General features: G+C 40.6%; 1 long non-coding RNA gene across 1 annotated transcript; it reads right to left on the bottom strand.

The window, feature by feature from the left end:
• Positions 1-24,712: 24,712 nt before the first annotated feature.
• Positions 24,713-53,397, bottom strand: LOC102078629 (uncharacterized). The gene is made up of 4 exons (XR_267428.4): positions 53,313-53,397; positions 51,676-51,704; positions 51,292-51,377; positions 24,713-24,990 (listed from the first exon to the last, which is right to left on the bottom strand). It is a non-coding gene; the product is annotated as an uncharacterized LOC102078629 (long non-coding RNA).
• Between the last annotated feature and the right edge of the window lie 18,692 nt (positions 53,398-72,089).

Here is a 72,089-nt window from a genome sequence, read left to right as displayed (position 1 = left end):
TATACTGTATAGTTACACACACACACATGTCAACCCACACAAAGACAGACAAAGATAAATGTACAAAGACACACATCCGCATCATCCCACCCTCGGATGTGGATAAAAATCTTTTGCAGTCAATGACTGCCAGCAGAATAGAATCCATGCACATCATCAAATGCTGTTTTCTCCCTTGAGTTGCTTTAGCAGGCCTTTACTGTAGCCAGCTTCACTTGTTGCTTGTTTGAGGGTCACTCTGCCTTCAGTTTTGGCTTCCATGACTGAAAAACATGTTCTATTGGGTTGCAAACAGTAGAATTCATAGTAGAATATCCCATTTATTTGTTTTGAGAAACTTGTAGCTTGCCTTGGTGATATGCTGCGCAGAGAGCATAGCACTGTATATTTCAGAATTCATCCTGCGATTTCTGTTAGCGCTGCTGCCACACAGCAAGAAGATTCTAGGTTGTTGTTGTTTTGTCTTTCAGATAAAAACTCCAAGGGCTTTTTGTTTCCATGTATCAGTGAAGGGTGATAGACATGCAAATCTATTCCCAGGTGTAAAAACAAAAATGTACCCAAGGTTAGACAATGTTTAATAGGTTCATTTTTGTATTGTTACAGGTTTGAATGTCTCAGGATTGCTATTTTTCAGGTACAAACCATGAGAGCACAAACAGGCATCCTTTAACAAGAAGTACTTTCAAACGTACATTAAGTTATTTTAGTTTCTAAGAGGTCTGAGTGATGGCCTTTTGTTCAGTCACTTCATGAATTTCAGTCTTGCAGGAATGCCCACTTGAGTCAGAGAGCAGCTCTACAATTCTTTGTATCCTGCATATAAAAGGTGACATGAGGACATCTTCAAAATAACATGACAGAAAAGAAAAGGTGACAAACACATTCAGTAATTCAGTTTTCAACACTTGTTTTTTATATTTAAAGATTTTTATGCCAAGTAAATATATGAATAAAACAACATGCAGATTAAAAAAAATGGTGTCATTAACTGTTTCAAGTTAATATCTTTTACAGATTACAGCACAACAGTAGTGAGCTAGGTCAGTCAATATTCAACATTCTGTTACACTTAGTTTTTTTTTTTTTTTTATAGTAGGTTAATCTTTCTGTTTGCATGCTCCAGCCTGCCGCCACATGAAGTATTCATTTTTCCCCTTGAAAGGCACAATAGAGTGAAGTTGGTGATAGAAAACCTGGCCAGACACGCCACCCATCACAAGCGTTTCCTATCTGGTGATATGTGAAGTCAAGAGTGTGAGACTGGTTGCTCCCTACTGAAGGTGAGACACACCGGTGGCAATATTTGTATAACTGAATAAAGTAAACAAGCTAAACTAAGCTGAGCTCATAAATGAGCGCATCACCTTAAACATGAATTGATATGTTTCCTGTAATTTTCCCTTTATAAGACTTTCAGTGTAAACCTTGTCACAATACTGCAAAGCTGTACATAGGCTGGCTGGAGAGCATTCACCTTCATTACAGGATCATTTCCTGCACTTTGAAATAAAACACTTCCTAGAAAAGACATTTCACAATAAAACTAAATAATGACCATGAGCAGTTTAAACAAATTTTCTGCAGATTCCCTGCAATTAAATGAGAAGGATAACAAGGATGTTTCAGTGTTTCCTGCATGACCAGGTGACCCAATAACATTTAAAGGATCATTAAATTAATGGTATGTATCAAATAAATATTGTTCACAAACAGACAGATCTTTGAAAACAACAGCTACCTCAGCTGTCAGGGTTTTATGTGTTGGCTGAGTTACTTCCTGTTTTGCCATATGTTCTATTAGACTAATAAAACCTCATTAAAAAAGTATCTTCCTCCTTACTATGGTTTTAATTTTTTAAAGATGCAAAAAATAAATGTTATTAAACATGCCTGATCATTTAAAAAACAGGCCTTCATTTGTGTCACTGGGGGCGTCTAATTTGTTGTTAAAAGAGTTTTCTTTGCATTTCACTCTGTAATATTTAAGGATGCACAGAATGTGAGATACCTCTAAGGTCTTGCCGGCTGCTCATGACAAAAATATGATATTCAAAAGACTACAGTCATAACCCTCAGTCCTGTTTTGCAGCTTTTCTTTGCATTTCAGAACTTCGGCAGAATATTGACTCCATCACATTATTCATGAGCCTCTAAGGAAGGCACATAAAAACCAAGATAATATACAGAAATTTAAAGTGGCGATTCATTTTTGTATGGAGGGCAGATTCTCTCTTTCTTCCCTCTTCTCTCTTCCTATGTCCCTCTCTCTTTCTCTCATTACCTCTGTGCTTCATATCTGCATGAGAATTGCATATCAGTAGCTCACAGAGACAGCGTAGTAGCTTCCAATGAGGCCCACAGAATATTCCGATAGCCTCCAGGAAGTCATTTTAATGTTGGGCTGGCATATATTTGCAGGGCAAAGAAAACACAGAAAGAGGATGAAAGACAAGAAAGATCCAAGGAGAAAGGAAAGGAAAACAACATACCAAATGTTTGCAGAGATGAAGAACAAGACACCATAAACATGGTGACTGTAGCTGTCTTACACCAACAATCTGCTAATATGGCATGCTATTTGAATTGGAGGCAAATGTATTGCATAGAAAAGCACAGAAATAATTCAATTATAGTAGAAAGATCAGTAAATGAGCAGGCAAACACTTCTTTGTAACTCAATTGATGGATTCTATCCTGTTCCAGATCATTGTACTGGTATGGAGGATGGTTTATATTTTTATTAGACAAGTGTAGGTCATTGTTTTTTCCCTTTTAAACAATGGACATTAAAATGTAACCACAGACGTGTAATATTATAAAATTCTTAAAGACAGAGAGCATTCTTCAAGAGTATCCTCACAAATTTATTAGTTTAAAAAACAAAACGTTCAAAATATTCAAAGTTTGCAGAACAGTGGCGGTCTAACGGTCACTGCATTTTTGCAGCAGCTGTCATTTATACAGATGCTCTCACAGGAGTTGCTGTTCCCATCATGAGGCCTGCTAACTCGATAGCAGAATCTGATATGGATGGCTGCAGCACAATGCAACAATCACAGAAACATTCGTTGGCTGCATTCTGTAACCTCAGTTTGTTGATTTTGTTTATTATGAATCTGGCGCTGGAGAAGAAAATACTTGGGAGAAGTGGCTTAAATAGTTATCCCTTTAGCTGTGGCAGTGGACCAGCCCTGCATCCTCGCTTTTGCTTCCTTTGTTTTATGTATGAACTCCGAAATGCCATGCAAGTGGTGATAGTCCACCGTAATAGTCCTTTCACAGCAAACTCAGAAGATCCTGGTGACTGTATGTAGATTCTACCAAACATACAGTCATAGGTTCAAGCAAAAACACCAAAACCACACATTTACACACAGTGAACAAAGCACAGAGAGTGTTTATGGATGCCACCATCCATAAATGGTTTTTATGGATGCCACCATCCATAAATGGAATAGAATGGAGAGAGACAGAATATTAACCCAAAATCTAAAAAAACCAGCAACCACAAAACAAAACAAACAAAACAAACAAAACGAACAAACACAAAGATTTTATATACGTTGTGTATTGATTTGCATGTCATTGTGACTGAAATAAGATCTTGCATGGTGCTCCAGTCTGAGGGCAATCGATGGTCATTTTATATTTCTAACATGTCAGAATAATCACCTCACCAAGCTCCTTGCTGATGGTGTTGTAGCCCATTTGTACAAGTCTACAATCTTGTCCGTGACATGCTTTGACAGCTCTATGGTCTTTCCCACTGTGGCAGATAGACTGAAATGAAAGAAATTGATTCTGAGCTGAGATCAGGAGTATGTGTAATTGATTGATTTATTGTAATCTGTGCGACACACGGGCACACATCCAATCTGTGGGAATCAGAATACTTGCCAGGAGGACAATGACATGCAAATCAATTCATAAGTTTTATGCAATGTGCTTTCTTAGGTTGATTCTGTCTCTCTCTATTAAAATTAAACTGCCATAAAATTTAGAGACTATTCTAAGACTCTGAGAGAACTAATTAATTCTCCTGCTGAATTTGCAAATTTGCTCACTTACACTGTATCGTCAACCAAATGGTCCATGACAAGTTGACTCTGAACTGCAGTTTTGGGATAGATGAGTGTAGTTATTTGCTGATAAAAGACCATACCCCACTCCTTTATAACATTCTCCCTTTCCATGTTTACGGCTGGTGACAAATTGTCCACCAAGCTAAAGCTCGTGGAAATCAATTCAATTCAATTCAATTTTATTTATATAGCGCCAAATCACAACAACAGTCGCCTCAAGGTGCTTTATATTGTACAGTAGATTGTACAATAATACATACAGAGAAAAACCCAACAATCACATGACCCCCTATGAGCAAGCACTTTGGCGACAGTGAGAAGGAAAAACTTGCTGTTAACAGGAAGAAACCTCCGGCAGAACAAGGCTCAGGGAGGGGCGGGGCCATCTGCTGCGACCAGTTGGTGATCAGTGAATCAGCGAACGTAATTCTCGTAATGCTTCTTCCTTCTCATGCACAAGGGTGACAACAGACATGATAAACTGCCTGTGACTTAATAATATTAATATAAGCTTTAACTGAAAAACCTACAGTGACTGGCTGGTTTTTGTTTTTAAACCTAGGCAAGTATTTATATTTCTCAATTCTAATTGAGTTTTGGTGTCCAAGGCAAAGCAAATAAACTTAGAACTTTTTATTGTCAATGTACAGTTGCTTGCACACTGAAATTTGGAAGGAAAACCACAAAGGTGTGAAACTAAAGAAAACAATATACAAGAAAGAAGAAGAACAAAAATTATAAGAACACTATGTACACTAAACACGATGTAGGTGTCATAATACAGTACAATATAATAAATAATAAATAAGGGTGGAAGGGCTATGGTCTTTAAGGGATGGAAATTGCACATCTGCGAAAATATTGCACAGGAAGAGCAGAATACTGTATGGAAACAAAAGGAAACACGCACAAAAAATAGTAATAATAATAACAATAATAATAATAATAATAATAATAATAAATAGCAAGTAGCATCAATAGAATGATTGTAAGAAACTCTGAGTTTGCATTAAGAGTTCTGACAGCCCACGGGAAGAAGCTGTTCTTTAGTCTGTTGGTTTTGCACCTGATGGATCTGAACCTTTTTCCAGAGGCCAAGATGTTGAATAGGTGGTTGTTAGGATGGAGGCGGTCTTTTATGGTTGCTCTGGCTCTGGAGAAACATCTAGAGCTGGCAATGAGTCCAGGGAGGAGAGTGGACAGCCGATCACCTTCTCTGCAGTTCTGATGACCCTCTGGAGTCTCTTCTTATCGGCTGTTGTGCAACCAGGGGTTGTACAGGAATGGCGTGTACCAGCACACTCTGGATTGTTGTTCGATAGGACACCAGGAGGTCAGTCTGCAGCCTGTTCCATCTCAGAACCCTCAGGAAATGGAGCCGCTGCTCGGCTTTCTTCACTAGGGCTGATGTGTTTGTGGACCAAGATAGGTCCTCAGAAATGTGGGTACTGACGAACTTGAAGGAGGGCACCCTCTCCACATAGTCACCTTTCATGGAGAGGGGAGGGGGATCAGTTCTTGTCTTGCAGATGTCCATGAACACTTCCTTGGTTTTCTTGGTGTTTAGGGTGAGGTTATTGTAGTTACACCATTCTGTCAGTCGCTGGACTTCATCTCTGTAGGTGGTGTCATCATCGTTGTTGATGAGCCCCATCAGAGTGGTGTCGTCTGCAAATTTGATGATGATGTTGCAGGGGTGCGTGGGGGTGCAGTCACTGGTGTAGATGGTCTCAGCACACATCCCTGTGGTGAGCCAGTGCTGAGTGACAGGGTGGATGATGGCTGGTTGCCAACGTTGACAGATTGTGATCGGGCTGTGAGGAACGTTTTGATCCTTGCACATGTGGCGGGGGTAAGTCCAAGTTTACCAGCTTGGCTATAAGCCAAGCTGAAATCAATGAAGAGCATACTTACTGAAATCCCAGGATTCTCCAGGTGATGCAGAGCAGAGTGGAGGGCAGTGGAAACTGCATCCTCTGTGGATAGGCAAACTGGTGGGGGTCGAAGCTGGGTGGGAGGCAGTCCTTTATGTGCTTTAGGACCAGCTTCTCAAAACACTTTGCAACCCTTGGTGTCAGTGCGATGGGTCTGTAGTCGCTGAGGCCACTGATGGTGGTGGACTTGGGGGCTGAGGCTATTGTTGCTGATTTCAGGCAGTGAGGGACGGTGGCATATGACAGGGAGAGGTTAAAGAGTAAAACATAGTTTAAGAGAACAAATCACACAAAAGACACTGTAAAAATGATAAGTTCCTGTGATTGATGTCAGTCCCCACCCACCCTTACACACACACACCAAATGTAGACTTTTTAATATTGAGGACACAGATGAAAAGTCAACAATTTAAAAGAAAAAGGGAGGAAGACTTTCTGCAACTTATTTATTATTATCCATCAAACAGGCAGTCCCTAATAATATGAGACTCCTAAAGAAAAGGTGAACACGTGTTTAACAGCAAGTTTCTCATAACTTTAATTATGTTTAATATTTATATTCAGTGGGATACTTTTTAAATTATCTGTAACGACTAAACAGAGACGAGGTTCTCTAAATCCACAGGAAGATGTATGCACTTCAATAATTTGATCACAGGATTTTCAACAAATAGGTCCTTTTAAGTGTGGCACAGTCGGATACCTTTTGCTCCACTTTACTTTGTCTTTTCATCTTCCCAAAGAAGACAGCTTGGGAGGGAATGGGATGAAGCAGAATAATATCAGAGTCATGCTCATCTGCAACAAAGAGAAAACGCTCTGACAATTGTCAGTCTGTTTAAAGACACGCTCTCTTCTTTTTGTATAGCTTGGTTTAAACTAGATCCGCAGGGAAGGGGAAGAAAGGGGCAGAGCAGAGAGCAAGAGCTAATACAACGAAGAGATTTAAAGAAGTAAAAACTCGAAGAAGGTGGGAGAGAGAGAAAACGAGAATACTTGTGAATGTGAGAAAAAATAATGAAAGAGTGAATTACAGAGCAAAGATACAAAGGAGAAAAAAGTGAATGATGAGGACAGAAGAGAGAGGCCGAGAAAGAAGATAAGTAAATCCATTTCATCTTGGATTTGACTCAATATCTTGACACTATTTTTAAACCAATCACAGGAGAAGAAGAGGTGACGGGTGGAAGAAGAGGTAGAGATGAGAGCAAGAGACTGTGTGTCGTAAAAAAAAAGAGAGAGAGAGAAAAGCTTTCAAAATGTCTCCAGGTTTTAGAAAATACTGATATCGACTGCCTTCTGTGGAATACCCTGAAGCTTTTTCAATTGGGAAGTGAAACTACAGCGCCAGCCTTACCCGAAAAACAATTTAGACTTTATTGTAACACCTGGCCCACGGCTGTTTTCTCCCACCTTTGATTTATAGTTCCAGTTCTTTTTGAATTAATTGATAACCTTTTCCACAACATCCGAGGATATCACGAGACATCTGAAGAAGCTTTGCATATAAGTTGAAAAGGTTTTCTACAACTGAGGAAGCTTAATGTGGCGCTTTAGACTCAGTTCTTTATGTCTCCAGCTGACTTACTGTCAAAATGAGCCTGGTTCTGCCAGAGGTTTCTTCCTCTTAAGAGGGAGTTTGTTCTTCCTACTGTCATCACGTGCTTGCCCATTATCTGATTGTTTGGGTTTTCTCTTTATATTGTGAGTGTCTTGAGTTGTAATTGGCGCTATATAAAAAAATGAAATATACTGAATTCAAAGTTGTTGCAATCTAAAGAAAATATATTAAAGTACTATATTTAACCCTAAAACTATCTCAGACTCAGCAGTTAGACGACAAAGCATTTTTAGCTTGTAGATGAACATCACCAATTGTAGAGCTAGTTCATCACCTCATAAGATGATTGTATGTTCTGGATCTCAGATTCTGCTGCTTCAGCTCCAGTTTCATCTTGAACCAAATTCCAGTTTGAGATGAATAAGCATTATTTTAAATGGTGAGTCATGCAAAGCTCCCCCAGTAGAGTCTGAAATTAGCCTAACAGGTCCCCCTTTAAGCTGATATTCAAACTTGAAAAGAGGTGAAGTTTGACCAAATCACCTAACAGACATGTTGCTCCCTGACTGATAGATATGTGTTTGACTGGTTACACTGGAAACAGCTCTTCCCTTAATTCCCAGACAGGGCTCTTTCCTGTAATATGCTCCACTGTTTGACCATCTTCACACCATCCTGATGAGAGACAGACAGTGTGTGGGTTGTAAGTGTCTGCATGTCTGAGGCTGAACTTTAAAAATCCAACTACTTTCAGCCAAGTTGGACAGAAAAATCCAGCTCTCATCTCCAGCATTCGCCATTTTAATCAACTGAGAACAAGATCCAAGCACAGGCAGACCCGGCAACATGCACGATCGCAGATGGCAGAAAAGTTTGAAGTAATAAAACCGACGAGCGGGAACAAGGCAAACCCATTCCCCCTGTCAAATTGGACATGATTTGATTTCATGCTTTCCACAAAGAGAACTCCAAAGGTCATTCATGTTTGTAACCAAGGGAAAGCATTTCCATGAAGATCCTGACACATTCTGTGAAAGCCTTTCTACTGCATAGGTTAACAGAAAATATGAGTTGTTTCACCAGGGGCTATGCGTAATAAGAAACTCTCATTGTGCAATGTAATCATTTTTCCACCAGCAAGTCTGCCACAGTGTCTCATTATACACGCACTATATTGTGTAGAAATAACCTGTTTCTCATTAGCGTGCTGGGAAATGCCACGGTTTGGGCTTTGCTGATACATTTGCTCGGTGTTTAGTTGAAAGCCTCGGGCTCTAAACACAATGTCAGGACAAGATTCCCCAGCTAAATTTAAAAAGATGTTGTGATTGAAAACAACAGCAATGAACAGGATTGCTTTTACTGACTCTTGTCCACATCTGCACTTTAAAGAGGCGTCTTTGTGGCGGTACGCTTCTGCACGAAACACAGAGAACTGCTTTGATTTGATACCAGCTGATCTCAGGCTTATTGCACAGGTTAATCAACACAAAGTATATTTTTCTCTGATTCAGCCTTCCACAGTTTAATGAAACCAATGTTCGACCAACTTCTTGATAAGATTAGCCTTGTTTTCATCAGCCAGCTGTTGCAACACTCCCCAGACAATCCAGAGAAGTTTAACCGACCCAATCAAAAGTACCTACCCGACGCTGCTTCATTTGTTTTCCACTAAGGCGATATTTCTCTGCACTTTAATACTGACACAGTGTGATAGTATTGATATCTTGCATCTTTGAAGTCAAACTGCAGGTCTCTGTTGATGGATTTGCCCAGTTTTCATTATTGTGAATTCAATTTTTTTTTTTTTTTTAATTAAAGTAAATGCGTTATTTAGATCTTGATTTTATTCTGGGAATAATGCTGACCGTGCATTCTGTTTCCAAGCGGTGCATCATATATTTACACAGAAATCACTTTCTCAAGGGAGCTACAAGCAGCAGTCATGTCGCAAAGTGTTAGTAACTTAGCAGCACCACAGAGGGACACGCAGTATGGAATACAGCGCCAATCCCTGGAAGAAGAAAAATTAAGAAACAAGCAAACAAGAAAATACAAAAGTCAATCTGAGCTTCATATATTTACATAAATGATAGAGATCAGTGCTAGAGACCTTTTTAATGTGATTATGAAAACTGAGATCATTGTCCAAAATGATGTCACAGTTTCTGACTTGCTCACTGCATTTCAGAGGCAGGGATGGAAAATATGAGCAGATCTTCTGTCCCTAACTCTTTGGACCAAGCTGTGTGTCTGCATATGAACGATTATATGGTTATATTATGATTCTTTATGAAGAAGGAGCACGTAAAGGTTAAAGAGTAATGTACCAAGAACTGACCCTTGAGGAACCCCAGACTGATCTTTTCTTTGTGCAGCTCTAAACCAACTAATAACACACATCTTTACCGTACAGGTATGATGAGAATCAGTTGAGAACCTGACCTGAATGAAAATATCATGATCAATAGTGTTATTATTAATTACTAATCCATTTCTTAGCTGGTGTTATACGTCGTGTTTCATTTAGTGCAGGCGTCACTATATTTCTGAAGCCTCAACCAAAAGAAAGAAAGAAAAGGTCCTTCACTTCCAGACGTTAGAGTTTACAGGAGAGAACGTGGCTGAGCTATAGTTGTGATCTTGTCATTTCTTCGTGCACTCACAAATGTCAGCACACTAAGGTCAGTTCCACAGGGTGGAGCATCATCAGAAGGCATAGCATACTAGCACACACTGAGATAAGCAGCTGTTCTTGGAATGGGTGGTGTGAGTTTGAATCTTTTAGAGCAGGGGTAGCTCAGTAGGTAGAGTGCTTGCCCCATGATTGGACAGTCGGTGGTTGAAATCCACTGAATGCCTACCCTGAGGTACCCTTCAGCAAGGTACCATCTCTACACACTGCTCCCCGGGCGCTGGATTGGTAGCTGCCCACTGCTTCACTGAGTGAATGGGTTAAATGCAGAGGACTAAGCAGTTTCCTATGGGATTAATAAAGTATACATTATTATTATTATAATTTTGGTTGCTATGCAGATGATATCCAACTTTATCTATCCAATAGGCCAGATGACACAGACTAGTTAGTTAGACTGCAGGAATGTTTTAAAGACCAAAAATGCAGATGACCTGCAATTTCCTGCTTCTAAATTCAGATAAAACTGAGATCATACTCAGCCATAAAAATATTGGCAACATAGTGTATACCCTGGTCTCCAGTAACACTGTTTTTGACCATAATATGTCCTTCAAAGTGCATTTTAAACAAATATGTAAGACTGATTTCTTGCAATATGTACAATATGTCTAAAATTAGAACCCTCCTTTTCCAGAGTGAAGCTGAAAAATTAGTTCACACTTTAAATCATTATTATTGGGTTGTCTTAAAAGCTCTCTGAAAAGCCTTCAGTTGATCCAAAATGCTAGAGTGCTGATAGGGTCTAGAAAAACGTATTGCTCCTAATTTGGCTTCTCTTCATTATCTCCCTGTTAAATCCAGAATCAAATTTAAAACCCTTCTCCTCACATACAAGCTCATACAAAGACGCAGCTTATCGTAGTACTTTATCACCCCAACTGTTTACATGTGAGCAATCTCCCTCTCTGTTTTTATTCTCCATAATCCGTAGAAATGAGAACCAAGACTATGGAGGTATCTTTTAGAGGGGATGCACACAGGCAACGAAAAACACTCTTTTTGAAAATGCTTCCAATGTGAGACTATGGCCTCGAGCTCCAGCTGCCCCTACAGTGACATTTCACATGACCTTTTCAGTAAGTGTCACTGGGAGAACAATGCCTGTGGTGATTTGTAGTACTACATTTTAGGACTTTACACAATTACTGTCTGTTTAAGCCTCGGCACATTCCTTGGCCTGCACTTGGGAAGACATTTGACTATCTTACTTAAAACGTGTGAATGTCAAAAGTGTTCATCGTGGCTCCTTCTGACAGCACTGACAGATACGTTTACGTTTCACAAGTCACAAACCGGACTGTCAGTTACTCTTGTAGAATTAGCCATCACACGGGGGTAAACCCAGATAAATGTGGCAGCAGGAATACCCCCAAGAGTCTCTCCAATGGAGCATGAACATTAATGCGTCTGTGAATAGGATCAGCTGTTTCTCAAGTGCTGACATCACCTTTCTTTAACATGGAGATTTGACAACAGGGACAAGTGAAGCAGCTGCTTCATACAGCCCTGCTTCTGATATCAAAGTGACACATCCATGACTTTAATTATTGCACGAGTAAAACCGTTCTCATTGTAGCTGTTGGGCAACCTTTGCTCCAAAATCTCTCGGAAAGTTGGACAAACACAGAGATTTCACCCGTCTGCTAAACTCGAGTCAACGTGTCATTTGACTCCTTACAGTGCATAGATGAACCTACTCTGCATCATGCAGTAAAGTCACAGCAATGTGACAGTTGGACCCGCCCGACTCTGTACTGGAGGGTGAGCTGGACTGACCTCTGTGCTTTAAAATCTCTTCTTATTTAGAAAATAAAAGGAAACATACAATGACAGGAATGCATTTGGATATTTTCACAGTCTTTTTATTTATTCCAGTTTACAAGGAGACTCACATCTTCCCCCAAAAGCCTTCATGTGTAAGAAAGACCCACGTACACTGCACGACTGGAAACTGCAGGGCTTTTACAGGACTCGTGAATATGGTGTCGAGGCCAGTTAAAAATGATTGTAAAACATCAAAATGTGGAATATGATGCTATGAACAGTCAAGTTGTTGATTTCTTTTAGATATTTTAAGGATAAGGTTTAGATTGTTTTCACAATTAAAGTCTGGCTGCAAAACACCAGAACACCTCAAGGTGTTTGCACATAGCTGTTGGTGAATGGCTGAGTCTGTGCAGTGAGTTTGAACATTACACTAAAGTACAATTCAATAAAACAAATATCCATTTAAACTACCAGTTCTACTAGGTTTTATGTTGTTACAGTGATGGGCTGATTCTTATAGAGCGCTTTTCTACTGTCCAGGAGTACTCAAACACTTTGTTCAAAGTTGAGTGGAAACGTAAGCAAACACAAATCAAGGTGGTCGGGTTGGTTTGTAATGAAGCCACTGAGATAACAGAAGTCAAAGCATCATTAAGGCAAACACTGGCCATCCATTTCATTGGTAGGGGCACTCTCAGTGTCACCGAGTGTGTTTGTAGCGATGCAGGAAATCTCCAAAGATCATCTTTGTTAAACTTGTTCCAAACATATGACACTGCCAACAGTCACTGTCAAATTAAAAATAAATGAGTGACTGTAACAGGAGTGTGAACTGGCACAGTGTGAATGAACGAGTGTTCGCTTCTGCTCTGAGGTTTGTATTAACCGCCCATATAAACACCACTCTGTCAAAAACATGTTCTTTCATGAATTTATCTGGAAACTGTCCAGTTATTAAATTTGAATTCACACTCTGATCAGAAAAGGCTGACAGGTCGACATTAAAGGATTATTGATTGAACATCTGAAAATGATACATTGAAGGCTCATTCCCTGCAGCCTGTATTGCTTTTGAATCATTTATAAAGCCTTGATGGATTTAGTGACAGAGGCTAAAAAAATAACACACCACCATGCATATCTGTGAATGCGCTAATGTGCTGCAGTTATAACACCAGAGTGTTTAAGGTCAAAACCTCTGAGATCACATGGTTGATTCGGCCGCAGTGTTGGGATTAGCCTACTTTTCTTTACAGAGCAGTCAGGACCACAGGGATGTGACATGGACAATATTCCCCCGTCATTCTGTATATGGGAATACTAAAATGAGCACCACCACCACCACCACCACCGTGCCTTCCGGAGACCCCGCTCCCCTGTGGTTAATTCACCCCCCGGGCCCCCCCACCACAAAAAAACCCTTTTACCAGAGAAACTACCTTTTGTGAGGATGAGACACCTTTTAGATATGAGACACAAAACGCTTCATTTTCCTGCGCGTCTGTCTGTCTCCCCCCTCGTTGCTTTGCCAGCTTCTCTAATCACGCTTTGCCACTCTCTCGCCGCCCCCCCCTCTTCCTTCAGATGCTTGGTTGCGAGCAATAGAGCACTGCCTCTCGGCTTTTGCAGGTTTTTCTGATTTTCCTGAAGTCCCTTTGATATGGAAATTAAATGACTCCACTCAATGTCAGAATAGCTGAGGCACAATCTCAGAGTTAGCAGTTTCGACACTTTCTGCCTTTTTTTCTCTTTTTCTGAGAGCAGCAACACATTGCAGAGAGAGAAGACACAAGCACAGTCAGATGATTATAGCACACTTTTGCTGAGCATTATTGAATTTGATATGTCCACCTGCACAAAGGGAACTTTTTCAAAAAAACCCTCAGGGGGCAAATTTCGATAAACTCCAATTGTGTCTCTAAGTTGCCTTCCCTGGAGAAAATTCGGCTCAGTTGCCTGAAATGTGACACCCTATAAAGACTAAAACAGAAATGTCGCAGTCTTAATGAGCTCATCTGAGCAGGACTGTTTGAAATCTGACATCAGGAGCATGGAAACCTTAAGTGTTTGTTAGCCCTTCAGGCTAAACCCTGACTCGGAGAAAATGACTCAAGATAAAAGAAAATAGTCTTGAACTTTTTCTTAAAACACGGCACATATGGAAGCCTGGTGTAACATCCTGCAGGATACTGATATCACAGCTGACACTGACAGCACATGTGGCAAATCTGAGCTGCTGAAATGTATCTGACCTCAGGGCGTGCCTTGTTGAGGTAATGAAAATCTGAAATAAAACCATGTCATCAGGGAACCACCTTGATTTCCCTGTTCAGTTTAACGTCTTAACTTTAACCTTCCCTGCTGCTCTATTTTATTACTGAGGACATTATAACTCTGGGATATGATGGCACAGAGTGGGGTCCATCAACTACATGGCAATCAAGGCACAGGAAGTAATACTTGGCACCCGGTTCTATTTTAGTAAAATGTAACATCTTGTGAGAAAGGCTGGATTACTAAACACAAACATCCTTGTGGCTCAAAGCCCCCAGAAAGCCAAAGCTTACTGGATCTCAGAGGGTTTGTACTAATTTAATTAAACATTTGTTTTAATATCCATCATCAAAGTGCCACATAAACTAAGAGGGACAGGACGCCAACGTAGGTCCTGTTTTGTAGACTCAAATCATCCACTCTGCTTTATTATTTTAGTTTTGTTTCATGTTTTTAATTAATATTTAGGAACGTTTCCAAACAGAATCCCAGAATAGGGACGTTTTCACAGACTGCATACAGTATGAATATATGCAGTGATATAAAAAAGGATTAGGCCTTGCTTTTCCTGGGTTTGTTGAGTTTTGACTTTTCCGTCCTTTTTCATAAGCAGTCGGAGGTGTGGTCCATGGCTCAGCTGCTCAGACCACGCCCCGCTGCAACGGCTCCACTGCATGAAAGACGCCAACGCTCACATCACCCGGTGGTATCTGGCTTTACAGCCCTTTAAGTTTCAGGCGATCCATAGGCCGGGGGCGCAGATTTTCTCCCCCGTAGGTTCGGCCGGATGTAGCCCCAGCCTCAGTCGGGGTTATGTGGCGGAGACTCAGCTGCAGGGGAGGGATGCCACACTGAGCTCAAGAGGCGGTGCCAGGCAGGTGAGTAGACAGGTGGTGGTGATGACACTGACGAGCTCGCTACTGTTTTTAGTGACGGAGTGGAGAGGTTCCTAGCTTTAGTTTTCTTTATGGTTAAAGCTATAGTTCACATTTATTCCTTGTTTCAGTTTATCCTGCCCACCCTCTGTTCCCCATGTGTTCTGATAAAGTCTCCTGTTAGCAGATCTCCTGTATTGATTTTTATTTTTTATTTTAATTTAATTGCTCAGTGCAGAAAGCAATGCTGCTCATTATAACGACACTTTCATCAACTCAGAGTTTCCTTTATCTGCACTGAAAGAGACGCACAACAGAAATGTGCTGTTGGAAGTGATAATCTGATTACAATAAGCATAAATGCTGCCTGGGCAGGCCAAGATGAATTATTTGACTTTTTTCTTTTGTCCTATATCAGCAGGTTCAGGAAAAACGTCTTCCCTGAGGCTGTGACCGGGTGAACTCCACACTACAGCACTAAGCATTTTGGACTTTGCTTTCATTGTTGTACTAATCATTCCTGCACAGGCTGAACTTCTTCAGGTTATTTTTATTTATACATCAACAAACAAATGTACATGCAGTATGCTATCTTTGCTTTACCTGCAACAGTTCCTTTACTGCATTTTTACACCAAAGTAAAGGCAACTAATCACCTCCAAGTGAAATATGATTAGTGAGATATTGCATTTTGTCACACCATTTATTTTAAATTTGTAGTTAAAAATTATTTTGCAGTTTAGCTTTTTTCTGCCTTCTATTTGTCTCTCATCAAATATTAATTTCCACTTTTTTTGCATTTACTTTATCACCTCATGTGCTCTCGTGATTCCCATCATCATGCAGTTATTACATGCAGCACTGAATTATGTGTTATTTCCATTTTGAAATATGACTAAGAAAGTAAAACCATCCTGAAAGTATTTTCTTTAAGAGAAGCCTCGGTGTGCAGGTTAAGGTGGATGTGGGTGTTTGTACAGGTTCAGGTGTGGGTGTAAAGCTGCACTACACTCTGATTTGGCCTGGCAGAGTTTAAGATGAACGGTAGGACTCATTTGTGGAGGAAACACAGCTTCGAGTTTTGGCTCCAGCCTCCGCAGCATGGACAGGCTGGATGAACAGCAGCTGCAGTCAGAGGAGGCCTTAGTTTTTATTTATTATGTTTTGATCTTGAACACATTCAACATAAATATTCAACATATTTTATTGCTAATGATAATGTGCATAACATGTCATTCTTATGTAGGCAGTTTTCCCTGAACGATTTGCACATATTACCAGTTACTTTAATACATCACATTAATTTTTCAGCACAACTGCACATAACCTGATTATATGAAAGCTCCATCACAAGGCCAACGAACATTTGAAAGACCGTCCAGCTCTGAATCAGAACACAGTGCTATTATGTGTCCTGCGTTGTATCTACTCTGGTGTGATTCATGATTGTTATTACAGAGTTATTACAACTAAACTAGAGTTTAGATCTCGGGCACAATGTGTCTTCTAAGGTGCACAAGCACGAGGCCAAGTCTAGATAAATGTTACCTTTTTTCACCCATATATTTGGTTTCAAAGGGATATTTTATTTTCAAGATTTATCTTTTATTATGTACCTTTTAATCATGTGTTTAAAAAGTGTATTCTTTTACAGTGTCTATTAAAGTGGATGGTCTAAAGAAGAAAGGGTCTAAAAATAAACACTACTTTCCTTTTTTGAATAAAAGGATTTACCTGAAGGTAAACTGCAAACTGTGCCCGGGACAGAAACAAACACATTATGCTGCTAACACAACTTTGGCTCATTGCAATCACCTTCATAGACAGAAGAAGCTGAGTGACTGAGTGAATGCAGACCTCGGCCAGCAGCTAGACCCTGAACTTCAACAGGTAACAAACAGATGAGCAGCTAAACTGTAAAGTACAGTTACTTGAGATACTGACAGTTCTCTGAGAATTCAGAGTATTAACTAGGGTAATGTAGTGTCAGGCAAAAAAAAAAAAGATTAAAACACTAGTTTTTCTTTTTGCACCTAACTTGTTTTTTAAGATGATCCGCGCGCACGTAAGCAAGAGATGTCGAGAACTCTTAGAGATGTCTGTTAGAAATCCCTGGAGACTGTGTTCTGTGGGTTACAATCTTTAACATAAAAAATAAACTGCACTTTGTGTTAAGGTAAAAGGTCAAATTTGGACTGTCACGAATCCTGTAGCTCAGTCTGGATCAGCGTAATCACTGGCACCAACAGAATCTAATGACAGCTTAAAGGAGTGAAAAGTTGCAACGTAAATGGGAAATGCTCGTTTTTAGAGGTATTTCTTGAAGTACAGAGAAAAGTAAATCCAGAATTGTCTGAAGGATGTTGTTAAAGCAAATATATGTTTTATAGTTTAGTTTTGACTTGGTTCAGTTTTACAGTGTGTGAGTCTCAGCAGAGGCACACAGTGGCGTTTCTCTCTCTCTTCGATTACCTTGCTCGTCCCTTTTCCTTCTCCCTTTCTGCCACGATCCTCGTCACTCTTTTCCTCCTCAGTCTCCCTTTTATCTCATAACTTCTATTTTCTGCTACGCTACCATCACTGTTATTCTCTGTTCATGTCCCTCTTCAACAACTAATCATTCTCATTCGCGTTATCATCGCCCTTCTTATCTGTGGCGCTGACATAACCGTCTGTCAAATCAAGTGGGAGCCATGCTGAGAATATATGCTGTTAAATGATTCAAAACTAATATGCTCACCGTTACACTCTTTCATTCATTTTCCATCCTCCTTCTATCATCTCATCTTCTCTCACAGATACACGCTACTCTTTAAATCCCATCCTCTGTAGCCTCCCTATCTTTACAACCACTTCTAGCTTTTATCTGCCATTACTTATTTTCATATTCTGTAGGTCTGTCTTAATATTTGTTGGTGTTACTAGTACAAATCACAGCTGATAGACAACAAATATTCCTGCCTGTATAGGATGAAGTCCTGTTTCCTTTCTGACCTATTACCTTATTTCTGTGGCTTCTTTCTCTGGAGCCTCTACAGACAGTCATGCTTAGCTTGCACACACATTGCGGTCCAAACTGCACATAAACAGTTTGTGTTTGGTGGAAATATTTGAAATGACCTGTCAGTTGCACTGTTGATGCTTGCTTATCCTCTGTAGTGCCTGCCAGAGTACTGAGCTAGCTGCTGAAGTTCCACGCCCTCAACTTTATTGACACCTGCAGTATAAACACATCACAGCAATCAGAAGCTAAAAAGGATGCACTGAGAGTTTGAGTGAGCCATGGGGAGACAATATTTTCTTAGTACTGAGCAAGTCTCTCCTGCTGTCACCTTGAAGCATCACCAGGCTGCAGTGCATGAAGTATTATTGCTCTGTCATGCATTAACTTGCCTGTCAGATTCAGTCACTCATTAATGAAGGTTCCACATTTCCATATTAATATGTTCAGAAAAGAGATATTAGTTTTTCTTTCACTATTATCAGTTTGTTATTACACATTAGACTTAACAACGATCCGACAAGTTTAGACGTCATCTTTAGAGATGTAGCTATCATCTAACAGCCGTATGTTCAAACCTTCCTAAACAAATTTTTCTTTAAAGACTAACGGCTCTTTCTCTTTGCTGACAGGGTAGTAAAATAAAATAAAATCTCAAACTGCCATCGCGCTGTGTGAAGGACTGTGTGTGCGCTGTGTGTAACAACCTTGTTGTTGTTACACACCTACAGCAGTATTTTATCTGTGTCTTCTTTGATCGTCAGATCTTTCCTCTCCTCTCTACCACCACAGACTTATACCCCCCTCAGTTTTTGTATCTCTCATTTCCTTTTCATCATTTCTCATCTTATCATAGTATCCTCACTCCATTCCCTGAGTCACAGTTTTCCTCCCTTCCTCAGCCAGTCTCATCTTTCTGTCATAAGTCTCTTCACATCTTTGAGCCACTAACCTGCATAGCCTTTAAAATATACATCAGGCACTATTATCCACCTGCCCTTCCCTTTGTTATTACGCCCCCAGTTTTCTTTCTCTTATTTTCATTAGTTCATCTTTTTGCCAGTTCATAGACTGTTTGTTTCTCTGTAATTATTCAACACTGATGTCCCACTGAGCCAAAGAAGGCCACATCAAACTGGAGTCACCCCTTCGCCGCCACCTCCACATCAACCGTTGGTCGCTCTGTATCGCTCTCGCTCATTATCTCCCTGGTAACAGTCCCCATGGTGATAGCGTAGCTGCAAATCCAGGACATCCTTGAGAAGAGGTGATACCTTTTTTTCATAAAAGTAGAGAAGGAGACTGAGATGGAGCGGGGTGAAGAAAAGGATGAGAAGTGAAGTGAGAAAAATACCTTTCAGAGGAAGAGAAACACAGAAAGAGATGAGTTAGCATACTGAGCGCTCAATAAGATTATCAGAGTTAGAAAACAGTTATTGACTGTTAAAAGTCTCTCGAGTTGGAAACAATATTTGAGTCAAGTTTTTGAATCCCTATTAAAATGTAAGATTTAGGATTGAGCTTCATGAACCAAGAAACCAAGAAACATACAGAAGATAACTGACACAAACAAACAACGCCTCGCCTCCCTAATTACAATCAAACAAACACCAAAGCTGCATGGTGAAAGCTACAAGAGGAGAAACTCAAGTATACTCAGACAGATGAAACATGGAACGAGCTTCCTGGTAAAATGAAGCCAGTGTGTTAACACCTTAAACCTGTGGTCTGACCGATCTTGGTCACTTGATGGTGATAACTATGGTTTATGCTTTTCTGCTGGGTTTATGGGTTCGCTCGCTCAGTTTGGGTCATATTGAATAAAAAATTAAGTCTACTTTGCAAATCTTAGTCATGCTATATTTCGAAATAGAAGATTATAGGTGGTATGAAAGCTCACTGGCTAATGAGGGTTTTTTTGCAACCAAGCTGGGGACAGTGGAAAACTCATATCTAGACTTGAGAAGACATTAGATGAGGTCACAGTACTCACGTCCATCTTTAATAATATCTGTGGACAGTCAAGTCTGCATGTTGAAGTGTCCTTGGGCAAAGTACTGAATCTCAATTTGGTCAAATTACATTTTTTGTGAGACAAGAAAAAAGACACGAGAGACAAGAGGAGTGCTTACAAATCTGCTTTGGAAATTGATTTAGTGTTGTTCAGTTTTTAGACTGTTTTGATTAATACAGACGTTATAATCTGCTGCTTCTTCTTTTACCCACAGAGGCTCAGCTGCCGCTGTCTCACCCCGTGTCTAAGTGCAATCTGCATGTCTCCTTCAGTACATCCATGAATCTTCTCTTCCTCTTTCCTCCTTCCTGGCAGCTCCATATTCAACATCCAGCATATCCCTCCTGTTTCCAAAACATCTTATGCTTGCCTCTTTTGTCTCCAAACCGCTCCACCTGAGCCGTCCCTCTAATGTACCCCTTTCTAATCCTGTCCATCCTGGTCACTCAAGTGAACATCTTCAGCTTTTACTTACAGTTTGTCAGTGTCATCACCTCCAAACCACATGTCATAGACACTCTCACTGCAGTCTTGTAAACCTTCCCCTTCACTCTTGCTGCTATCCTTGTATCACAAATCACCCCGACACTTGTCTCCACCCACTCCATCCTGCCTCACTCTCTTCTTCACTGTCTCCTACTTTGGATGGCTAAGCCCAGATGATCTGCCTTCTCTGCTCCTTGCATGTCCACCTTTCTACCTGCCCCTCTCTCATTCACACGTGCATACTCTGTCTTGCTTTTACTGATTTTCATTTTACAGAATGAAATCTCAAAATCTCGTCCCATTTTCAGTTCAAACAAAATACAGCATTTAGTGTCAGGTGTGTGAATGCAATAACACTAAGTCCTGTTGCAGTTGTGACTGTTTTATTCGCTTCATCCAGGAGAAGAGTTTGGCTGCAGCTGGCAGGAGGAGGCAGGAAGACATGTGGCCAAGTGCAAAGAATGTAAAGGAGACTCAAAGGAAGGAAAGGAGACAAAGACGAGAAAGAACAAGCGACAGGAAGAGAAAGGAACAGGAAAAACAGAAAAGACAGCTATTCAGGACATGAGGAGGTGGACACACACACACACACACACACACACACACACACATCATCTGAGCTCCTGTACTCCCAAGAGTTTCAGAGACAAAGTGTGTTTGTGTGTGTTGGCTGAAATCCCAGGTATAGTGGGAGGGATTTGTGTATTTCTCTTACTCTTAATGTCAAAATGCCATCTCTCCATTTGTTTAGTGATCTACATGTGTGAAGAACTCTGTGTGTGTGTGTGTGTGTGTGTGTGTGTGTGTGTACGTGAGCTCATGACTTATTTTTTGAGACGCCATTGTTTTTTTGAGTACCTCTGTAGATTTGTGTGTGAGGGCTGACTATGTATGTTTTCCTCTGCAAATGAGTAAAGTAAAATAGATGGTAGATTACGATGTGTCCACATCAAATAAATGTAAACATGTAAAGGTACAATGTAACAACAGTGATAAACAATATGCGATAAGCTATCAGCGCTGTAACAATGTCTTCTTTTTTAAACAAAGGCTGCTGCAGAGGTGGGAAAAGATCGACTCTATATGTTCAACAGTACACTGGTAATTATTGATGTCCTTCCTATTGTAACGTTGGGTTGTGTTGCGTGGTTGAGAGGAGGCGGCAAAACACCTAGCAGGCTAGTCGGAGAAACACACACACATGCTGGTATAGGTAATCCACGGTGGTTCTTTAATACGCCTTCTTCAACAACCATATAAAAGCCCGGCTGAACGGCTGTGGCTCAACAACATAACGCCCAGTGTTCATACAACCCAAGCGTTGCAAACAAAAAGAAAAACAAAAGAAAGTTCTCTCCTCATGCACTAGCGTGCAAGCACATGCCCAGAGAATCACAGAGAGAGAGGGCAGTGGCACAAACTGATGACACCATCAACCTTCGACCTGAGTGTCTTAAAGGGACACCACACCATTGTGACTGTTACACTATCCTGTCATTATATATAATATACACAATGTCCACAGTTTCCCTTCTTGTGAATAGGGATGGGTAGCGGTGAATGGTAGTAACCAGACCGAATGCTTTCTTTTTTTCCTGAGATGTCATACACTTTGGATTCTAGCCAATCATTTTACCTTTCCAAGCGTAGTAGGTGGGGCCAGGTACGTACGTTCTTTTAGAGCAGAGCTACAGATTAAAAACGCCCAAGGCGAAGCGGTCAAAAGTCTGGCTGTACTTCACAGCAAAAGATGCAAACTCAGCAGCCTGCAACAAGTGCTTTAAGCTGATACTGTGATACTGTCAAAGGAGGTAACACCTCAAATCCGATGAAACACCTGGCGACACATAGCGTTTTTTAAAAGCCGAGAAATGCACCGTATTTGACAGCTTGCTGCGAGACACACCGAGCACATCTACTGTGGGTAAACAGCTGAACATGAGAGGTTTTTGGACAAAGTTTGTGTTCTCCATTCTTTAAGCACCGGTTCGAGCACCGTTTAAGCACCGGCACCATTTCAAAAGTACCAGTTTGGCACCGGTATCGGATAAAACCTAAACGATACCCATCCCTACTTGTGAATGTGGGAAACATTTAAACTTAACTTTCTATGATTTTTAAAAACTGACCAGACAGCAATGAAAACTGGATGCACATTAGTAAATTAAAACATAACTTAATTTAAAAAAAGTTATAATATTGAAGAAAGTGAAAAAGACAACTGGTCAAACTTGGGTCTCTTACTAATCAATATTTGTGTCCATTTCAGTGGTCATTGTGTAACATCAGGTCGACACGGAGTCATAAAGTCTCAGAGAGGCACAATATACTATAAAGTCTGTGTGTTTGTTTTTCATGAGATGCATCCTGCAGTCCAAAAGGAGCCATGTTAATACAGCTTACATTTGGGTTCATTCACTTCAACACATTTGATTAGGTTGGAGGAATGATGCAGGACAAAAACGACCCATAAGAACACATATTGATAGTTTTCAGTCATGTGACTGACTCACTCCACAAATAGTGGACAGTAGTATTGCAGGACAAAAGTGTTATTTGTTTTTCATCAGTTTGAAGCCGCGAGTATTTGGAGGATCCGTGGAGGAAAAACAAAGATATGAAGAGAAACTAAGAATTTTGGGGACTTGTGATCCGTGTTGTGCCCTGACAGATTTATTTTAACCTCTGAAAGTGGTGACAGCTCTCCCAGAGCTCCAGTTTGATGACATCTACATGCATCTTGTCACTCACCTTCCAGGATGAAAGCTTTCAAAGTATGCACATCTGTATGATTTCCAAACTGGATGGGTAATGCCACTGTGTGGGAGGTGAACAACATCTAAGAAATTGTTTATTGTTTATCACAAAAAGTACGTTTTGTGGGGCCAGAAAAGTTCCAGTAGTATTATTTTGTCACATTATTGTCATGTCATAACAGTAAAGTTGACGGAGTATTAGGGATGGGGATCGAGCCCTGTGCTTGCCGATCGATCGTGCTTACTGGTTTACTTCCACTTGCTACAATCAGCTGATTTCAGTTCATGTTCATGTTATAGACAATAGTTTTTTTTTATTGCACAAAAGGACAAGAGCATGATGGTGAAGTCCAAACTGGGATGAGAACAGAAACAGACAGAAACAAGCGCATTATACTGTTTAGTGACAACCCCAACATTTAACACAACAAAGAGGGGAAACAGCAGCAACATGTGCAAACATTTAATCACACAGCATGCCATTAATTTGTACTAATGTAATGTCTTTGATATGCTGCTTGGTGATTGTGGTGATTCTCAAAGCGAACTCAGTGAGAATCAGTAAGAGCCCGGTTAGCTGTGGAGAAAGGCAGGGTTAGGAGAGGTGTGCTCACATGTTGATGCCATACTCTGTGCCTTTCTGGCAGCTGTAAAAAAAAATGTTGATTATTGCATCCGATACCACAGCAACTATCTGCATCGCTCAAACATGTTAATGGGATGTAGTTCTGTTTTGGCTGCCAGATGGGCCTGTTCCTGTAGCTCTGATGCTAAAGCATCCTAAAAGCATGTCAATAAAAGATTTGACAGTTACATGTTTAGACATATATCAGCTGAACAATCAGCTGTTATGGACCACTGACCATTTAGATCAGCTGATCTCCTAGAAGTGCATCTGAGCTTAACTTTGTGGCTTACGTAAAGCAACAGCTCAATTGCTCAATTTCTCATTATTGATAAAGTTCCTGCTTGTTTAATTCAGTGTAATGAGAGTATTAATGAAGTTAATGAGTGATTTTAGAACCCCTTTTTGCAGAAAGCTTTAAAACCATTTTGACTTGTCATTAAACTTTAAAGGGCAGTTTTGAACTTTTTGACATTCTCAAATTGAAGCAGATAACTCTTACTATGCACATGCTTTTAACTGCACTAAATGATGTTTTCTACTTCTCTTGTAACTGGTGCAATACTTGTTTTTTAAAGCCATATTTGGAGAATTTGCAAATTGTGAAATTTCTACAGTACATAAAATTGCACAGAGAATGCACAGAAGCAGCAAAAGGTGTGATAGTTAAAGTGCGTTAGCATCAGTGATGCATGATGTTTAGCAGCAGTGGTGGATTGTAGCACTTAAGTGAAAGGGCAGAAACATTTGGTATCCAAGGCTGGGCTGTGCAGTAGTGTGAAGGATGCTCAAGAACGTTTGTAAATGTCCTCCATGCTCACTGTTGACTTCCTTACATTAGCTTGAGACTCTCTGCATCTTTTCTATTTCCTCTCCTGTTTTTATTAGAAATCCTCGCCTCCTCTTCTGCGGACCTAAAGAAATAGCGAAATGATTGAGGGAGCAGAAGACAGAATAGAAAGAAGACAAGACATCTGGTAAATCATTTAGCAGACAAGAACAGGTGGCTCTCTCATCCTCCGATGTCATCCATACTTTTACAGGGTAAAATATTTATTGGGCTGCCACAAAACGAGGCACTCATAATTTGGTTTCCGTGCATGATGATTCTCAGGCTCATTACAAGTAAATATTACGCGCCATATGCTTTCATTTTTACTGACTAATGTCCTACAAACTAATGTGCTATTACCAAGGGGCATGAGATGAGAGGGGAGGGTTGTCTTTGTCAAGACAACAAAAAAGTGGAAACAGAAGGACGTTGCCAGGTTATAGATTTTGTTTGTGAGTCCAGAACAATCTGATTCCAGATTGGTTGACGTAGCGTGCTTGACCTTGCAATAAGTAGTAGCAAAAGCTTATGGAAGATTGATAGTACTGCGATTGTGTTATGTAGGTATCTGCCTGCCTAGAGTGAAGGATTCTAGATGTGCAGTCTGCACAGATGTATTGAAATCTTGAAACGTAGTGGGCTCATTTTGTGTTTCCTCGGACTGAATGGCCTGTTCCCATTTACAATGTCAGTTCTGTCTGATAATAAATGACTGGAAAATCATGTGATCATTAAACAGGTAAGTAGTATATTAGTGACAGAGCAGAATCATTGGAGACGACTATTTTGAGCAATCTTGGCAGTTACCTCCAGCTTCAGATGCATCACCCTCCAGACTTGAGGCAATGCAAAAAGCAACTAGATCACATTATTTCTGTCCAAACTGCATACAAAGCTTGTTCAGTTTCCTAGATAAATGCATCTCCTGTCAAATGAACTTCAGCACCGGTGATGGTTGACGCTGACTCTGTTTTATGTTCAACAGTAAGGCCACATGATTGAGAAAAAGCTACGCCCTATACAATCACTGATTGTTCAGCACCCACCTATTTTCATTCATTCATTCGTAGTTGTGTTATTCTAGTTTGCTTTCTAGACTCTGCTGTTTTACTTTCTTATTTCACTTCTTTGCCACACCCGAGTGTAATTAGCCAGTCGTTCTGCCCGGTGTTTTCCTTTTTTCCTTGCATGTTCTCCTTATTTATAGTTTCCTTGAGTGTTTAAATATCCGTACTTCTTGGTGTTGTGTATGCTCTCTTATACAGTTTTGCTGACCACATGGCAGAATTGTTCGCTTTGCTAACCGAAAACTAGTTCGCTGCCGCTGCCCAAAATAAAGTTGCAAATCAAGCAGTGGTTATTGGAAACTGTTACACATCTAGAGACTGATCAGTAGGACTTAAACAAGAAATTCAGACGGCTATTGAAAGTTGCCATATGTTTGGAATAACTGTCATGAAACTAGAGTCACTCACATTTATTGAAAACATGTGAGATGCCATTGAATGGTCATAAAACCTAGTAAGTGGAGATTTCAACAACTACAAAAGACTGAAATGTGTTGATAGAAGAGATCCCAAGACAAGGAATGGGAGTAAGGAAACACAGAGACTGGAAGTGGCAGATGGCTGGGAAGCAGCAGAGCAGAAATCAAATGTGTCGACACTTTCATTCTTTAGGGACTTGTGCTACTGGACTGAAGCAAATATATGAACTAATTGACTTACTTTAGATTCAAAGCAGGTATTGTACATCCTCATTTATTTTGTAATACTGCTCTGCTGAGCCAGTGGACAATGGGCGATTAATGGCTCCCACTGTAAAGATGCCAAAAGGAACTACTGCTATGGCGTCTTAATGTGTAGAAATTATGTTTCTTCACTGGTATGTGTCCAGGAGAAAATGGACACTTCAATTATCCCAACCCCTCTAAATGCATGTTGACAAGGCTGGATAAGCATTAAAAGAAAAGATCATAATTACTTATATTGTGTCGAGACTTTTACTGTCCCGACTGTGACTGAACTGTCTCCAGACTGTCTACCTGAATACCTGAATCTTTTTAGAGGATTTTTTAAAAATTTTTTTTGTTTATTAATTTGTTTTTTCATAAAAAGGCTCCTAACTGGAAAGGATGAACCAGTGTTGTGTCTACTCACAAGACACATTTTTAAAATTGTATTTTTAGGGGCTTTGTTACGAGCAATCAAAACACATAACTCATTCAATTTCTTTAGATGAATCAAATCAGTCAAATCAATTTTATTTTTATAGCATTTTTAAAACAACAATTGTTGACCAAAGTACTGTTTTAAAGTTTTAAAAGTATCCAGTGTTGGAGAGTTCCTGATATGTAAAAGCAGTTTATAAACAGTTTCGGAGCAGTCACAGCAAAAGCCTGATCTCCTCTGTGTTTTAATCTGGACCTAGAGTCAACTAGAAGCATTTGGTCCGCAGACCTCACAGATCTTGCCGGAGTATACCAATTTAGAAGATCAGAAAGATATATAAGATCTAGTCCCTGCAATTTTTTAAAAACAAGTCTCAAGATCTTAATCAATTAGAAAACGAACTTGCAGCCAGTGTAGCGAGGCAAGTATAAGGGATATGTGCTCTCGCTTGTGCATGCCAGTCAATTGGCAAGTCGGCCAATTGATGACGAAGTAACACCAGAGTAGAGGCTGTTACAGAAGTCGAGGCGACTAAAAGTTATACCAGAGATGATAATTTTACAGGCATTAAATAGTATTTCTGCACTAACAAGGTACCAATGAGCTATTAACTAATAACATGGCATAGCTTGGCATGCTATATGTCCTTAAAAAAAGTGAGAAATTGGACAAATGAAGGACAAAAGAAGAACTGGCATAAAAGAACAGCAGATAAAAGACACGCATCTGACGTCACCAAAGCATTATTAGGAATGATGAAGATTATATAGCCATCATGCAGATGTTGGTTTGGTGGTATTCCAGTCAGTGATATTGGGGATTTTGTCAAAATAGATGAAATTATGAATGCATAAAATATGGTCAAATTTTGGTCGATCATGATCATCTGGATTGGGTGGATGTCATTCTGAAAAATGAAGTCAGTGATCCACAATGCACTGCCCAAGCATTAAGAACATACATGGGTCAAAAGAAAAACACAATAGAACACTATGAGTCACTATGAGTCATGGAGTGGCCTCCAAGGAGCCCAGACCTCAAGATTAATGGAGCAGCATGTGATCATTTTCACAGAAAAAGACAGTCAACATCCAAAGAGAGCTTTAGAATGTCCTTCAGGAAGCTTGGACAACTATTGCTGAACACTGAAAGAAACTGCACTGAAGTTTGCCTCCGAGAGCCCAGGATGAGTTAAAGAATAGCAGTGGTCAAGTATATGCTTTTGTTCTGTGCATGTGTTTCAACAAACCACTGTAGAAAAGAGCGGTGGCTCTATACGTAGAGTAACTGCTTTCAGAAAGACAGGATGTTTTTTGTGCTTTATATTATTATTGCATTTCTAAGAGTTGCACGACACACACTTTATGTTCAGGCATATTATAGAGTATGATACAGTAAAGGGCAGGCCTCACTTTTAAACTTGGTCCAAGCACCACTGTCAGTGATATATTGAGTAATACTGGCCAGCTATAAAGCTTTTCCATTCCCTAAATGTGTCTTGGTACAGCATCTTAGCTGTGTAGGTTGTATGCCAAATGAAGGATTTCCCAAATGAGCAAAGCCACTATTTTAGAAACCCGAGTTCAGACAGAGCTGCTCGTGTCAAGGAAACAATAATTTATTGGAAAAGGTTTTACAGTTTTGGAGGAAAAGGCTGTGGTCTACAGCAGCTCCCCTGCATTAGTGTTCCCCTCTATGGAGTCCATTCTAGCTCGTCTAGCTAGTTCAGTCAAAGTTCTCTTATGAGTTCTGTACATGTACATTATAGAACTACAGAGAATTCTGCAGTTATTGGTGAAAATCAGTAAGTCATTCTTTATTGACCAAGTGACGCTCAGCTATTTAATGCACTGTCTGTGTAGGACATCTACAGACAGAGACATACAGAGGCTTTGCAAACCGAAGGCAAGAGTTCTTAAATGTGAATGTACACATCATTTTCTCTTATCTTAGTTGATTAATATTCATGAATATGAACAACCTCTACCCTGAGTTTTAAAACTCAAAAATAAGTTTTTAAACTCCAGTAAAATGAAGAAACACATTTCCATTGTAGTATGGATGTTTTAGAAAAAAGTGGTTAAGTTATGTTCCATCTGGCTGCTTTACGGTGGAAGACATTATATTCCACTTCATCCATTTAGATTTCTCACTGAGTCATTCACTGAACACCACTCAGTGAATCTGTGTTATGTAGGAGGTATGAAGTGATTAATGGCTCAAAATAATGGATTTTTGTGTTTTACTAGGAGGAGGGCAAAGGAGTAACAAAAGATTGTGTACGGCGCACAACGAACATGACATTAAAACATCTGAAACACAACAAACTGCTTTTGTTTTGCAGACAGTCCACTTTTTTGGAGGTAGACTTCCTTATCTAACGCAGCACGTACACAGTCTCTCAACTACTGTGAAAGATGGAACCTGCTTGATTATTTTGATAATGGCATTTATTAAATGGGCACTGCAAAGATTTCACACGTAAGCTAACAGCAGTGCTGTTTAGCCTATGAAAGCAGCTGTTTAAGGTTTTCGGTGGCTCTGGAGAAGTATCGTCTGGTTGTGCTTGAAGTTTACAAGTTAGAAGTCTACTCTCAGAACGATGGAATTTGAAATGCATTAAAATTCACCAAACAGGGATAAGCTAAGGAAAAAAAAGGATGATTTCCATTATGAGAAATCTTTTTAAAGGTTGATCCATGCTAAGGATTAGAAGGGGAACTTACTCTGCTCTGTTCTTTTGAACCTCTCACATTGTAATTCAGGGGTGGGGAACTCCAGCCCTTTGGGGGCCGGTGTCCTGCAGGTTTTAGGTGTGTCCTTGATCCAACACAGCTGATTTAATTAGCTTGAAGTCCTCCAGAGGCCTGGTAATGAACTAATCATTTGATTCAGGTGTGTTGACCCAGGGTGAGATCTAAAACCTGCAGGACACCGGCCCTCGAGGCCTGGAGTTCGACACCCTTGTTGTAATTTGTCAGGTTTGCATGTGTGTGTCTGTTTGTGTTATCATTCTGGCTGTAAACACAATAGCTTGAAAATCACTAATAAAACTTTGACTCATGTTCACAATCCACCCAAAAATTCAAAAGGTCAGCTCAATGATTTATTGGTCAAAAATTGACAAAAAGCCTTTTAACTTGTGTCGTCTGCAAAATAAAATATGTCACATTTGACCTCTGACCTTTCCTTCAAGGTCGACAGAATTATCTGAAGGTCAAAATGATAACATATAGGCTTATATAGAATAATATGTGGGGATTCTAAGTACGACATTGTTTTATTAGAAATGTGTTATGTACGTTTCTGAAATAGGTTAAAACAAATGCATCACAAGGTGAAAACATATGATCATGAAAAAGTTTTGCTTTTTTTGAATCACAACTTTATTTTATATTGATTAACAAACATTTAAATGGGCTTGCTAAACAATAACATGAATATCTTTAATATCCACATAAATTTTAAAAATGTGCTCAAAATGATGACGAGTATATCAAATTGGGTTTAACAGGTCAGATCCTGCTCTTTGCACTCGTTTTCTACTTCAGTACAAACTTCTTAAAGTATGTTTAAAAAGAACAAAGTACACACAATGAATATATGCAAAATGTAATACTATTCATTTAACAGCAAATACTGCCCAGAGAGTGAGCAGAGAGCTTTTTGTTTTATTAAGCAATGATCGAATCCCCCAGTTTTTCTGATAAACCAGCCCCACAAGAACCCTGCAAACATGGATTCATGGTATGAATCTGTACTCCCTGATGGGTTCTGAGTGGTTGCTGATTGATAAAAATTAGGCAGCAAAGAGGTTGCTGCACCAAAAACCTTCTCGTGGGTGACGTGGATGATAGACATCGACTGTCAGCTGTTTTACTTTCCAAGCCGTAGTGAAACTTGAAAGTGAAACAAAACAGGAAGACAGAATGTTTTTGGCTTAAGAGTAAAAGTTGCACCTTATATGATGGTTTGGGTTTGAACCTGCCCTCTGGCTGCGTCAAACACAGGTTCAAATCCAAAGTTGTTCTATTTGGAAGAAGATTCTCACACAGTTCCTTGTTTCCACGATCATGAGCAGAAGAAAAAGGTTTATACACTAACAGCACTATTTGCCAATCCCCTACCCCAGACTTGTCCTATAATAAATGGTATTTTTAACAGTGATTTGACTAATATTTAATATTATGCATGTTTGCAAGAGGAGGAAGCAATTATTGAAGAGTCTTCAGTGCTACTTGGATTCTTGGAGAGTTTCATCACACATCCAAATGTAATTGTAAGTCATTCAAGAGGGTGTCTCTGAAGTAATGAGGACAATCAGGTCCTAATGTGAATAAATACAACAGTAAGTTTTCATAAAAAGGAAGTTTGAGCTCCACCTGAGGCTGGCTCAGTACGAGCATATCATACTGCCACACACCTTTTACTTGAAAGGGGAAACTTTAACAGCAGTGAGATCAAACTGAAAAAAGGTTCACGTGTCCAGTCAACTGCTCTGAGTTCACCTTAAGGTTAGACGCTTTGCTAGAAGCCAATGTTCCCCAAATATAATAGTTTCTCAGGGGAGTTGTGCCACGTTTGATTTAGTTGATATGTGTTTGCACTCTGAAATCACTTTTTAAGTCCACTGAGATAACTCAGACAGCAGCTTCAAAGATAAGACAGCTGAGGCACGGCGCAGGTCGGGCTGCTCGGCTGTTGGACTTTGTTTTTTAGGGTGACTGACATGTCGCTTTGCCTCATCCTCTTGTGTTTACACCAACAAGCAGCCAAACCTTACCTTCCAGCTAGTGGCCATTACTAAGGTGCTGCCCCTAATCATGCAAGGGTTAAATGCTAAGGCAGGAGAAATACAGCCCTGCACTGTACTCTGTTTGATTTACTGAAGGTGCAGTTGATTTATACTGCTAGGTACTTGAAAAGCTCCCTCGGGCAGGAATGGTACTTGCAAGAAAAGATATATTGTGTTTTAAACAAATCATAGTAGGTTACTTAAAATCCCAGGAGCAGCTACAAACCACAGTGACTCTCAACAAAGGATTCAATGATGCCTTGAGAAATATCTGTAAACATTTTAAAGAGGTGGAAGCATCATTTAGGTGAGACAGTTTGACTTATTGCTTTGCAGTCTGTGTTGTTGAAAGAGTTGTTTAATGTGACAGTTTTCTTGCACTTTGTCACCTTAAGAAAACTCTTGAGTCTGTTAAAAAGTAAAAAATGGGATTTTTCAGCCCTGAGAAAAGGCAAAAAGTAGCTCTCCCTCAGTGCTGGCTGCTGTTTGATGGCTGCTGTTTGATTTTGTGGCGTTGCAGTTGCATTTGTCATGTCGAACCTTTGAAACATTTCCCAAAAGCAGAGAAAGAAACTTTGAAAGATAAAAGAAAAAACTGCCCAGGGACAGGCCAAGAAGTCCCGCTGGCTGTAAAGGGATCTTCAAGCAGGACAAATGGTTGCTCTGTGAGTTGATGTAATCCCAGCTAATATTCCTTTTGATTCTTTAGATTTAGTGGGGCTGTGATCTGTCAAGACTCTGCAAAGGTTAAAGTTCCAGCAACACTTGTGAACAACTTGACTTTTTTGACTGACATATTTTGATTTGCAGCCTTCATCAGCATGCTTTCAGTTTGTGGCCTTCATGAGGGTCATCATCAGCCTGACCAAGGCTACAAGCCAAAAGATGTGGTCAGGGACGTTTTTCTAAATACTTTAGTTTTGAACTTTAACCTTTTCTGTGTGCATGTTAGAAGAAAGGGAAGTTGTGCTGGAAACCTCGACTCTTTCTACATATGTCAAGACTCTTATTCGGAGATTAAGTATCGGAGTAGGACCACGCCTCCAAACACGCTCCTTCCGGTTCTCATCTACATATGTTCCCCCAGTTCTACAAGCTCTTCATTCTCGTTTACGTGCCCCACCCTCCCTCCCCTTTTCAGTTCTGTAACTTCTTCGCTTCTGTTTAGAACACACGGATCTGCCAGGCCTGGGAGCCGCCATCAGTCCCCTTCAAGGCCTTCCCCAAACCACAGCTCAACTCATGTCCAAGCCATTCACCTTTATCTACTAAAACGCTGTCAAACCTAAAATGAGGACATGGGCCCAGTGAGTGAAAGTAGTGTTAACAATGAACATTGTGCAGTATTCATCTGGCAATCCTTGTTTTTTGCCCTTTTTTAGCCATTTTTACATTGCTGTGCTTGATGTATCCTTGTCCACAGCGGTCTGTGTTTTACAGTAATAATCTCCAACTATCTGGTGCGTGTGATCAGAATCAAACACTGAAAGCTCAAGGACAGGAATAGTTTAGAGGGATTGTGCAAATATCCAAAGTACAAGTGAAAGATGACATGGCAAGAGTTGTAAAAAGTGTCGGATTGGGTTTTATTCTTTATGGCACACCTCCAAGTAAGAGTCAAATATGATAGAATCACTAAGTTCAGTTTGTAGGGCCCCGGGAAGAGTGTGCTCCCGTGTCTGTATAAAAAAAAACCCTGTGAAGCATATCTAAAGATGACAATGTACATTTTTTTAGGCTGCAGTCTGGAAAAACATATTCAGAAGAGACATGCACAGCCGTTGCTGTGAGCATATGCAACTGTAATATCATTCCCTATATTCTGTCTGGTGGCAAATTTGCCACGACAACCCTGCCATATGCAAATATGCTCATGCAATGCTAATATGCGTTAGATTTAACACCATGCTTTTGGCTGAATACTAGAGGGGTTGCTATGACCAGTAGTGTTTTCTTCTCTGTGTGGATGTTGTTCTTTAGAGCAGAAGCTGATGGCTGCAGCCATTTTCACTTTTCTAACGCAGAAGGATCCGGTCTTGAGATCCTTGTAGAATACCCTGTCACAGAATACATCTTTAAAAAACGTACGTTCAAAAGCCTTTTTGTCAAACTTTGCTTACGACAGATTAGCTATTACAACAAAAACAACCCAACTTTCCTATTTTTTTACTGAAAAGAGATAGTTGAAGCAACTTTTCTCTCTTCTCTGTTTTTGGTGGTGAATCCACATTTTTTTTGGTCCACTAATAAACCTGAAGACAGTTTGTTGAATAATAATAAACACGGAGTCTTTGATGAAGAAGTTGGACGGCCTTCACTGTCTGAAAGCTCTGATAACCCCATAGTAGCTTTCTCTAAGTCTCTCTTTGGGAAAGTGCCATTGTACTAAAGTGACTGCAAAGTTTGCACTGAGCTTGGAAGAACTGTTTTTATTTCTTAGCCAAAGCTCTTTAAAATTAAGCAAACAAAGTGTTATTAGAGTGCAGTGTAAATTCATAAATTCATGAGGAACTTAGCTTGTAATAATATTAATAATCTATGATTATTATAAATAGAAGTCTGTAATGAGAATTCTAATAAAAACATGTTTTTTTGTTGTTTTATAAACTCTTGTTTTTGCCTTTTGGTGCAGTGGGCAGAGAGCGAGGGCACAAATGAAATCCAGCCCAAAAAAAGGTTCGGGTCAAGTTCTCAGCTTTTGCCCAAACATGTAGCATCAGTGCCAGCCTTACTGCCGTCAGTAAAACAAATGGCACACAGAGGGTATTGTTAAACTGACCAGCATTTTTCAGAGCTAAAAATGTTACAGTGAGCTTCTTGTGATATTTGTAATACCTCACTCATCTCAGCCTACAAACTGTATCCTCCTGAAAGAAGCTGAGGTCAGATGACTGTGGAGACAAGTTCAAGAGAGCAAGGACCCCTTGGTGTTCAAGTAGTTCTCCTAAAGCTTTGAGTCGTGTTTGACTTCAGTCACGGTGGATTGCATTTTTTTATCACCCACTGTGAAATGCTGGCATGTTTTAGACCACCCCAAAAGTTCAGCTTCTTTCCCCTTCATGAGAAGTGGTTTTGAGTTTGCTGCTCATTCTCTTAGATTATTACTAGGAAACCTTTGGACTTTTGTTTATTTAAGTCTTGTTTTTTTTTAATTCGCTCAGTTTTTTTTTAAATCACTGATAGAGTTCCCTTTGGTCCTCCCAGTGCTAATATGATCCATTTTATACAGCGTCTTAGAGAGCAAGTTATAATTTGACATTGACAAAGTCCTGCTTTTGTTTAGTGTCTTTGCACGAGAACTATCACAAAACAACATATCAGTGTTATTTTTCTAAGAAGTGAGCAATGGCTCTAAGCTGACTCAGTGGAAGAAGCCTCTGACGAGTAGGTTAGATCTGAGCTGTCATTTGAAGTGCCTCCAGAGAAGGATGCACGTCAAAGATATCTGATAGTTTGAGTTTTTGTGGCCAGTGCAGCTAAGTTTTATATTAGTAAGTTTGCAAGTAAAAATGTTTTTCTTGACATCTTGTGACATCTTTGGATCTTGTGGCAAACACTGTTTACTAATAATAAAGTATAGGTGTAATTTTGTATTGAGCAAGAAATATAGACACTTTGTGTGTGTGTGTGCTTCATTGTTTAGTGTTTTGGCAGCTGCTTCAGCCATGTATCAATCTGATTTCCTCCATTTGAAATTTCATGCAACTCAAGGATGACTTTCCATGCAGCATTCTAAAAGCGAGGTGGCTTACTACACCCTGAAACATTCATCTCATGGTGATTTTCCAGATTCACATCTGGTTACAATAATCCCTTACTCCTCTCTAAGGAAGCACGACCAGTATTGCCTCTGAAAAAGGCCTAGAGCAAACATGCAGCGGCAGTTGGCTGAATGGTTTGGACATTTCCCTAACATGTGGAAGGTCCCCAGTTTGAGACTGGGAGAAGACAAATCCTCGAGTGCCTTATCAAGGACTGCATAAAAAAATCTAACAAAGGAAATATGTGGAGTTATCTGTTGTGGCAACCCCGTGTGAATAAGAGAGCAGCTGATCATGGAGGCTCCAGGTGTAATATCAAATATCCAGGTGCATGACAATTTTGTTCCCTCCTTCAACACGTGGTGTTTTCAGTGTTCAGTGGAGACTTTAGTCTCCATCTGGTCTTTTATTTTGAAAATGTATTTCATAGTGAAATCCCAGGCATTGTCCCGAGTGAACAGCTGGACAAATTGGAGCCAGAGTATCCTACATTCATGCATAAGTCTCCATTACTTTTATATGTTCCCCAATCATGTCATTATAAAAACTAACTTGATGCTAACTCTAACACTTCTCCAATACTGGTGATGGGTTTGTGCAACCGTCAGCTTGGGGATGAACCATCCCGCCTCTTCTCAAGGACACCTTTATGATGAGATTTTAATCTTGTGACTGCAGCACCTTTGGGCCTCGAGTCTTTGTAGTGCCAGTGCCGTGAGCTAACGGTCTCATGGATAATGGAGTCAGCAGGATGTACCTCATGCTCTGGCTGAATTCTTGGTGATTCAAGGGTCATTATGGTGAGTGAGATCTTAACATTTACACAGAGACCAGAAGCTCTGGGGTTTGAACTTAATGCTCCCTTGTCCATCTCTATCTGTGTGTGTGTGTGTAAAAGCAGAAATTCAATTTTACAGTGTATGTCTCTTCCTTCTCTTTTACATTTGTGTTGCCCTAGCTTTGTTAAATAAAACTAATCATGTCAGCTTGCCCTTGCAATCCCATGCTGCATTTTTTGCATGCATGCACCCTTCATTCATCCTCTCATCGTCGTCTCTACTTTGCAGCCACATCCACCCTCAGCCTGCACACTCTGTCACACTCATCTATACGCAGACACTCCTCTGCTGGTCTTTTTCTTCTTTCATTCTTTCCTGTTCATACACCGACCCAATCCTCAACCTCTGCTTCCCACCCATCCATCTGTCTCTCATGAAACTCTGCAATCCAGCACACCTCCTTAACCCAGCCCTCTCCCGGGGCCTAATTAATTTACTGAAATCTCAATCAGCCTTCCACTCCATTACCCTGATCCTGTTTGATACTTTCTTCTCAATGCTGGGGGGCATTAGGATGATTACGTTCACCATCTAATCTCTCTTCCGCCATGATGGCGTCGTCTTGTTCCCCCAATATAGTGATGTAATGGTGGGGAGCACGCCCCTTGCTCAGGTCAGAAAAAAATGAATCATAACACAGAAGTTTTGAGGCTTCCGAGTTCAATCAGAGAGAACTGTGGGTGGGTGGCGAATCTCTTGGCGAGGAAATAAACTCATCTGAAGTCAGGGGGGAGAGAGAGAAAAGGAGAGATCGGGGCGAGAGATAGCAGACACTGGTTGGAAGAAAGAGGAAGTAAAAAAAGGACAGACAGAGCAACTGAAGATTACGAGAGAAAAGGAGAACAGCTCTACAGGAGAACAAAGACAAAGGGTGGGAAAAGTTTCTAGGACACAGGCAGCGTCATTCACACAGCAAGGGCAGAAAAAGGCAAGTTTGAGCTTCATAGTGTCATGGGCTAGCACGCTAACATTCACTGAGTCACATGTGCAGGTAGCATATGTAGGGTTAATGGGAATGCCATTTGTTTTATAGTCGTCATGTGTAAGGCTATACTGTCTTTTTCCCATGACTATTGATACAGTCCTAATTAAAACAGAACAGTTACACTAACCATTATGTCCATGACCATTATGACCATCATCATTGAATGTGGCCTAATAATGGTTTGACACACAGTTATCAATAGCTGAACAAATGCTACTACCACACTCCTAATATTGTCAAATAAGAGGACAAAGACAAGAGGCAGTTTCATTAAGACATTTAAGGACTATACGTAAAGTGGCAGCCCCCATAATGTCATGATCAGTAAAGTTATTTTAGTATGGGAATAAAAAACACAAATCTCACCCAGAAATGACAATTTAATGTAAGTCAGTGAGAAACAAATGCAAACTCCACATTCATTGCAGCTTTGTGAATGGTTACCAATGCAATGGGTAAGAGCACCTCACTCTAGGTTGGAGGAGGGTCTGGATATGAGTGCAAATGATAATTATTTGAATTGTCCCTTTAAAAGGTATCCGGTTATGTTGCAACCTCATCTTTCAGTTTGTTCCTCAGAGTTATACAAAGTCGATGGTCAGTCAGGTCAGAACAGATCAGATGATGGAATGATCTGTAATGATCTGTCAGTCAGAAACTCAGGCCCTGCAGTGCAAAAATATATAAGAATCAAAGTCTAGAGATTTACAGTCTGGAGCAGTTTCACACCGGGTGTATTCACAGTCTGGAGTTCGCTCTTTTTGTCTGTCCACTGCTGTCAGTCGGGATTACTGGTGGAATCCTACCAGAAACCAGATAAATCATTCGCCGTCTGACTGGTTGTGCAGATCTGGATCCTGGAGATCACACTGGGAGGCTTGCCATCCAATGGAATCACTGGAATTTCACCATGGAGCTCATAGCTCAATACAAGACCTCACTGGTATTTAGAAACAGGTTAATAGTCTCTGATTTGTCATTTCATTTTCAAATAATAGAGTTCAACTGTACATTCTGTTTTAGAGCATTCAAGGGAATCATAAATTCAACAATTAAACAATGACTGCAATTGGCAATTATATAACATCATGAAAATGTGTGGTACTCGGCAGTTAACTGATTAAATTGTAAGTGTTGTTAGGACTTCTTCAGCCTAACCGACATAGCTGCGATAAACATACACGTAGCACAATCATTAGACAAACTGAAATATAAATGTTAAAGCTTAAAGTTTCATATATTACAACTAAATTCTGCACAAAAAGTTATCAAATTGTGTATGTTTGCTCCTAACACTAACACTGCTCATTGATGTGACAGATACAGCAGAAAAAAGCATTTTATGCGTCAATTGCTATGATTAGCATCATGAAAAGTAACATGAGTGCAATATGTAATTACTCTTGTTGCTATCACTGAACGTAGAGGGTGAGTTAGTTAGCTTACCGAGACACGTGGAACACCATTCATTTAGCCGCCACTTCTGCTGACTTCAGCAGATCTGCCTAACATTCATCTCACTATTGAGATGTTGGCCGATAACGTCTGAAAATTTTTTTAACAACTTTTACGAAGCTTTGCTTCTGTAATCGAAGCTGCTAATGTTTTCTGCTGCTAATCAAGACAGCGCCGGCTTTTTTCTTTTTTCTTCCAGTTACTGGTGCAACATGTCAACGCACAACTTCCTGTAGATCTTCCAAATAAAAGCTCCTGCAGGAAGTGTGAAACTAAACATCTTTTTTTTTTTTTACATCATCACTTATTGTAACAATAAATTCTATAACTAAACAAATCATTTACAATCCTGTCTTATTATCTTATTTTAACCCATTTCTCCAGCTGGCTCTCACAGTTTCTGCCCTGTGAATATGTCCGTGCCATCTGTGTTTAAACAAGAAATCTGTCTATAAGTTCACAGTAATCTGCAGAACAGGAGCAGCCACTACCTTTATTACTCAGCATTTTTTTTCTTTGCTCAGCATTTTTTTTAATATGGAGAAAAAAATAAGCATTCAGCATTAGGCTGTGGAACAGTGTGAATTAATACTTAGTGTAAACAAAGGTGCACTGTTGGCTAATGAGAATCCATCCTCTCAACAAGCTCGTGGCCTGAGTCATTATGCCGGAAAACAATATTAACTTTATTTCTCAATTTTAAATTTATTTGAGGATTATTAAAAAAAAAAAAAAAAAAAACAGTCAGCGAAGTAAAACTTGCTTCCTTCACACATGATGCAACGTGAATAGAGAGACAGAGGTTTCATCGGTTTAATGGAGACTGATGCCCTCTGGCTGTGGTGAAACTGTGGGCCAAAGGTGAAATTGCTGCAGGGTGTAAAATGAGTGCTCTAAACTAACAAGGTGTGAAGACACCAGCTGCACCTCCATTCTTCCACAAGCAAGGAGAATAAACTAGATGTTCTGAGCCTGTATAGCCTAAAGACATCTGAACATAAACACAAGCGTTAGATACTAAAAACTGATTCCATGACTTTAAATTTGTGCCAGCAAAGTCTGAAGGTTTTTCTTTTGGATTCTCTTGCTAGCTGTACAAGGGTTGCTGTGGCTTAAGAGTGGGATGCCCACAAAATATAGCACTCAAAAGCCCCACCATGTGACTAAGTGGAAATTACTCCCAATGACAAGGCAATATGGGTGTGACTAGGTCACTGATGAACACAACCTGAAAGGCTTTCCAGAACCCGAAAGATTAAAAATGAAGATGTTTTATTTATATGCAATCCATACAACATTGCTGAGATTTCCCCAAAAAACAAATATTCACCTCTGAGAACTGCAAACATCAATACGCCTTCTCTCTCTATGGAGCCTGACTGTTTGCCCAAAGGTACTTTGATAGTTCTTGACTGCCAAACAGACTTATAATGCTGTTACAGTCCGTGGTTAAAATTGCAAGAATAACTACAAGGGAAGTTTTAGGCACAATCTTAACATGAATTAGATCAACACTGTCTGAAGACTACAGATTTCACATGTTGCTATAAGGCAAGTTTTGTCTTTAGTGGATCAAATATAGGAAAATGTGAATAAAGACAAAGACGTGTCCATAAAAGAAAAACTTATCAGGGGTCCATGACAGAAATGCAAACCAACTGAGCGACACAGCAAAGAAGAGGCATTAAGTGGCAGGAAGGAGAATTAGCACCCCCAAATCTGAGACCACAGTTCTCAGCAGGAAAAGGGTGAAAACTCCGGGTCAGGGACAAGCTGAAGTATCTCAGGCTCAGGAGATAGTTGGACAGATTGGTGCAGCATCTGCAGTGATACAGATGCATCTGTTGTGATGAAGAGAGAGCTGTGGCAAAGAGAGAGCTGAGCATAAAAGCAAAGCTGTTAATTTACCAGTGGTTACGAGCAGTGGCGGTTCAAGCCTGTTTGGTGCCCTGGGCGAACACTCCCTCTGGCGCCCCCCCCCACACACACACACACACATACACATAAAACATATTAAGGATTGTACATTAACATAAAACTGTATACTGAATTTCACCAGAGAAACACACACACACATATGAAGAGAGAGTATGCATAGTATGCAAACGGCTACCAAACAGCCATCATAATTCGTCATACAATGAGAACAGGACAAATCAACAATTGACAATGACTAATTAATATTAAAATCTGTAACATAATGTATTGTTTGGAGTTTAGTCTGTTACTGTTACTATTTTTACCATTTCTTCTTGGAGCAACTGTAACCCACATTATTTCCTTAGGGATTAATAAAGTATTCTGATTCTGATTGTTTCAGGATGACCTGCCATTATCCAATCACACATCTGCTTACCTGTATCTTTTGCTCGTTTCTCCTCCTCTTCTTTTCTATTTTTTCTAAACTGAGCACCTGATGGCTTTGAACTTTTCTTGTCCATCTTCCATTGGTTTTAATTTTGCACTCCAGTATGAACACCCATCCCCCAACCCGAGAATCATATCCTAATAGACCTACACCTTAGTTCACAGATTAACTTTGTCTGGGGTTTATTTCTGGGATTTCACACAATCCAGGATTCAAATCATGAATACATAATGGGCTTGGATTTACAACATTATGAATGAAATGTGCTCTATTTGGAAGCAGCCGGCCCCTCCCCTTTCGACAGGTTGTGTGTGAGACTTTAAATCATCAAACTGTAAATTATAAATTGTTATTGATCCCTTTACCCCGAGTCCTAAAGTGTATATTTATTTTCTTACTCTTCTTATATTTATTGTTCGTTTACTTGCACTGCTGTAACTGGAGCCTCGTCCTCTCATCTCTATATATACTGGACTGTATGTAGCGGAGATGACAATAAAGTTTACTTTGACTTCAGCAGCGCGCAGGCGCACCGAGGGCTCTCGCTCACTTTTCGTGTATAGAATTTCGAAAAAACATCGGTGCAAATTATAAGTCTGTATCATAATGTCTGGTGTTTTCGTGTTTGTTGTTTTGTTTTTATTTTGTTTTATTTTGCGAGTTGGTTATTAGAAGCTGCTCCAGCCAGCCAGAGAATCCCCCGCCACCCCGCCCTCTCCTCCCTGTGCCGCAAGCAGCAGGCACACCTCGCAAACGGAGGGCGCCCTTACTCCCAGCAAATGGGCGATAGAAAACCGATCGGTGCCTATGACATTCCCAATATGCGCTGGCTGATGTCGGGGGAGCATGAGTACGAGCAATTTCTTCTTTTTTTTTTTTTTTGCCGATGCCCGTGATGCCGCCCCCCACCACGATGCCGCCCCAGGCAACCGCCCATGTCGCCCGTATCTAAAACCGCTACTGGTTACGAGTTTTGGGTAATGACTGAAAGACCGAGCTCACGGACACAAGAAATGAGCTTTCTCCAAAGGGTGGCTACCCCACATGAGTCGGAGGAGGTGTCTCAGGAGAGGGGGTCAGGGCTTCTCTGTTTAGGCTGCTGCTCCTGTGATCCAGGCTGAATACGAAAATAGGACAGATGGAAAGAGAACAGTATGCTGTTGCAGGAGACACTCCATGAGGGTGGCTGTTAGAGTTTGGGAGTTTGATTGAAAATAAGAGGCTTGAAAAAAAACCAAAAAAAACTTTAATCACTAATGTCAGTGACGATGTGGAAAAGATGCATGACTGGAGGTTTAGTTTATGATAAATAATACATAAACCAACATGCATTTCTGTCTCTAATTGCCTTGTATTAACGTATTGTGAATGTAATTACCCTCTCATTGAGGAAATCATAACTTGCATTTCTTTCCTTGGTACTCCATTGTGGTACTCCACAATCTGCCCTCTGCTTCAGCTCAACTGTAAATGTTCAACACTGGAGCAGAAAATCTGTTTTTTCCATTGAGCGCTCCAACCATCTGTTTTCTGACTTATCTGGCATTTAAAGATGCAACACTGGTGTTTGGCAGGCATTACAAAGGGAACAGAGACGAGCTGATTACCACTGAAACATTAAACGAGCCTGGAAACATTCAAATATATGCACTGTTTATTAAAGTGTTACTGTTGTTCAGTCAACACAAAGAAAACATGACATTTCTGGATAGATTGGATGTCCATCCTCTAAGTACATATCTATCAAACAGGTACAGCTAGAGCTGATGGGAATGGCATTAGTTTGGCAGGTATCTGATCATAAATAAAGACCTGTTCATGTAGCTTCTTGAGGTATTATCAAAGTTTCATGGATATTGTGAGTACAAGAAAATAATTATTAGAATGTAATGTGTTAAATTTGTTTAGATCACAGTAATAAGGAAGGATTGGTCTGTGTTTTAGTTTGGCTTAGCTGTAGGCCTAAGAGTGTGTAATTGTTTAGAGGGAAAGGAATTTATTGACACTGAGGGTCTGCTGTCATAAAAGGAGACAGGAAGCTACAGTTGGGGGTTGCTGATGCTGATGCTTGTACCTTTAATAAAAACTCAAAATTGCCATAACTTAGAAGTAGGCTTGCAGGAGACTCTCCACCTTATCTGTAAATGTAAGACAACAAGAGGCCAATGGCCCAGTGGATGCAGAGTGGGGGTCTCAGTGTTTGTAATATGTTAACTCTGTTTTCTATGTTGTGTAGAGGAATGTGGTTTAACCTGGGTGAGGAGATTACTTTTATGACCCCCAGGAAGTCACGTATACAGAGACACACACAAACAGTGCTTTGACTGTTATGACGCACCCACACCTACATGCACATTTACTCACACTGACATGGACATTCACTCACGTGCACAGACATATACACAGGTACGCGTACACAGTCATTCATGTGCACTCACATAGACATACGGGTATGCGCACACACAGGCACTCACGTGCTCGTGCACATAGACACAGACACAGAGTTTGCAGCACATTGTGGGGGTTTTATGATGGGGTCGCTCCTATAAAGCTGCCTGGAACTAACAAAGAGGGGAAGATTGTTTCAGAGGGACACCGGCCTCGTCTTCCCTTCTAGAAGTGCATGCTTAAATGAAGATGAATGAAGATGAATAAAGATTTTGTAAAAATGACTACTGGGTCCGGTGCATCTCTGAAGGGCCGAGGAATAATAAAGAACCGGGGTAAAACTGATTTCCCAACAGTTTTGGTGCCGAAACCCGGAATTCGCTCGAGGCCCAGAGAGGAATTGGCAGAGCTGAGATCGTGAAACGAGGCAAACAGAGAGCTAGCTCACATGATTAAAAGGTAAGCACGACCTGTTTATTTTCGAACCGTGCATATTGTTTAAAGCCTAAATTATCTGTTCGCTAAGTTGAGCGTATCTCAGTGTAAATTCACTCAGTAGTATAAAGGGGCGGCTAGGTCCGTCCCGGCACGACTAAAGCAAGAGACTTTTGTTAAGAACTCCAAGTTGATGTTTAGCGTGCCGCCCAGTGCGACTAAAGCAAGAGACTTTTGTTAAGAACTCCAAGTTGATGTTTAGCGCCCCGTAAGAAAATCTCCGTGCGTTAAAGCAGGAGATGCTTGTTACAGATTAGTAGAATCGGTGTTTCATCCGTTTTAGTTATTAGGAAAAAGTGGCGGTGTGTGATCCGTCCTCCATGCGTTAAAGCAGGAAACATGTGTTACTATTAGTTAGAAAGCGGGGCTGAAAGGCCTCGTCACCAGCTCAGTGCTGTGTGTGTTCCGGGCTTGGTTGCCCCACCTATTCTCGGACGCGGGGGTAGGACCTGTGAGGGCAGGAGATCCAGGCTGGTTACCTAGGCACCGGGGACGCCTTAAATAACTAAATCTAGGTGTTGGATCCTAGTCGCGGTTGATAACCTGACTGCAGTGTGTGTAGACTGCGTAGTGTGTGTGAAAGCGCCGTTAGAGTCGGCGTCTCGTTTGAAGTACGGGAGTCAATTACAGTAACAAAAAGAATTCGCGTCTAAAAGTGTGTGTTTGGGGAAAAGTGTGAGTGTGTGTAGGAACTAAGAGATTTGACTATAAGATTGTGTTTTTTGTCCTGTATGTGGAACCGGGGTAAAACTGATTTCCCAACAATATCCATCATTTCGCCTGTTTTCTTGGACTAATCCAGTTCAGGCTCCAGAGGGTGGGGGTGCAGATAGGCAGGTCGCCAACCTGCCACAGAGCTAACACAGAGACAGACAAGCTTTCACGCTCACAAGTTACGTCAATTTAAAATCACCAACTAATCTAACCACATACCTGTACATGCACACAGAAAGATGCAGAAGGATCATCCCTTCAGCATAACTATGTACTCTATAAAGTGGAAAACATTGCTCAAAAGAGTGTGACAAAGAGCTTAAGGCGTGGCTCCAGCCTCTAGCCTCACTACTTCCCAATATGCCCATGAGCCTCACTGAAAGATATTTTTGCCCCAACGTACAGAATCCATAAGATCCACTGCCAGACACCATGGATTACTCCCAGAGGTCCCATCTCCATGTCCTGACAGATGGTTTTGGTAGGAACACAAGGAGGGGCAAGACTCCACAACAAAGACTTTAACTGATCAAACACACAAACCCACACATGTGCGATAACACTAATGTGCAATAATCTTCCTGGCATCGTTGTATTTTTTACTCAGTTGTATATAGCATTTGTATTCTATTTTTATCTTATTGTATATTTTATTCTATTTTATTCTACTGTATATAGTATTTTATTTTATTCTATTCTGTACAGTTGTGTACTGTATTTATTCTTATTTTATTTTATTCTAATTTTTGCTTCATAACTTTTGCACTGTCCACTTCCTGCTGTGACAAAACAAATTTCCCACATGTGGGACTAATAAAGGTTATCTTATCTTATCTTATCTTATAATATTAAGCTGATGGTTTTATTGCTGTAGCTGAAATTTTAATGAAATGACACACCGAGCAAAAAGCGGAGATTTTTCAGTCTGGACAAAAGTGGATTCAGTGATGAAAAAAAAAATAAATCGTTATTTCTCTGGAAAACATTAACAAAATAAATCTCACAGTTCTACAATGAAAAGATCCTTGCACAATAGTAGGCCCCGAAACCTTTACATTTAAATTATAGTGTACAATTTTGAGGACATTTTTTTTATTTTGTTTTCAATTAAATCAACCACAAGAATTGGTGATCCATGGTTATAAATTTAATCAAGTTCAGACCTTAAACTTTAAAAGTTCTTGCATGAATGTTGTGGGCAATCACTTCTAGAAGCCCAGCGTATAAAATATTCAAACTTACATTATTTGTTTTTGTGGGAGAACTTGGTAAAAATACATAATAATACACAACTGGGCTTCAAGAGAAGCTTGGAAGATATTACAAAATATTACCAGTTACTCTCTAAAGTCACAGAATTTCACTCCAAACTTAATATGTAACCTGAATAAATAAACATAAGAAATAAATCTAAGCTGGATGGTGATGGGAGTTTAAATAAAAAACTGCAAAAAGAATTGAATGAATAAACCTCAGAATTTATTGTTTGAGATACTGAGGGGATTCACTGACTCTCAGATTTTAATACAAAAAGTCCAGGAGTTTGGAAACATCCAAACAAATCAAATCAAATAAGTTTTCCTCTCAGGTGTTTGAATAACCAACAAAAAGACTTACAGACTCCCGTCTTCAAGCACTGCACTAATGAATGAGGTATCATTTAGTTCTATATCAACTAAACAGACAAAAAAAGCAAAGAGTGGAAATGTGCTATGTGCCCATGGGAGTCAAAGTTCTGAGCAAAGAGGTTTTAAATGTACCTCTGCTGCTGTTGTGTTATGGAGGGAGGACTGAGGGAATCGAGTGACAGGTTTAACTGAAGAGGGCTTTTATCTCTGTGCTTGGAGTGCTGGAGCAGAGCTACACCTGCATGGTGGAGGTGGAAGGTTAGCACACAGAACAATACAGGGAAACGTTCAACCATTCACCACAACGACTATGAAAAGACATTCAAAGATTTCTGAGGTTCAGTGCCAGAATGACCAACTTTTATGCATTTGGATGTATGAGCTGATTTGTGCCCAACTCCAAAGCTTTATTCCCAGTGACAGTGTCACAGCTGTTGAGTGCGCTGTGCTATGGAGGGGAGGTAAAGTACTTTTAGACATTTCTACCATGACCGTGCCACTCTGCTAGTACCTTCTTTTCTTCTTTTATGTTGGAAATGGGCAGAGTATCCAAAGCCTGGGTCTAGGAGACAACACAGCTGTTAGCACCAAGTAGTTTTTAAGATATTAGCCAGGCGCTAAAATTCTCCCTCTTAAGGTCAGGTCCGTTCACCGTATACACGGACTGTATTTTTTTTGTTGCATGTTTCTCACACCTAAATGTTTCAGATCAACGAACAAATGTCAGTTTTAGACAAAGATAAATAAAAACAAATTGGGATAATTTAGAGACAAAAGTTCTCCAAACCTACCTGGCCCTGTGTAAAAAAGTAATTGGTTTTTAAGATCATAAATTAACTGTGATTAAACCCATTTTTTGGGGCCCTGAGTTCGATTTAATGAGTCACACCTATGTTCAGTGTTGGGGACTAACGGAATACATGTACCGCCGTTACGTATTCAGAATACAAAATATGAGTAACTGTATTCCGTTACAGTTACCGTTTAAAAAGGTGGTATTCAGAATACAGTTACTTTGTTGAAATAAATGGATTACACGGCGGTACTTCCCTGTTTCATATTGTCGCGGGTCAGGACTGTTTGGGTTTGTTTGACAGCTACGTAATGTTGTTCCAGGCGGCAGCGTTACGGTTGCCATGGTTACAGGGTGACGCGCTCTCTCTCTGCATGTTTCCTGGGTGAGAGAGCGCTTTTTTGTTGTTGTTGTTGTGCTAAGCTAAAAGGCAGAATGCTACAGGCATGGCCCTAAAGAATGTAGCATCATGGGCAGTGTAGTCCGTGCTGCAGGGAGAATGGACTACCATACACGTTATGTGTCTGTGAGCGAGGGAGGGAGAGAAAGGAAAAGTCCCAGCTGTCACGGAGCAAAAACGGGAGCTGGAAGCATGTAAATATAATAATAACCACTGCAGCCAAGAAGAGTGCCTGACGAGCCCAGCTGTAAGTAAGTTATTAAGACTCAACTGTACACTGTGTTCATGTTTTCCTCCGGAAAAAATAAGTTCCGTTGGAGCCGCCTTTCAACGCCTCTCTCTGTCTCCCGCAAGCAAAGTTGACCCAGACAACAAAGTAAAGCTAGTTTTCGGCTACCAGCCCGACACGGAACCCACCGTATTAGCCAGAGGTCCCTTTACTACGGTTCGGAGCCGCGGACCTTCAGTAACAGTAATAAATCACAGCAATAGTACATTCACGTAGTTGTAAACAACATGATAATATATTAAGTAATCCAAAGTATTCAGAATACGTTACTCTCATTGAGTAACGTAACGGAATACATTTTGGGGCATGTATTCAGTATTCTGTAATGGAATACATTTTAAAAGTAACCTTCCCAACACTGCCTATGTTGTATTACATGTTGAATCAAGGAAACACTTTACCCTTCCTCACTGACAAAGTAAACTAGAGGTTTTTTTGTTTATTTCTTAGTTTGTCCTGGAAGTCAGAGGACAATGAGGCTAATGATTGTAACTGATAACACGTCACAAATCATTTCCTTTTTTTTATTGCAAGTCCTTTTGACTCGATCGGGGTTCGAGTTTGGAGCTCGAGTTGGGGTGGTCACAAACGATGTCCCAAAGTAGGTGGAGTTTTTCTCCGTTGTTAGCATTAGCTAACATCTACCAGCACACGACCCGTAAAGCCTGAGGAGTGCTGACATCCTGGCACAAAAAACAGGCTTTTACAATTTGTGTTTTATTTTTCTTTCTGCAGCTGATATATTGGTGGTTAAGTTTGGTGTGCTGCTCACAACAAAGTGATCAGTTTTCCCAATATTCATTGTCAGTGAAGGTTTCAGAAACAGATTTCAATGATGTGCATGAAACGCTCACAAAGTCCTAAGAGAGTAAGATGGGCAGTATTAACATAGGGAAAAAGATATATATATATATATATATATCTCATTGACAAGACTGGCTACGGATACTGGCTACGGATACCGACTACGGAACGGAGCGGTTGTCAGCCACCTCCTGTACATGGATGACATCAAGCTGTATGCCAAGAGTGAACGAGACATCGATTCACTGATCCACACCAGCAGGATATACAGCAATGACATCGGGATGTCATTCGGACTGGAGAAGTGTAGTCGGATGGTAACAAAGAGAGGGAAGGTAGTCAGAACTGAGGGGATCGAACTACCAGAAGGCAACATTGCAGATATAGAGGACAGTTACAAGTACCTGGGGATCCCGCAAGCGAATGGGAACCATGAAGAGGCCGCTAGGAAAGCTGCAACCACCAAGTACCTGCAGAGGGTCAGGCAAGTCCCGAGGAGTCAGCTGAACGGTAAGAACAAGATCCGGGCCATCAACACCTACGCCCTGCCCGTGATCAGGTACCCTGCTGGGGTAATAGGCTGGCCAAAGGAGGAGCTAGAATCCACTGACATAAAGACAAGAAAGCTCCTTACCATGCATGGAGGGTTTCACCCCAAGTCCAGCACCCTGAGGCTGTACGCTAAGCGGAAGGAAGGGGGCCGGGGACTGGTGAGTGTCAGCACCACAGTCCAGGATGAGACAAGAAACATCCACGAATACATCACGAAGATGGCCCCAACTGACCGAGTGCTCAGTGAATACCTCAGGCAGCAGAAACCCAAGAAAGAGGAGGAAGGCGAGGAACCATCATGGAAGGACAGGCCCCTGCACGGTATGTACCACCGGCAGATAGAGGAGGTGGCTGATATCCAGAAATCCTACCAGTGGCTGGACAAAGCTGGACTGACAGCACAGAGGCACTAATCATGGCAGCACAAGAACAAGCTCTGAGTACAAGATCCATAGAGGCTGGGGTCTATCACACCAGGCAAGACCCCAGGTGCAGGCTGTGTAAAGATGCCCCAGAGACAATCCAGCACATAACAGCAGGGTGCAAGATGCTAGCAGGCAAGGCATACATGGAACGCCATAACCAAGTGGCCGGCATAGTGTACAGGAACATCTGTGCCAAGTATAACCTGGAAGTCCCGAGGTCAAAATGGGAGACACCCCCAAGGGTGATGGAGAATGACTGAGCAAAGATCCTGTGGGAATTCCAGATACAGACGGACAAACTGGTGGTGGTGGCTATAATATATATTATATATATATAAATAAAATGTACAAACATACAAGCCGGTTTTAAAAAAAGTAATATGTAATAAATAGTGTTGTGTATATACAGTTGGGTTATTGCACATAGGATTGGTATTGCACGCTTGCTTTGTTTTGTAGCAATGGTTTTTGACATTTTTGTTTTCACATGGTTTATATGAGACTTCCAGCTCAGCTAATCATCAATTATCACTCCAAGAGATTTATTTTCATGTACTCTTTCAATTTCAATTAAATTAACCCTGATTTTAGATACATTTTTCATTTGTCTAGTGCTAAAAGTAATACATTTTGTTTTGTTTATATTTAACGACAACTTATTTATATCAAACACGTTTTTTAATATATTTAACTCCTTTTCCACTGTAGTCAGAAGCTGTTCTAGGATGGTATCATCAGCGAACAATACACATTTTAACAGTTTGGAAACACTACATATGTCATTTATAATAATTTAGGGCCCAGCACAGAGCCCTGAGGAACACCACAAGTTACCTTCAACTGATTAGATTTTACATTATCGATTTCGACATATTGATATCTGTCATCCAGGTAACTTTTCGTCCACTTGTATGGTATCCCTCTTATACCATATCTCTCTTGTTTATTCATTAATATAGAATGATCAGTTGTATCAAATTTTTAAGTCTATAAAAACACCACCAGTATATTCCTTATTATCTATTGCAGTAGATATCCCTTCTACAAGTTCCATCGCTGCCATCGAAGTGGACATTTTCACTCTAAAGCCATTTTGGTTATCACTTAGGAAATTATGCTTCTCAATATATTTATCAGGTCTATTAACAAATAATTTTTCTAAGATTTTTGAGAACTGTGGAAGTAGTGATATTGTTATGTAATTGTTACCTCTCTCCGTTTTTATGGATTTGAATAACTTTTGCTATTTTCATTTTTTGAGGGAAAAAATGAACTAAGTTATAATAACTTAGTGATACCATAAATATCCACTGCACGCCTGGCTCTATCATAGACAACAGTGTAACAGCACATTCTCCTTTTGGATGAATAGCTTCGTCAGGAGGATGTGGCCATTGTGTGAACCTTTTGTCAGAACAAAGCAGGCATACTTGCCATAATGAAACCAACAAAATCTAGGGAGGTATTTTTACTGGCTGACAGGCTAGCTGGAAAAACACAGGTGCAATAAATGACACTTACGCTGGTGGCTGCATTCCACTTCAACGTGTCAGATCCAGAACTCTGTATTGTGCCTGCTGGCTCACTGTCGGTGCTTACTGGCACACCTAAATGAAACAAAGATGCCATTTATGTCATTAGATACACCTGTGATTTTCTTTCAGTGACCCCTAAAATATTTAACAATAAACCCTTTTTTTTTTTTTTTTTTTTTGAAAGGGACAACATTTAAATATAGCAGTTTTTTAAAATAAATAATATTTCAGCTAATGTCAGCAAATTTTACTTATATCCCAAATGTGACTTGTCTTTCTTACCAGTTTCTAAAATGTTGTCATTTAAAAAAAAAAAAAAAAGTAACAGTTGAATTCATTTTGAATTAGAAGAAGAGGAAGAAGTGCTTACCCTCCAGTCTACGAGCCTTCATCCAAACTCTGTACATGCAATATAATGAGGCACACTTATTATTCAGACACAAGCTGAATGCAATGACTGAAAACTGTACTTTTATATTTTTATGTAATTGTGCACTCAAACACACTGAACACCATGCTATGTACTCTGCTTTTATCACATCATTGCATCAACACCTTGTCTCCTATATGAATCAGGAATGAACATCATTCTTCTGGTTGAAATAAGATGCACTCTTGATGTTAAAGGTTCTGCTATCAGTCTTATTTGCTTTGTGGTTTGCACACCCTGTTACCATTCCATACAGTATTTATGTATTTATTCGTCTACTTGGTGGAAGCACAAAGAGTGGTTCTGTATTAAAAATGTTCACTTCTTTTCTTTACAGCAGACACTTGATGTTGTCATGGGCTCAAATAAGGGACGGTGGTTACTAATAACATTAACGATGGCTCTGTTCTATGCAAGTGCCCCAGTTAAGGCCGTGTGAAAATGAGTATGCAGCAGCTGATGAAACAAAGTGGAATTTGGCATTTTATTTTTTACATGTCACACATCTAAACGTATGTCTGCAAAAAAAAGCAAAAAAAACGCCTGCTGAACTCTGGCTGATATTAGTGGCACTGCTGGGTGATTATTTTAAACCTTTAAAGAAATCAAGGTTTTGTAATACTGTGTCTACAGTGTTCACCCAAATCAATGCAGCTAACAGGTTATTGTTTTTAAAAATAATCATCACTGACTGTGGTATCATGACAGCTGTGTGCATTTATGAAAAGGCATTACTTTCTGCTAATTTGAGTACAAAAACACGAGTGTCTCTTGAACAATTTGAAACTGAATGGCTGTTAGCTACTGGATGCTGTGGTAACAACAAGTGTACTCTTTATAAGTACTAGAACAAGCTTTCACTTTCTAATTAATGTTAAAACCTCCCCCCAAAGAGTTTCTCATAACAAGTTCATCACGTTAGGCCTATGAGCACCTGTGGTCTCTTTAGCACACAGCAATCTGATGGACTCAGCCTCAAACCTGGCCTTAAAGAAATCCTGGAGCGTCTCATATTGGACGCCTTCTGTCAGTTAGGACTGAAAGGTAATAATTGAAATTAACTCTTATTGTTACTCAACAGTTCCTAGGACCTCCAATCGAGCATTTCTCAACCTCTGTTTGACCTCTGTTCACCAGTGATTTATGACGACTGCACAGGAAATGTTGTGTTGTGCTGCATCATTGCCAATAACTTGAACCAACTGTCACAGAAGTTGTGGAGGTCATAATGCAGCAGGATCTGGCAGACGTCCTGGTCTGAGCTAAGCCAGGTTTACCCCATGAAACACCTGCAGCCCCGTCCCATTCACATCAGAGTATGAAACAAGTAGCTGAAGAACTGTGAATAACATTTTAAAAATAAATGTATATAAGACTTTGCTTCTTCAGACAATATATTAGACTCGGGACAAACATAATATTGGACATTTTCTAGACTCGTAGACAGCATTGTGAGTCATTTAATCGACTTTCTGCTGCTCATTTTTTCTGTTCATTAAACTGAGGCATATCCAGTAGTAAAACCATGGTGGAGAGGCGCTAATCATCAACACATCCTGCTAGCACGCCAACATTACCTGGCTCTGCTCCGGCTATCAACCACCCACTTTGTGATTTGGAACAGGTAACATTCCTATAGAGATAGAAACATGTCCAGTTGGTGGGAAGTTGTTAAAGCATGTGGGTAGAAATCACATGAGCTGATGGCTTGGAGAAAAAAAAACAACAAAAAAACATGAATATTAATTCTTTTTTTTGTCCAAATGGCTGGAGATGAGTCTGCCTTTTGCTGTTAAAGCATACACCACTAAATATGAATTATTTACATGTAAAAAGCTGCAGTTATTGATGTTTTTAAATTCACTTAGGGACAGATGACTATCATATTGGCCTTATTGAAAAACGCATAATAAATTACCGCCAGTGACAGCAGTTCCGCTCAACCATAGATTTTTTGTTGTTTAGCTAATTGAGTTCACTCTGTGGAATGAGCCAGCTTCACTACTGGACCTCACCATGCAATAATAGACAGACAACATTACCAGCAGTCCTGTGAAAAACTGACTACACCATATGATTCAGTATCTCGTAGAACTTTTAGCAGCAATAATTGTACATACACATGTTTTTTGGGGAGTTTTTTCCTACTGTTCATTGATGCTTGCAGACATTTGTGCCATTCTATAGCGTTTCAGCTTGGTTGATGTCTGGACTTTGGGCTACCTTAATTCTTTTCTTTTTCAGCCATTCTGTTCCAGAGCTGCTGGTGTGGCTGGATTTCTGCCCTCTTGCATGGTCCCATAATTCACTTCAGAATACTTTATGCAGAGAAGTTCGTGACTACAGTTCGTTTGGCTGCAGAACAAGATGATGATTACACCTCCACAACGATGAGGTGTTTGAGGTATGAGGTGTTTGGGCTGATTTGCTAGGTCTGTTTTTTTTTTTTTTTACCAAATTTGGTGCTTTGTATAGCCAAACATCTTCATTGTGGTCTCAACCTTCCAAAAGACACTGATTCAGAAGTCATGTGGTTTGTTCAGAAACCAACCTAAACCTGCTGTCATGTTGTTTTTAGAGAGACGAAGCTTTCTCCTAGCAACCTTTCCAAACAAGTCATACTTGATTAGTCTTTTTGTAAGAGGTTGTGGACATGTGTGTTTTTGGTGCTGCTGTGCCCTGTTTCCTTGTTCTTGTATCTATGTGGCTGTGTGTGGGTGTGTCAGCCTGGCCACACCTGTGGAGGAAAATTACACACACCTACAGCTGATCTGGCTCGTCGGGGGAGCTACATAGGACTGTAGAGCTCCTCAACGCTGGATCGTATGCGTGACTACCCGTCAGTTTCCCAGCTATAGTAAGTGTGAGTCTGCCGCGACAGTGGGATTGTGCTAACGGCTGCCTCTGTCGTTTTCCTCAGGAAGAGAGAGTGGAGCACAGGGGGGCAGCAGACACGAGTACAAGGGAACGGAGACGTGGAGCACGGTGGGGAATGGATACTGCATGGGGTCAGGAGCGCACGGGGAATTATTATCACTCACTGTGAATAAAACACACTGCATTCATCTCAAGAGTCCAGCGTTTGGGTCCTATCTTCCCCACATTCCCCACGGTCTGCCATGCAGACCATGACAGTCATGAACTTTACAGGCTTGCTTAACATATTAAATATTAGAGCCTGAGATGTAGCTATTGGTCTTTTTCAGTTTCTGAGCATTGCACTGTTTTTGGAGTGAATTTGCTGTGATGTTCACACCCTGGGAAGATTGTTGCGTTGTGTTAACTCACATTCAAACTCCATCACGCGAATTTGATTAGCAGCACATTTCTGCTACTTACCCTCTTAATTCCTATGGAATCAGTAAGGATGTACATGGTTATAACTCAGAGCTTAAATAACTAAAATGCAAATGTTTGCTAACATTTTCACGATTACTGCTTTAGTTCTGTAGCATGCTGTCCTAAGCGACCCTCCACAGAAATTACAAATGTAACTGATAAAGGTTAATTGATGCAAACCTTTACTGCATGTTTTGCAGTGCAGGACATCGGGGGCATGTACCGTCATATTCACATATTCATTATCTGGCTTCACATACCGGAGCATCAACAATCAGGTTTACTGTCGTGTTTAACAGCTTGAAAGCTATGAGCATATTCAAATGAAATGGGTGGCATTGTCAGCATCTGAACAATCGCAAGCATGCACAGAGCTGCTGGGAGCAGAGTGGCCCATTTTATAAATGAAGAGCAAACTATATTAACAGCGGATAAGCACATAAGTCACACTATACAGCGATGCTTCTGTTGAAGCAAATGAGGAGGATGTGAAATAACATAATTGCTGTACAGTATATAGTGTTAAATAGCACTGCATTAATTTGTGTGTACGTTAGGCACTCTGAGTACTCTGTAGGACTGGAAAAACACTACGTAACTATTTAAAGTTAATAGACTTATATTTATTACAGCTCTATCACTGAGACCGGGGAACATCTGACTAAAATCACAGTGGTGGATTGTATTAAATAACTTGGACATATGTGATAAAAAAACAAAACAATTTTAGTCTTTTTCTTTAAGCTGACTCACTGGCAAAGAGTCTATAAGCAAGTAAAGAACTAAATCTATAGACATAATTTAAATGGGTATGTACACTTACTTGCAAATTTTATACAAGGTTAACAAGTGCAATGCTACAGTTCTCCCTGTTTTAGAGTTATACTCAAATGTTCAGCCTTATAGATCAATAAAATATATTTAGAATAGCCTGCAGCCAACACAGAGAAAAAAAAAAAAAGTTGCTCCCAAGTTCCTTCTTTGTGCTTTGATTGCAAGGGCAAAGAATATAAAAGCTCTATGAAAATAATACTGCTGGCCTTCATACCTTCACACCCACTGAGGTCCAGGGGATCTCCCAGTAGCAGACTGGCCCATTTTATATCAAGTGACACCATCTCAAAGGGATGATGATGCTAAACAGATTTAAACGGGGGGGGGGCTTTGAAAGAATACATTTAAAATAATCAGATTATATGATTTGTTGGAATTATTCAGTGTTATATTACTGCTGTAAGAAGACAAGCATGTATGTGGATCTGTACAGAACACATTCCATCCTCTGAATTTTAACATAAAAAAAGTTATGAAAAGCCAACTTTCAACAACTGGAAGTCGTAAGTATCACAGGGAGACATGGACAGGAATGATAATTCCCTTAATCCAGATCAGAGGGTGAGGTTACACAAGAGAGATCCTCATCTGTCAGCGTGAGGGCAAAACACGGTTACTGTGAATAAAAGCCAAAGCCTCACACATGCATAAACTCTTGAACCGCCTGCAAGTAAGCTAATGAATCAAACACAACATTTTCCTTGGGTCCTCGTATTCTGGGGCCTCTGGATGTCTGGGGCCTGGATCTCCTCCATACCTGCTTCATGCCCTGGGGCAGTGGTTCCCAAACTTTTTTTTGCCAGGCCCCCCTTTTTTACAAGGAAAATGTTCGCGCCCCTTCCCCGTAAACACATCCTCCAAACACACACACTCATATTTTGTTTACAAACTCCATTGCGGTTTATTTCACACCTCAAACATTTAGTAAACAATTACGCAAATACAAGTAAACTGCAATAAATTACAGGTAGTAATAAAATATACTACTAACTCGTTTATGCTGCGTTCACACCTACACAGGTATTTTTGAAAACTCAGCTGTTTCTATGCGTTTGGGCTTTTCGTCCACACGTAAACGGCGTTGCGATTCACCGAAAACGGAGATTATTTAAAACTCCTTTTTTGCGTTTACGTGTGGACGAGGATTACAGAGTTCGTCACGCAACGTCAAAGGTATGTGCCTCTTTTCACGTCACGCTGTGAGCCACGTTATTGCTTACATGAGATGAATTGCAGAATGGCAGATAGAGACAAAATACTGTTAATCTGACTATCTTCAGGTTTTACACGCTTACATACACACGCAGTTACTGTCCCTCCATTTAGAAAGGCAGAGGCGTCACGGTGTAATTATTTTACGTGTAGTTGTTTTTTTTTCCTGTGTAATAATATTCAACATTGCTGTCAATACATTTTTCAAAAATGCCTCGCTGTGCAAAATGGGTTTAAACACAAACAGCTGTGGGATACTGTTTGTCCGTGATTTGGAGAGCCCAGCGCTGCTCCCGACACAGGGAAAACTAATTTTGCAAGGGAGACCTACCTTGGCAGTTGTGCAGGTGAAGCCAAAGGGAAGATATGCTTCACCATATTTTCTAGTCTTTGGCTTGGAAGAAAGTTGGTTTGGAAACATATTTGGCGATGCTTCATCTCCTGCTTTGTTTGTGTGGGAGCCCCGTCAAAAACCTGTCCACAGCGTCCAAGCGCTCTTTTTTTTTTTTTTTTTTTTTTCATACCGCGCCCCCCCTGCAATGGCTCTGCGCCCCCCTAGGGGCGGGCCCACACTTTGGGAACCTCTGCCCTGGGACGGGGCTATGGCTCCCCACACTCCCTAGCATATCGTTACATGGAGAAACCTTTTGAATACAAGCGTGCTGATCCACACAGGTGTGCACACAGGTGTTCACAGACACAAACTACACCTGTCTTGGCTGCTACCTCAAAGCACATTGTTCGCTGTCGATCTTGCGTGCTGCACTATAACATTTAATATATAGTATCTACTGTTAGCTAGTTTATCGTGATGGTGTTGAGTTTATTATGTTGCTCTTTTTTGTGTGTTTTCTCTTCTGTTTAATAGAAATAATAGAAAACAATTCTCTCAGACAGCTTCTTCATGTGTTGAAATCTGTTAATTGCCATTTAAAGAAACAGTCTTTCTTCTGTCAGCTGTAAATCAGACCAATGAAATAACCTGGGATTTTATCCCAAATGCACTTAAAAGATTACAGGCAGGGAGCACAGATCTTATTTAGTTGACTTTTTGGCTGCCATTGTTTCCTGTAGAAAGTGAATTTGGGGATTTGTGAGCAGAATTTTCTTACTTTGATACTGGCCCTTTCTAATATAGAGGGCTTTCTGTGACATTTCCAATCAGTAACTGGAGCTGCAGACTTTTTGTGCTTGAGGCAACTGATCTGCTGCTCTTACAAGATTGGCAGCCACTGCACCAGGCCACAACCCTGAAACCCCACACGGATATTAGAGAAACAATCTGGGAAATAAAGAAATAAGGAACTAAAGGTAGTCAGCAGGTCAAGCCATTCACCTTGTCGTCCCTTTGGATTTCTTGGCCAAGCACCAAGCCAAAACACTGAGGGGCAACATGGAGGAAATGAGTTTCACCCTGATCTCACACTTTTAAACAGATGGTGCTTTTTTCTGCAGAATTTATTTAGTTGGAAATGTTTGCTGACCACGCGTTGCCCTTCACTTTCATACACGAGTTGCCTAGGAAAAAGCTAGGGCTTCCTCATGTTAATTTGGGAGGGTCCATGTTTGAAGAAACAGTCATAGGATTTTTCATTGGAGTGCTGTGCGTCTTTTCACTTGTTATTTTTGCTCTTTCTCACGACCAGCTTAGGGTTAGACACTAAAACTACTTGGTTAAAATATCTCACTTCAAAAAATGCTGAAAAGTAATGCACAATTAACATGACAGAGGTTTCCATTTCTAACAATTTGGCAGGTAAACCTAAGTCTGACACACGGACAGAAAGGGCACATTGTGGAATGCTAGCAGTTTTTATACGATGGCAGTTCAATAAGGAGAGATTTTTGGGTTTTTTTTTTTTTTTAAAGTGAACATGATTTATTGAGATAACAAAATTAGACTCCAATAGCCCACCATGGAACAGAATCCCAGTGGTGATGGGACACACCCGAGTCTAGATGCTCGTGGTGGTGTTGATGAAGACTGAGGTTTGCAGGGGGAAATGGGTGTCATGAAGCAGCTGTGGCTGGCAGGATGTAGGACCCAAATGCAGGACACTCGGATGGAGGAATAAACTCAAGGTGGCTGATTTATTGCAGTGGCAAAACTTGCACAAAAAATACTTGCAAAACCAAACTGGCAACTAAAAGCAAAACACTGAGAAACTAGAGAGGAAGAGCTCAGGGAGCAGGGAAGGAAAAACACACACAGCATGAGGGGACGACGCGACACTGACAGAGAGAAACACAGGGCTAAAATACACTGAGGGGTAATGAGGGAATGGGACACAGGAGGAGAGCACAGCTGGGACTGATCACACTTGACGAGACGAAGGGGAGACAAGGCTTGAGACACAGACATGAGACAAGCGACCGTCAAAGTAAAATGACATGAGCACAAGGGCAGCACAAAGAAGACATAAACACTGGAAGAAAAACAACAAGAATAAAAAAATTAATAAACACAAAACATAAACGTGGAGTCACGTTGTTGGCCCAGAGAAGGTGGGCAAGAAGAGGATTAGAGTAAAGTAATGAGACTGACAGCGTGGGAAAGCAGTAGTGATGTATAGAACAAAAAAGCAGCCTAGCAGCAGGTTGATTAAAGATCTTCCTTGTTGATCTTCCACATAAGCTTCATATTAGACAACATGGCACTGACAAAGGTCTGGAATAGAATACTGTTTGCATCTGTAATTGAAATGGAAAGAAGAAATGAACAACAGCCCAATGTTTTTATGATACATCCATCAACCCCAACCTCCTCCTGTCCTGGACTACACGTCCAATCACAACAGCACCTGACTTCCTGCTGTCATTTGAACATTTTTTTTGTCCTTTTTCAGGGAAAAGCAATTATAAAGCCAATCATGAAATCATATGTATAATAACCTTGTTTCTAAGGTTATAACCAATAACCTTGTTTACTTTAACAAAGGAAGTGGATTAGAGCAGCAACCACAGCATCGCAGTAGTACAATTCCACAGCAAAGTTTAAAGCATTCTTACAAACATTATACACAGCTGCTCTGAGACACAACGGAGGCTGAACATGTGAGGTGCAAGCTTAAGAAACAAATTCAAAATGAATGGATGTCCTTTATATCTGATAAACAGACCAAATAACATGTCAGACTAGTACGGTTAAAGAAAACTAAACCTCATGAAACCAAAAATATGAAAACATTACTAAAGCATCTATTTTCCAAAATGACTCACGAGCTTAAACAACTTTTCCATTATTATGTTGTTCTAGATGAGTTTGACTTTGATTTCATTCAATAAAAGACTCTGACTTCTTCTTAAAGAGTTTGAGTCCTTCAAAGATAAAAAAAAAAAAAAAAAAATCATTGCAAGTAAATGGGCATTATTAACACTCCCTCGGCAGTGCAGAGCTGGCTGTGTGGTGGTATGCAGGTTGCCCTCTCTCTGGCTTGTCTCTATTAAATGGATGGTGCTTTTGGCAACAGAGCCTGTGTGCCTGTTTTGCCCGGACTATAAATGATGTCTGGTCTCCCCAGCAGGTTACAGACACTGCAGAATACTCATTATGGGAGAAAATCCACCCCAGCACCACAATAGCAGTGCCTGTTTCTATGATCAATTAAGAACGGCTCATCCTTAAACAGGGCCTCACGGGCCACAGAGGGCTCTAGGGCTGATTTAGCCTGGCTTAAAACCAACATAAATTTGACTAAAGAGGGGAAAACTGCAAATATGTTGTGAGAGTCGGGAAGGGGGCGCTTGTTTTATACCTGTGTAGCCATGGAAACAGGTTTCCTATAGTTATACTGTGAGACAAACAAAAGGATGTGTTTGGATTTGTGCACAAAAAGGTGATATTGGAGCTCAGGGCACCATGTATTCAAGTGGTCCCCTTTGAGTTCACATGCAGTTCAATCACTGAGCTTTTTACTCGTTTTCTTCTATGTTCTTTCAGCTATTGAGCATTAGCTGATCTTTAAAAGGTTCTTGATTCAATATAGCCACTTTTCAAAGGAGACTTTTCTTTTAATATATGTGAATATAGTGGACTGATGGTGGTATGGACAGTATCAGTCATAAGGGGAGTGTGAGGGGCCACACGGGGGTGCACTGCATTAGAACAAACTCTGCTGTCAGTAAAATCTGGAAAGCCAACTGTCATCAAGGAAAACTCTACATATCTCACTATTGGAGCATATCTTAAGCAGAGATGGGCAGTAACACATTACAAGTAACACGTTACTGTAATCCGATTACTTTTTTCAAGTAACGAGTGATGTCAGGGATTACTATTGCAAATAAAATAATTAGATTACTGTTACTTTCCCATAAGCACGCTGCGTTACTGAGTGATTTTGTTTGTGACTGTGTCTCATGACAATGACGTAAGCGTGTGCAACGCCCGTGGTAACAGACGTGTGCAGATCAACACTGGATAACATGGAGTGATGGAGAGAGTACGACCATGCAGCGTTTAAAGCGTGGAAATACTCACATTACTTTAAGTTTGAGTCGTAAAAAATGACAAAGACATCAGCGTCCGCTCTACACTCTGTGTGGGAAGAAAACTTCTTTCTACAGCGAAAAATTAAACTTCAACTTATAAAACAAGTTTTAAAAAGAGACTTTTTCATTTGATTAGATTTTATATGATGGATTATGCAGAAAAAAAGAACAGGGCTGAAAGGTTTGTTGCTTTATTACCTATTCAGGTTGTGTATCATGTTTTTAAAAAGTAACTAAGTAACTAATTACTTTTGAAAATAAGTAATCACTAAAGTAACAGGATTACTTTTGGGAGAAGTAATCACTGATTGCTAGGGATGGGTACCGGTGTCGTTCTGACATAAACGGTAGTAACCAGACCGAAAAGCAGCGCACATTTCGGTGCTTTTTTTTTCCTGAGCCAATTCTAGCCAATCATTTTACGTTTCCGAGGATAGTAGGCGGGGCCAGGTACGTAGGTTCTTTTAGAGCAGAGCTACAGATTAAAAACGCCCAAGGCGAAGCGGTCAAAAGTCTGGCTGTACTTCACAGCAAAAGATGCAAACTCAGCAGCCTGCAACAAGTGCTTTAAGCTGATACTGTGATACTGTCAAAGGAGGTAACACCTCAAATCTGATGAAACACCTGGCGACACATAGCGTTTTTTTAAAAGCCAAGAAATGCGCCGTGTTTGATAGCTTGCTGCGAGACCTCACACCGAGCACATCTACTGCGGATGTGGTGCCTGTTATCGGACCCGGGTTTAGCAACATCCCCCAAAAACCCGAAGAGTAGAGTCCTGGCCCCTAGCCCTGCCAGCGTAGCAGAAATGATGAGGATGATGATGGCAGCAGCAGCCGTTCTCCTCTGCGTGAGTAGCTTCATGTTGTTCGTGTGTAATTAACGTTGAGTAGGCTAACCACATTATTACATTAATGCATGTAAGGTGAACTAGCAAACACCGTCGTAGTTACATGCGGCTGTCTTCTTGTTTGATGGCAGATGCTCCCTTCACCCTGGCCAAAAAGGCTAAAATGACCAAAGAAAAAGTGGAAAACAGTTAAACATGAGAGATTTTTGGACAAAGTTTGTGTTTTTTCCATTGTTTAAGCACTGCTTCCAGCCAAGAGTGAGACCATATATGCCTTATAGCTGCAGAAAAAGATAACATTGTTATCTTTTTACAAAAAAACAGCTGAACATGAGAGGTTTTTGGACCAATTTTGTGTTCTCCATTCTTTGAGCACTGGTTCGAGCACCGTTTAAGCACCGGCACCGTTTCAAAAGTACCGGTTTGGTACTGATATCGGATAAAACCTACTAATCCCTACTAATTACTTACTACTTTTTTCAAGTAACTTGACCGACACTGATCTCAAGCATTACTTGCATTTATATTTTCTAATGCATCTTATATAAAAACTAAATGTCACACAAATCTCATATTTCATGTTGATATCCATTATGCCACGATGCCATTCATATCTAATAGGAAGGCCATCTTTGTAACACAGGGATTTACAAGCAAGCTGACACTTTTTTTAGACTCAAAATGCTATAATAATTAACCTTCATGATAACTATGAAGCTATAATTTGCTCAGATCAAAATTCAAATCCACATGAAATGTGAAATGTCACGCACTCCTTTTTTTTCCCTTTTTTCTTATCGTGCCCGTGGACACTGAATGACTGTGATCATAATGGACATCCAGTGTGGTGAGGTCAACATCTTAAGTGGTCTTTCCTGCAGCCCTGCATCAACATTTTGACAGAATCGCTTGAGCCTACCTGCTGAGGAAAATTAGCCTTGGACCTGAAGTCATGATTTTGATAGTTTACCAAAATATTAATGGAGATTTTCTCCCCATGGTGTAACATGATGGCAAATTTACTGTCTGCCTGTGAGGAAAAGATCGAATTATTTGCTGCTGATAATCAGTACATGAAACCAAGAATCATCACAGAAAAAACGTCAGTACAGCAGATCTCCACAGTGGCTTTTCAGTAGTAACAATATGCAGGTGAGGGATGTGAATGAGTCTAATAATAAAAAACAAAATATGTTCTTTTGTGACGTGATTTTAAACAGTGATCATTTAACGGAGGCTTAAGAACGTTGTTCCAAATAACAATCATTCAGGCACTACAGCCGATTTACAAAGGAGCTTTCACAACTCCCTTTTGTCGTGTGACATTTCCGATGTGACCTATTGTGTTTTTAACTTTTGGGATTTCTTTGGCTTTTCCCAGGTTTGTAAACAAGAATGTGTGCTTAAAAACTAGCCTGGTTAATAAAGTTTACATTGAACAAACTGGTATTACCAAAGAACCATTCAGCTCTTTTTAAAATTCCAGTTCTTTAAAAGAATGTTTTAGTCACAAAAACATGATTTTGTGATGTTAATGTTTCAGGTTTTAAACACAACACACTGCTGGATGGGTTCCCAAAGACACGCCTTTCCTTTCTTCTATTCCAACTTCTAAAAAAACGCTCACTAAAATGGAAAAGGACTAATTCTGGTAATTTACTGTCCCTGGCCATAAAACTATGGCTCCTTGGCCAGCTTAGAGTGCTAAAAGGGGACTTGATAAAGGAGGGGTAGGGCAGACAGGAAATCAAATGTTGGTACATTTAACAGATGCAACATAGCTGATGTAATGCTTAAAAATCAGCTTTGGAGGATAAAATAAATGCTGCAACGATGGCTGGCAAGGTTAATGTGATGGCTAAAATATTGGAGAGGTGGGCTTTTATGAATCACGCTGAAATATTAACTGTGAAATACCACCACAGCTCAGGCTGAAGCGACCGTGAATGTCGCAGGAAACACAAGCCAGGATGCGTCTTTGTTTTTCCGCCTGTGCTTTTCCATCACCGTGGTTATTTCAGAGCATTCCATCTTCATTTGGGTGGACGGACACTTATGAGAGGAAACTGAACGTGAGAGGTGCAGATCGTAGCAGCTGCTTTGCTTTTTCTTTTTTACAATGCTGTTTCATTTTTAATAGGCCTACATATGCTTGAGCTTTGTCTTCCTTTTTTTCCCTACGCTAGTAACATAACGGCAGCACAGGCGAAAACAGAAATGTGAATCCATGCGTAACCAGGAAGCAGAATGGTCTAAATAAACAAGTTAGATTATCCTGGCCACAAGCTTTCTTTATATTTTTCTCCCTCTCTTACTCCTCCCTTGCTCTGTCAACACGAACAAACTGAGCCAGCCGCCCTCATCTCCTCACATCTCCCAGGTCCATTTAGAGGCTAAGAGCCCCAAACACTCGTCTGAATCTTAATTAGATGTCGATCTGCTTGGAGGCTTTTCAACATCATAAAATGAGTAATCAAAAATATGCTGATTCAGAAGACTGTTAACCTGGGATCGTTCCCCGTTTCACCTACACTTGTACAACACAGTCATTTTAGCAAATTAGCCGTTTCATGATCTTATCCTGAAGAAGGGAGATGTCAGCTGTCAGCTTTATTTTGTTGATATGCATAATCATTTTCTAGCATGTGGGGCAGTTTTCTCTGGACAACATTTTTGTGTAGTTAAGGTTCCAAATTTTACACCCCTGAATCTCCAAGTCATGGAATCAGAGCTCGCCTTCGAATTGCTGGGCCAGTGACTTCTGACGTCCATCCGTTTTCTTAACTGCTTATGTAATAGTCTTAATCATGTGTTGTGTCTGTTTTCATCATAAATTAGGACTATTTTCCTCTTTCCTTTGTTAGCAGTTATTACCATATTACGAAGTTTTTTTTTTCTTACCATGTAGGCATCAGTTCAGTAATGGTAGACAAAGATTTACACATAAAGGTCTTGGACCTTTACCTTAGGCACACCCACCTCATCCATGACCATGATTTCTACGGCCCTCCATAACACAAACAGTAAGCTTAACATTAAAAAAATCAGCTACTATTACTCTGCTGCACTTACATGGTCAGGATCTCAGATGTCATTGGGTGAGAAGCAGACAAACCACAAACAAGTGTCATCTTGGAATTACTGGGATTAACAATTAACACGAGATGCATGGCTTTCATTATGTGGCAGGAAGTTGGAGCTTCCGGAGAAAACCCAGGGAGGACATTTAAAGTCCTAACCACAGTACTGCTCTGAATTTGGAATTATGCTAACTTTAGCACCCTGAAGGAGCTTATTGGCACTAATGTCTCTGTACGTTAGTGCCAACATCTGCTTTTAGATCAAACCACTCCACAGAAACAGCTTTAATCAAAGTGATAAGTGATCTGTTGGTAAATGCAGACAATGATCGCACCTCAGTTTTATTACTGCTAGATCTAAGCACTGCGTTTGACGCTCTGGATCACTGTATTTTATTGGACAGGCTAGAACATTTTAATCAGAGTTACGGGAAATGTTTTGTCATGGCTGAGATCCTACCTGTGCAGGAGATCTCAGACTGTTAGTTTAAAGATGATCTCTCTGAGACCTGTGCAGTGGGGCATGGGGTCCCTCAGGGCTGTGTACTTGGCCCATTGCTGTTTTCTCTGTATCTGCTGCCTCTTGGTCTTCTTCTGCGTTCTTTTAATCTAACCTTTAATTGTTACGCTGATGACCTGCAGCTTTATGCTCCTTTAACCATTGGAAACTGTGCTAACGTGACTCAATTAGAAGCTTGTGTATCTGCAGTTAGGGGCAGGTTATCTGATAATTTCCTGCTTCCAAAATTTGTCTTTGAAAATTGATGACTATGTCATAAATTGCAGGAGCAAGGTAAAGAACTTGGGCATGTGGTTTGACACGGTGCTCTGCTTGAGTCCCACGTGAAAGAGACAATAAGGACTGCTTTTTATCACCTAAGGAACATAGCTAAAATCAGGCAAGTTATATCATTTGACACTGCAGAGGTTCTTATCCATGCATTTGTGTCTTTGCACATTGGTTATTGCAATGTTCTTCTTTCTGGGAAGAGCGTTGCAATACCGAAGAAAGGTTTTAGAGGTTTACAGATGGAACAAAATGCAGCTGCTTGCATTTTAGCCAAAACTTGGAAATTTGAGCACATTACCCCAGTGCTGAAATCGCTTCACTGGTCGCCTTGTCAGGTTCGAGCAGATTTTAAGTGTTAAGGTTCAGTGCAGGGGACTCAAACGCACGACTCCTGAATCAGCTGAACACAAGGGTTTATTTACAGAGTTCACCAGGTGTATATACACACCTTAGGAAGTGCAGGGCAGTGCTATATACAACAATGTGAGGGACGGGGCTCCGGGGAAATCCAAAGGGGGAAATCACTCGCTCTCCAACTCTCCACATCAGGGGTGTCCAAAGTCCGGCCCCGTGGGCCAACTGCAGCCCGCGGTGCATTTTTAATTGGCCCTCAAGTAATTTTATAAATAGAATAGAATATGGCCCGCACTTCTACTTTTGCTTGAGTGTATTGCACTTCTTAGTTTTAACACCAGGGGGGAGCTACTGATGATCAAGGCAGCTGCTCCACCAAAAAGGACAATCACAGAAGAAATTTACCCCCAAGTTACCAAACAGAACCAAAGAAGCTAAGGTAGAAAGTGAGTGCAGAAAACTTCAGACACGGTGGGAGAGTGAATATTTCTTCAAAGAATTCAAGGGGACGTGTGTCTGTTTGATCTGCGCTGAAACTGTGGCAGTTATGAAAGAGTATAATGTACGACGTCATTATGAAACCAAACATCAGGCCTATGCATCCTACACTGGTGCTGAGCGAGAGCAGGAATTAAAGCAAAGGGTAGCTCTCCTGCGGGGTCAGCAACAGTATTTTTTTCGTGCTCAAATTGTCCAGGAAAAGGCTCCAATAGCCAGTTATGAGGTCGCCCAACTCATCGCAAGACATGGCGAGCCTTTTTCAGATGGAGACCTCATAAAACGCTGCCTCGTTAAAGTCACTGAAATAATGTGCCCGGAAAAAGTGCAGGACTTCAACAACGTCAGCATGTCCAGAAATACAGTTGTGCCACGCACTGAAGACTGTCAGCCAACATTAAACTGCAACTGTCTGATAAAGCTGTGCTTTTGATTTTTACTCCATCGCATGTGATGAGAGCACTGATGCCACAGACGCCGCACAGCTGCTAATTGTTTTTGCGGGGAGTGGACGAGAGCACGAGCGCTTTAGGTGAGTAAAATATATATTCCACAGTACCCGTGTGTTAATAAGCATGCATGTGCAGGTACACATGCTTCAAATATCAATAATGCGCATCAATTCTGTCACTACCCTGCTTTTGCGCACCACTTATGCATTTTTCTTGTTAACACACTGAGTACACACCGCTGTGCACAGCGCACGCACACGCAAAGTCAGCTGATCTCATCTGATGCAGATCTGCTCCTTGGTCAGGTGACATTTGTCCAGATTTTTGGCACGAGTGGCGTACGATGAGCACCGCGGCTGGATGGCCCGATTTACATACCCAGCGCAGCTGATACTCACCAGAATAATTCACTAAAACTATATGCACTCCTGTTATTAAGTCCAGTTCAGTCTGTTAATGTTGATAACCGTTTCAAACAAACGTTAATAGGTGTGTTGCTAAGCCTAAGAACTTAAATAACAAGCTTGAAATGTACCCGTCCCATTTTCCCCTTTATTGTTTTTTCTCTGTGCTGTAAATCTTCTGTCCAAGAAGAAATCTGCTGCTGTCCTGAGAATGAGCTACCAAAGCTGTTTTGTCTTTAATTATATTCAACAATATAACACATTTGACCACTTTTAAATGATTCTTCTAACTTTAATACACTACAGTTAAGGTTATATACCTAATTTCTAGTAAGTGGCCCAGCCCCTCCTATATTTGTATGTATGTGGCCCTCAGTGAAAAAAAGTTTGGACACCCCTGCTCCACATACACGACGGCAGTTCCTTTCTTCTCACTTGACACACAGATTCACACGGGAAAGGTAATTCAGGGGGTCTGGAGACAAGGAAACAGGAATGAGTACGATATTCACAAAGACACTTGACTTATCTTAAGCTGTAGCTTGACTTGCACTGATGCGTGGTAGACAACGATCCAGCGAAGACCAGCAGTCACCTCCTCGCTTAAATGCCGATGGCCTTGATGGGCATCAGGTGTGTACTCTTGCGTGGGTGTGGGCCGAGGGCATGAACCCACAATGAGTGACAGAGAGGAGGAGAGAGAGAGAGAGCGCGAGAGAGAGAAAAGGAAGAAAAGGCCGATCAGCGTCTCGCCGATCCCCCAGGCCATGACATTAAGGTCCTGTTGCTCATCTACAAGGCTTTAAATGGTTTGGTGGCTTCATATTTTTCTGACCTTTTGCACCTCTGTGTTCCTTCCTGTGCTCTCCCATCTCAGGATACTGGCCTCCTAAAAGTTTCTAAACCCAGACCTGGTCTTAATTCTATGCCAATCAGTTTTAAAATTATACAGTTTTTTTTCTGTACTGGTTTTATTTTTTTTATTTAACTTTTTATCTTCAAATAACTGTTCAGCACTTTGTTTGAAAGGGCTATATAAATACAATTATTATCATTATTATTATCATTACATTGCTGCATTCATCTTTCCCTCGACCCTGACTAGTCTCCCTGCTGGCGAAAAACATCCCAACAGCATGATGCTGCCACCGTGCTTCAATGTAGGGATGACATGATGCTTGTTATTCAGGCCAAAGAGTTCCAACTTGGTTTTATCAGACCAGAGAATTTAATTTCTTCCTTCAGGTTCCTTTTGGCAAATTCCAGGCAGGTGACTCTGCCCATTGTGACCTGCAATACTGCAGACATTTTTGTCATCTTCTCCAGGTCTGTGCCTTCATACAGTCCTGTCTCAGAGGTCTACAGATAATTCCTTGAAATTCACGGCTTGGTTTGAGCTCTGACAGGCACTGCCAAAGAAGGAACCGTATGCAGACAGATGTGTGTGCCTTTCCAACTCATGTCCAGTCAATTTACCACAGGTGGACTCTGATCAACTTGTGGAAGCATCTGACAGATAATCAGTTGAAACAGGATGCCACCTCAGCTCAGTTTTCAGCATCATGGCAGAGGCTGTGAACACTTGTGTTATATTTTTGTCTTTCATTTTTAATACATTTGAGTTTCAAACAAACATTTTTCACTTCGTCATTATGGGGTTTGATGTGTAGAGGTGAAGAAATGAATGTAATCCATCACAATTATGCAGAAATACAACAAATGTTTCAAGAACAGTGTTTTGGTGTGTGGAAGAGTGAAAGGAGCTCTCTGTGTGACTCCGTAATGGAAAGGCCATCTACCTGAACATTTATTAGTTGGGACTTTTTTGTAGGCTTTATGATATTCAAAGATGTGAAACAAGGAAGCAAAATGTTAACAATTTTCCCAAATTCTTTCCTAATGTTTAGTCCAATCGTATTGTGTTGTGTGGCTTCATTTTGAACATATTAAAAAAATACAACATCAAAGAAAAGAAACACACACACACACACACACACACAGCATGTTTACTAACACATTTTAAAAATAAAATAAAATTATGAAACATATTTATTTGATAAGAAGTACTGAAAAATATTTATTCCTGCTCCAGTTGGCCTCGCCCATGACACCCAAAGAAGCAGTTTTCACCAAATAGTCCTTTTATTGCTGTTGAATATTGATGTAGTTGATCTCAGTAAGTGCAGTTAAAATGAGGCTTTAATACCAAATGTTGAACTGCGTGACCAGAACTGGGACATCTGAGAGAAAAAGCAAAGAATTGTTGGTTTTGGTTCTTTAAGTGGAAAACCTGAAAACTTGTGCAGCTGTGTGGAAGTTCACGCTTATTTACTTTGCTGCCCAAAACATGAATGCAGCTTTTATTTCTCTGGGACTTTATAAGCTGAATGACTCTGACCGTACCTGGTCATCAGTGTTCTTGGGCTATTAAGCAAAAAATATTTTTAAAAGTGAGCTTCAAAGGTACTCAACAGCAGACTGCAGTGGATCGTTTATTTTTAAGATCTTTTAGTTTCATCGAATTCAAAGGCAAGGAGCCGCGTGAGTTCAACTCAGGTAAGAAGCTTTTCTGCAGGTGCACACCAGAGAGGACAGGTGAGTATTAACATAACAGAGTAATGAGTTTTGATTTTCAGCTCTTTTGCAAACATGGGGGCAATGAGGCAATCCTTCAGGTTGCAGCGAACTGAAGTCCAGCCAAAGCACACACTGGTGTTTAACTAGGAGCAGAAATGAGAGAATAAGGTCCAGGAACAGAAGACGCGCGCACACACACACACACACACACACACACAAAAAACAAAAACAACACTCACAAGTTAAGCACCTGATTACCACCTTAAGAATAACAACAATCTGTAAGGACTGGAGACCTTTTTCTTCCCAGAAGCTGATGATGAGATGAAGACAAACAGGTGTGCCGGCTACCATGGTCTGCCCAACTACATCTGAGAACTGACTCCAGGATTGAGTAATGTTAGTGTGGATGTATGTGATATGACATTGAGGCATATGACTCTCTGTGGAAACCTGATAAAAATGTCCCTCCACTTTTATTGTTCCGGTTACTTATATACACTACTTATATAATGTTTTAATGCTAAACAATAACTCTGACACATAAATTCTTAAGGGTAGACCCGCGTATTAAAGATCACAGGCTCAATATGGACCGTTATGCTGTCAAGGCTGTGGTGCGTCTCCAACTCCAAACAAAAAGAGAGAAAAAAAGAAGAAGAAGAAATGGAGAAACATCCAGTGACGAAAACACCAGAAGATGGTAAAACCAAAGGAAAACACGGAAAAAAAGCCAGACAGGGAGGTGTCGTAGTTAGTTGCCTTCGGCTGCGTCCTGTTCAGTGCACTAACTGCTTGTGTCACATCTCGACGACAAACACAGATGGGGTGACGGGGGGTTAAAAGAAAGGGAGGGAGAAGGATGAACAGGGAGACAGTGACAGAGAGGTAGTGTGTGAGGCTTCAGCCCTGTGCGATGTGCTCAATGCTAACTGCTTGACTTGGTTTTCTGCCAGAGGCTTATTCTGAACCAAGGACAGCTCCCCTGGTCTCGGAGCCCGCTCGCTGGGGAGGGACACATTTAGATAAAAACTCTCTCTCTCTTTCCCGCTCCCGTTTCCCTTTCTCCCAAGCTCATTCTGTCTCATCGGGGAGCCCACATTTAGCCACGCTCTCTTTCTTTGTCAGTCTTTCTATTCAAAATCTCGGAGGAATGTCAAATTTATTGTCATCTCGCCCTCTTTCTTGCTCTTGCTCCCTCTGTGCCTCTAAGCTCCATTTCCCCTCGGTTCCTCTCCAGCGAGGCCGCATTTAGAGGCTGCACCATAGGGGAACACCACAGCCTTTACCTCCTATTCAATTAAGCTCACACAGACACACACAGTCACGCACAGACACACACAGACACACACAGTCACGCACAGACACACACAGTCATGCATGCAATTAGAGCCTCTGGAGAACGCTGGACACCGAGGTGACCACATGCACACAGATGCACAAAGACACATGCCACCACACAAGTGTACTGAA

The sequence above is a fragment of the Oreochromis niloticus genome, linkage group LG2 (assembly GCF_001858045.2).
Source record: "Oreochromis niloticus isolate F11D_XX linkage group LG2, O_niloticus_UMD_NMBU, whole genome shotgun sequence".
Classification (NCBI taxonomy): domain Eukaryota; kingdom Metazoa; phylum Chordata; class Actinopteri; order Cichliformes; family Cichlidae; genus Oreochromis; species Oreochromis niloticus.
The sequence above is the reverse complement of the archived record's forward strand: the minus strand, read 5'-3'. Positions and strand labels throughout refer to the sequence as shown.